This window comes from Lycium ferocissimum, unplaced genomic scaffold, assembly GCF_029784015.1.
Source record: "Lycium ferocissimum isolate CSIRO_LF1 unplaced genomic scaffold, AGI_CSIRO_Lferr_CH_V1 ctg518, whole genome shotgun sequence".
NCBI classification, from domain to species: Eukaryota; Viridiplantae; Streptophyta; class Magnoliopsida; order Solanales; family Solanaceae; genus Lycium; species Lycium ferocissimum.
This window is the reverse complement of record NW_026725896.1, coordinates 105,333-170,862: the sequence shown is the minus strand read 5'-3', so window position 1 is coordinate 170,862 and position 65,530 is coordinate 105,333. Positions and strand designations below refer to the sequence as shown.

The 65,530-nt window shown below is 34.8% G+C and overlaps 6 protein-coding genes and 1 non-coding gene across 28 annotated transcripts; 6 read left to right on the top strand and 1 right to left on the bottom strand.

Annotated features, from left to right (window-relative positions):
- Positions 1-5,390: 5,390 nt before the first annotated feature.
- Positions 5,391-7,119, top strand: LOC132044745 (amino acid permease 6-like). Its single transcript, XM_059435246.1, has one exon. The coding sequence runs from the start codon at positions 5,664-5,666 to the stop codon at positions 7,104-7,106; it is 1,443 nt and encodes a 480-aa protein (XP_059291229.1). The 5' UTR covers positions 5,391-5,663; the 3' UTR covers positions 7,107-7,119.
- Positions 7,120-11,644: 4,525 nt separating this feature from the next.
- On the top strand, positions 11,645-24,659 carry LOC132044772 (uncharacterized). Of its 18 annotated transcripts, XR_009412255.1 has the most exons (16): positions 11,653-11,728; positions 12,159-12,218; positions 12,389-12,671; positions 12,751-12,813; positions 17,289-17,444; positions 17,575-17,872; positions 17,978-18,068; positions 18,175-18,302; positions 20,306-20,384; positions 20,469-20,595; positions 20,671-20,828; positions 20,930-21,053; positions 21,137-21,457; positions 21,543-21,589; positions 21,841-21,933; positions 24,032-24,445. XR_009412255.1 is itself a non-coding variant. In XM_059435288.1 (11 exons), the coding sequence occupies exons 2-11, from the start codon at positions 12,772-12,774 to the stop codon at positions 21,266-21,268; spliced, it is 1,335 nt and encodes a 444-aa protein (XP_059291271.1). In that variant the 5' UTR covers positions 12,225-12,671; positions 12,751-12,771; the 3' UTR covers positions 21,269-21,458. The 18 variants fall into 18 exon arrangements, 3 of the variants coding, with proteins under 3 accessions (XP_059291271.1, XP_059291269.1, XP_059291268.1); XR_009412262.1 differs by lacking the exons at positions 11,653-11,728; positions 12,159-12,218 and adding an exon at positions 23,935-23,955 and having other exon boundaries at positions 12,225-12,671; positions 21,852-21,933; positions 24,032-24,447; XR_009412257.1 differs by lacking the exons at positions 11,653-11,728; positions 12,159-12,218 and adding an exon at positions 23,935-23,955 and having other exon boundaries at positions 12,225-12,671; positions 24,032-24,446.
- Positions 24,660-28,330: 3,671 nt separating this feature from the next.
- On the top strand, positions 28,331-37,806 carry LOC132044762 (topless-related protein 4). 5 transcript variants are annotated; one of them, XM_059435271.1, is made up of 26 exons: positions 28,331-28,488; positions 28,607-28,744; positions 28,874-29,053; positions 29,148-29,261; positions 30,641-30,799; positions 30,953-31,130; positions 31,264-31,384; positions 31,582-31,652; positions 31,905-32,073; positions 32,175-32,284; positions 32,373-32,442; positions 32,855-32,928; positions 33,017-33,112; positions 33,197-33,292; positions 33,848-33,975; positions 34,053-34,287; positions 34,374-34,538; positions 34,609-34,707; positions 34,890-35,033; positions 35,295-35,405; positions 35,536-35,715; positions 35,816-35,944; positions 36,050-36,145; positions 36,418-36,606; positions 36,855-37,015; positions 37,111-37,806. In XM_059435271.1, the coding sequence occupies exons 2-26, from the start codon at positions 28,665-28,667 to the stop codon at positions 37,310-37,312; spliced, it is 3,357 nt and encodes a 1,118-aa protein (XP_059291254.1). In that variant the 5' UTR covers positions 28,331-28,488; positions 28,607-28,664; the 3' UTR covers positions 37,313-37,806. The 5 variants fall into 5 exon arrangements, with proteins under 5 accessions (XP_059291254.1, XP_059291253.1, XP_059291251.1 ...); XM_059435270.1 differs by having other exon boundaries at positions 31,537-31,652; positions 37,117-37,806; XM_059435268.1 differs by having other exon boundaries at positions 31,537-31,652.
- A 3,774-nt stretch (positions 37,807-41,580) lies between these two features.
- Positions 41,581-44,604, top strand: LOC132044751 (phosphatidylcholine:diacylglycerol cholinephosphotransferase 1-like). The gene is made up of 3 exons (XM_059435258.1): positions 41,581-42,095; positions 42,528-42,665; positions 44,134-44,604. Exons 1-3 carry the CDS (start codon positions 41,751-41,753, stop codon positions 44,491-44,493), a joined length of 843 nt encoding a protein of 280 aa, XP_059291241.1. The 5' UTR covers positions 41,581-41,750; the 3' UTR covers positions 44,494-44,604.
- A 4,144-nt stretch (positions 44,605-48,748) lies between these two features.
- TRNAG-GCC (transfer RNA glycine (anticodon GCC)) lies at positions 48,749-48,819 on the bottom strand. Its single transcript has one exon. It is a non-coding gene; the product is annotated as a tRNA-Gly (tRNA).
- A 1,768-nt stretch (positions 48,820-50,587) lies between these two features.
- Positions 50,588-53,736, top strand: LOC132044744 (palmitoyl-monogalactosyldiacylglycerol delta-7 desaturase, chloroplastic). Its single transcript, XM_059435245.1, has 5 exons — positions 50,588-51,192; positions 51,820-51,960; positions 52,057-52,197; positions 53,131-53,237; positions 53,349-53,736. Exons 1-5 carry the CDS (start codon positions 50,641-50,643, stop codon positions 53,548-53,550), a joined length of 1,143 nt encoding a protein of 380 aa, XP_059291228.1. The 5' UTR covers positions 50,588-50,640; the 3' UTR covers positions 53,551-53,736.
- A 9,398-nt stretch (positions 53,737-63,134) lies between these two features.
- On the top strand, positions 63,135-64,625 carry LOC132044768 (pseudo histidine-containing phosphotransfer protein 6). Its single transcript, XM_059435280.1, has 5 exons — positions 63,135-63,421; positions 63,533-63,663; positions 63,892-64,035; positions 64,122-64,194; positions 64,349-64,625. Exons 1-5 carry the CDS (start codon positions 63,353-63,355, stop codon positions 64,400-64,402), a joined length of 471 nt encoding a protein of 156 aa, XP_059291263.1. The 5' UTR covers positions 63,135-63,352; the 3' UTR covers positions 64,403-64,625.
- The last annotated feature ends 905 nt before the right edge of the window (positions 64,626-65,530 follow it).

Genomic DNA, 65,530 nt, shown 5'->3' with positions numbered 1-65,530 from the left:
CTTAATGTTCCAATCCTTGCCATCATTTTCACCCTAATCTCCTCAAGCATTGTTATTATAGTTTTGTGCCTACCCGGTTAGCCAATAAACAAACGATCATATTGTTATCTACAAACGAGTTTGTCAAAACGGGAGCAACGACAAGGTAAATATGCATTACTCATACACAGCGACCATGATCCAAGCATTAAAACACTCGGCCATATTGTTATCTACGGAATCTACTTTTACATTAGTGTTGAAGTAGACCTTACACCAATAATTTATGTTGTAATACATCGGTTGTCCATCATTTTCGTTGGACCAAGCAACTTCATCTGCTCAATATTTCTCCTTAGTTGAGACTCAAAGGTGCTTTTGGCAATTCTCCAAAACTGTTGTCTTCTTTGTAGCCCTCTCCAGTCTTTGCTAAAGTTAGCTAAGATGTGCCTAGCACACTTTCACGTGTTCAACGGCGGGTAAAAGATCTTGAATAGCAACAAATAGTCCTGAAATAGTAGCATTAGTATAGATGAAAACACATGACTTTTCATGAAAAAAAATTGCAACAAATCTCTAGTGTACATACCTTCGCATATCTCGTTATCAATGTTAAATGTGTCCCATCTCCAAGTGCCAAATCTTCCTTCAAAATTCGATAAACCAAGTCCAAGTGCTCTTGTTTTCATACTCCACCACGGCCCGTGCCGGAGGCAACATTTGGTTATTACCATCTTTACACACAAAATTTTACCAACAATCGTCCTCTACAAACCCCTTTCGAAAAACAACCATCTAAACCAATACATTTTCTACTGGTCTTTGAAATGCTTTCTTCAAAGCATCAAAACGATATAAAAGCTGCGAAAAACGGCCTACTATCGGCATTTGGTTCGACAAGTTTAACTACACAAGTGGAACCAGGATTAGTCCTTAACAATTCATCCCTGTAGTCAAGGATTTTTCCAAACTCCTGAATATGATCTCCCATGATTTCTTTCAGTACTTTTGCTCTTGCTCTTCTAACTGTGGTCTTACCAACATGAAGATTAAACTTTGTCCTAATTAGCTCTTGCAACTGAACAACTTTAATGTTTGGCTGCTCAGTTATTCTCTTTCTATAAGTCTCGACAATAAACTTGGCATTACACAAGTAGTTTACGCTAGTTTGGAGGCAAGTATGCTTTGGAATGTAAGTTTTAATTTGGAAATCATCTGTGGTTTTATCAAGCCTAGCATACAATAACCATGGACAACCATCCTTGCACCTCACCCTAACCCTTGTAGGCTCATTCACCCACTTTTCTACTTTAACCCTTTTCTAACATATTTTATTCTTTCTCCTAAACTCATCAACATCTTTAAAGACCATACCCAACTGCCATACAACTTTCTTGGCAGTGGGGTCATGAATGATTTTGTTCTTATCATTCTTCCTTCTTGTAAACCTTTGTCTTCTTGGCGGTTACCCCAACATTCAATGTCCTCTTCATCATCCCAACCCTCATCCTCATCTATTTCAAAGCTATCATCAACAGAACTATCAATGTAAGGTTCATCACCTCCTAACCTACCCTCAAGACTAACCTTACCTATTCTAGTTTCATCAAATCCTAGATCCACACCAGCTTGACCTGCTGGAACCTCTTCACTGTCAGGTTTTGCCCTCTCACTTCTTTTTCTCCTACGAAATTCAATCCTCCTTTCGGCCCTCGACTCTCTTACCTCATCAGCCTCATCACTTGCATATTCATCCTCACCTTCCCCTTCTATGTCATCTACGGATTGTTCACTATCATCGGTTGAGAAATCGAACCTCATCTAAGGAATCGGATCCAATCGGACCTACATCTTTAAGATCTTCATGAACGACGGTGTAGAAGAGGAAGGTCTGTTTGTATTTTCGGCGGTAGTATCGGCACAAGGAAAAGAGGAATGGGGTGTTGTTTCTTCGGGAGCAACGGCGAGGTGTAGGATAGGTAGGAGGTGTTTTTTTTCCGGAACGAGAAAAATTTGAAGTAAAAGAGGAATGGGGTGGTGTGTTTTCGACGATGTGACGGTGTATAGGAGGTAGGAGGAGGTGTTTTTTCACAAGTTTGAGTAGAAAAGGACAAAGGTGCATTAGGACAATTTAAGGGCTCCTCAACAACCCTTTCATTACTACATCTTTCATCGGCCCCTATGTCGTCATCGGCCCCTTTATTAAAGGGGAACAAGATTCCTCCCTATCCTCGTGACTAACGTATTCTAATAAAGGTGGGTCAACAATCGCCATCAACCATGTGCTTGACAAAAACCTCCACGGTCACACCATCATTCAAACCCACATCATATTTAAAATAACCTCATCACTATCAACATCTACCAAAATGCCACAATGAGGTGGCTTAATATGAATGTGCAAGTAGTTGTGTATCCTAATTCTTTAATAAAGTCTCTCAACTCAAAAAAAGACAACATATCAACATCGACATTGAATATATCAGTAACTTCCCCACCTTCATATATTGGCTCCCCATTATTTAAGTGTAACACACCTCCATGGTACCATCTTAAGGTTACATACACAAAATCAACCATGTACTACCTAAATACAAAACAAAAAAATAAAGAATAACAAGTAATTCAACTTAATGTCAAACGGAATCAAAAAAATGATAATAATATGCACGATGGCGAAAACCCTAGACTACATCGTTTTTTGAAAAAAAAAAAAATCAAACAATATGCACAATATGATAATAAATGTCTTGATTACGATTAGGGAACTATGAAAATTTGTTTTTTATAGTCCGTTTCAAACAATATGCACAAAATCCTAGTATCATTTTTTGAAAGAAAAAAAAAATGTAAGGAAACTAACCTTTGGGATGAACAACAATGAACGTTTTTGTGAAACAAAGAGAAAATATGTACGTGAGAAAATGAAAACAAAGATTGGGGTTGAAAATGGTGTTTATCGTGAAATTTGGGATGGCTGCTAGGTTTTTGTGAATAAGAGAATTGGGATGGTGTTTAATTTAGGGCTACGGGTCGGGTTCCGGGTCAAAAAATGGGCTGAAATTAAATATGTGACACGTGGGCCAGGCGCGTGTGGACAAGCGCCATTTAATAATTGGGGGTTGGCATATTGGATCACTACATCAAAAAAAGGGGCATTTTAATACTGAAAAAAAAATTTCAGGGGGGTAATAGGTCCAACGCAAAGGTTAGGTGTGTAGTTGGCATTTTGGTCAAACGTTGGGGGGTATTTTGACTATTATCTCAATAATAACGTTCACATTTGACCAGGCTTTTTGGACATTCTACTATTAAAACAAGTAGCGGCACTTTCGAGGGTCCACCTTGAAATTTTAAAACAAAAAAAAGTATATTTCCAATTCCATTTGACTTGGTGTGTTAGGGACCCTCCAACAAAAGCCCTCACCTTTTTTTGTCGTCGATAAGTTCTCCCTCAGTGCCTTGCTAAAACACCGATTTAAGAGAGTCCTTTAATGTTCATATTGGATAATCCTAAAACCATCATATGCATTATCCAGCACTAGGGGTGGGCGTTCGGGCCGTCGGATTGGATATGAAAATTTCTGTTTGGATCTTCGATTTTCGAATTGAAGAAATTACCATCTAAATCCAAATAAACTCGGATTTGATTGGATTTTTAAAGTTCGGTTTCAGATTAATCGGTTTGGATATTTCGGGTTCTCGGTTTTGACTTTTGAGCATTTAAGTAGGCTTATTAGAAACAAACTCATGTGCCCCAGTTGCCAACTTACAGGTCTTAACATAATGTGAAATTAAATATGTGAATTCAACAAAGCGTTTTTACCACTAAATCAAAAGGTATCAAGTCACCTAGTTCAATTATACATTATTCCCTCTATTTTATTGGAAGCTGCTTATTCTAAAAGTAGTGAAGTTAACTCCAACTTTGCAAGCTATATCAAATTTAATTTAGTAGAAAATTGCGTATTACTCTTACTATTATAATGGGTAGAGCCGTAGGGTACTAATCTATTGGACCTTAGGACTAATTAATATTGGGCAATATGGGTAAGGCTAAATAGAAGGTATAAAATTTCGGATTTTCGGATATCCGAAAATCCGATATCCAATCTGAAAATTTAAAAATAAAATTCGAAGTGCAATCCAAATAATCTAAATATTCAAACCAAATATCTCTAAAAAGTTCGAATTTTGATTTGAATTTTGGGTTGGCCCAAACTATGCCCGCCCCTATCCTGCAAGACTCCATTGGATTACTATTGGGAACTAAATCTTGGAGAAAATTCAAATTCTTGTGGGAAGAAGAAAATTGCTAGTAGTGACGAAGTGTATTTTTTGAATAAGAAAAGCCATATGGGGAGGAAGTGATATTTGGAACATAAATAAAGTTGCTGAGATCTTTAGAAGGAATTTTCCCCTAAAATGCGATTTACAGATTGCATTTCAGAAATTCAATATTTTTTTTTCACTTTTTTAAGACGTGTTTCAAATTATCAAATACTCCCATCTTTATTTCTTATCATACTAAGTTTTCCATTTTTCTTATGTTTCTTTAAGTGGCTTTTATCCAACCATTAATGTTGTTTTGCTTGAAAACAATTTTGATCATAATTGTTAGTATATTATAGATTAGGGGTATTTTTGATCTTATAGGTTAAAACATGGGATTCAAAAATCATGTAGCGAAATATCTTCAAACCTACAAGTCTAAGAAATTGTATAAAATTCTTACAGGTAAATTAGAAATAGGAGCATTAGCATATATAGTGATCGTGGTGTTTTTTCAGATCATCTTCACGTAAAAAGGAAAGGGGCCAAAAATACCCCTAACATATGGAAAATGGCTGATAAATACCCTTCATCCACATATTGGTCTAATGATAACCCTCAAACTAACACAGAGACATTTGCAGTACACCTAGTGAATTCGTAATACCCTTCTTCGATGAAATTGATTTTAGCTTTGTCACGCTTTCCACTAATTTTTTTCTATATTTGTTTGTGTCGCATCCTATACTTGGGCCTAAGCGGCGGTCCAGTTGCACTAAAAATATCATTTGTCTAGAGCTTGCTGAAGGTCCATTTAGAGAAATCTAATGGGACTAATACTTGGCACGAATAGCCTTTTTTGGTTTGAACATAAAAATATTGAAGGTTAAAGACTCGTTTGGTTGGGAAACAACTTATCCCGGGATTAGTTATTCCACCCTCGAGGTGGGATAAAATAAGGCTACAATCCCGGGATTGGTTATCCCGGATTTTTTTTCCAACCAAATATGGAATAAGGAGGCACTAAAATTTTATCCCGGGAAAGTATTTTCTTATCCTTCACACCACACGACCAAGTAGTAGGACAACACAACTTAGCCGTAATTGAATGATTAACAAAGCAAGTCCATAAAAGGACTTGTGCTACTCACGGTAATCAAGCATATATCCAATTAGATTGGGATTTGCTATTTTCCATAGGAAAATTTCCATAAAGTTTATTTTTGGAATTAAACTCCTACCCCAATTAGTAATCTAATCCTTAACCAAATAGGAAAAGGTTTATAGGTGATGTTATATAAAGGGTTCTATAGCAAGCATTATGAGTACTACATCAAACCAAAAAAAAACAAAAACGCATAGAGTGATAAATTCTGAATTACCATACACAAACTTGGAAAAACACTTGGAATATGGCACCTGAGTTTCAGAAGAACACCATGTACGTGCCAACGGAGCTCGAAAGTGGAGACGTTCAAGAAAACTTCGATGATGATGGACGCGAAAAAAGAACAGGGACTTTGTTGACCGCGAGTGCACATATTATTACTGCCGTGATTGGTTCTGGAGTGCTATCTCTAGCATGGGCAATAGCTCAATTAGGATGGGTGGCTGGTCCTGCTGTTCTCTTTGCTTTTTCTTTCATCACTTACTTCACTTCTACACTTCTTGCCGACTGTTACCGTTCTCCAGGACCCGTTTCCGGCGAGAGAAACTATACTTACATGGACGTCGTCCGCTCTCACTTAGGAGGTGTGAAGGTGACACTGTGTGGAATTGCACAATATGCTAACCTCGTCGGAGTTACCATTGGATACACAATAACAGCATCTATTAGTATGGTGGCTGTACAGAGGTCAAATTGTTTTCACAAAAATGGCCACGAAGCTAGCTGCTCAGTTGACAGCTACCCATATATGATCATATTTGCAGTGATTCAAATTATTCTTAGCCAAATATCAAACTTCCACAAGCTCTCATGGCTATCAATTCTTGCTGCTGTTATGTCTTTTGCTTACGCTTCTATTGGTCTTGGACTGTCCATAGCCAAAGCTGTAGGTGTGGGGCACCATGCTAATACAAGCCTAACAGGGGTGGTAGTTGGGGTGGATGTATCTGGATCAGAGAAAGTATGGAAGAGCTTCCAAGCCATTGGAGATATTGCATTTGCCTATGCATATTCTACCGTTCTCATTGAAATACAGGACACACTGAGATCATCACCTCCAGAAAACAAGGTTATGAAGAGAGCATCACTAGTTGGAGTTTCCAGTACAACCTTGTTCTATATACTATGTGGTACCATTGGCTATGCAGCCTTTGGAAGCGAAGCTCCAGGAAATTTCCTCACTGGTTTTGGTTTCTATGAACCCTTTTGGCTTATTGACTTGGCCAACGTTTGCATTGCCATCCACCTTATCGGAGCTTACCAGGTTTTCTGTCAACCTTTATATGGGTTTGTGGAGGCTCGATGCAGCCAGAGATGGCCAGACAGCAAATTCATCAACTCTGAACACGCTGTGCAAGTTCCATGTTGTGGCGCTAATTACAACATCAACTTGTTCAGGTTGGTGTGGAGAACAACATATGTTGTTGTGACAGCCGTGATTGCCATGATATTTCCCTTCTTCAATGACTTCTTGGGTTTGATTGGGGCAGCATCATTCTATCCATTAACCGTCTACTTCCCAATAGAGATGTATATTGCCCAGAGAAAGATACCAAAGTATTCTTTCACATGGGTATGGCTGAAAACACTGAGCTGGACCTGCCTGATCATATCACTTGTTGCAGCTGCTGGATCTATCAAGGGTCTTGCTACTGATGTCAAGCATTACAAGCCTTTCTCAACTTAACAATAAGTCCTCACACCTGTTCAAATTAAATATGTAATGTTTTCAATAACAAGTGTAACTCAAGCTGATTGGATGTGTGTTATTCTTACAAATTTAATACAGTATGCCTTTTTAAGGACAATGCAGCTTAGTTCAGGTCATATTATTTGAATGATATATTAATATCGTGGTTCATTTACGTAATTGAAGTAACAAGTGTCAACATTTAACTCCAACGAATTAATTTTATCTAAGAAGATTGAATGCCCTTCCTGTAAGTAATATTTTTCATTATGATCATTCAACTTAAGATTTTTTTTTCACAAATCGCCACCCCAACTTATGACAAGAAATTGTTTTTCTCGTCTACCTTTGAACCAACAACTCCAGCAAATCATTATGAATCTTTTGTTTCCAAACTCAAATATCTTGACAGCTATACGTTTGACAGCAAGCGATTGTTTTCTAGAAAAATATTATGGTACATGTCTTTACGTGGGCTATTTAAGCTTGAAATTAGCCGGAATTAACTATAGAAATTCACAGCGCTTCACAGCGTGTTTCGTAAACCAAGCTAGTTTGCTAGTTCCAAGGGCCAACACTCTCTCCTGGTTGATGATTCTAACTAGCGGTGCTACCAACAACCTGTTTTTCTTATACACCTTAGCTCTTAGAAGATCAAGCTTGTACATAAGCCTGTAACTGACCCTTAATCATCTGATAATCTATGAAGCTTTGAAAGTCTAATTTGCAGACTTGCACACATAGAGGATAAAATAAGAGAAAGTTATATGAGATGGTTTGGCCATATCTTGCACTGGTCCACAGATGCCATCATGTGATGATTGAGAAGAATAGACCTAAAATCATATGGAAGAAAATATGATCTACATGATCGTTGGTGCGTATCAGAAACCTGTGAGAAGAATCCAAAGGCAACATCTATTTTTGAATTGGGATATGGTATGAAGATCAAATTTTGGCAGGATTACTGGTTTAGTCACATCCCTCCTAAGGAGGAATTTCCAGACTTATTCAGCGTCAGATCACATCCTCATTATAGAGTACTCTAATTAGAGAAAATAATAGGTGGAGTATCACATCAAGAGGATATGTCATGACTGGAATTTGGAGAGTTTTATCTTTTTGTTGACAACTGTATTTAAAATCCTGGATTGTTGAAACAGAAGATTTACTGAGAGACAAAAGAGGTTTACTTTAAAGGGGTGTTATCGTATGCTACACATGGAGGAACGGATCGTGGAATTTGACCTTGGCAATTAATCTGAAAAAGTAAGGCTCCTCTAAAAGTCTCTTGTTTTAATTGGATAGCACAAAATGAAGCATGTGTCACTCATGATAACCTGGGAAGAGAGAAACAATCTTGTGTAATAGGTGATAAATGTGAGAGAAGGATATGTTGGACAAAATCTCCTTATCCTACACTGTGATGTGACTACTGACATATCGAATATGTTTGTAAATCTACCCGGGATCCAATGGAGATGCCGAAATCCCTTAGAAATATATATTTAGTTGAACAGGGAAAAAGCCACAGAACTCTCTATGAAAGGTTTGTTACAATCGTATAATGCATTGTTTTGGCCCTTATGGAGTGAATGGATTTGGAGGTGTTCTACTGGAGTTTCTGATGCTAATCACATTTTGAATCTTGTTGTTTGAATACTGTAAATGCTTTGTTGGACTTCATATGCTCCCTAGAACTTTTAGGGGCTTCTTTTATACAGTTATTTTGTCTACAAGTATCTCCTTGGTTCTGGAATTCTAATAAAATTATTTACTTTAGTAGCAGTTTCTTTTCTTCAATGTGTATTACTATTTGTTGCCTCATTTGCTTTTTATCTTGATATTTTGTTGTCAAATTTTTCTTGACACCATGCTTCACGTCCTTGTCTTATTCTTTCGAGCCAAGGGTCTATCGGAAACATCCTCTCTACCCCACAAAGGTAGGGGTAAGATCTGTATACATCCTACCCTCCCTGGTGTTAAACTAAAACGGTCCAAAGATACTCTTAACATGATGCGATATTGTCCGTTTTGGGACAAACCCGAACGGTTTTCCCCAAAAGGCCTCACATCATTAAGCGTATCCAACACCTTATAAGTAACTCTTTTTTTCTTTTCAGCCACCAATGTGGTACTTTGTTCGCACACCCAACACCCAGACCCCACTTGTGGAACTACACTGTGTTTATTGTTGTTGTTTTTATCCCCAAAAAAATCATTGTCCTAGTTCAACATAGAGTTCCACTGTGCAGAAACAAATTCAAATAACACCATTATGAGTAGCTTTACACCTCCTGTTCCCTACTCCAGATTTCAGTTGGTCAAAATGAAAAAGAAAAATCAATAATTAAGCTGCCCCTATTTTAACAGCAAACTTAGCAGCAAGAAGCACAATGAAGTAAAGGAGACTTACATAGAGGAAATAACACAGACCCATTGTAGAATTCTAAGAGCAAGAGCAGAAGCAACTCCACTTCAATTGAAACTCTGAAAACAAGAATAATTACAACTGAGGAAGTACATCCAACATTGGGTGAAAACATCAAATTTGGAAAATCCATCACCAAAAAAGTGTAAAAGACCAAATATTAGAAAACACATTAAAGAAAAAACACCAAAAATGAAGGGAAAAGACCATAAAATTGAGATGGGTTTCTCATTCGAATAGTAAATGACAATTAACTTAACTGAGAGGATTATAGCCAAGAAAACTGGAGCTTGCTGATAAATCCTATTGTAGGAAGCGAAATGATGGTGTGTAGGAAAAGAGAAAGAGAAAGGCACGTCATTTTATAAATCTGTCTTAAATCCTCTCCTGTTTAGCTTATTTTGCTTTTCAAGAAACGGCGTGCCATTTGTCAAATGGTGAGCCTTCTTAGTTGGACAACTTGATATACTCAGTCTCAAACTTTTTATCATGGTATTAAAAATAATTATCTCAAATTATTTATCATTTTAGAAGTTTAAAATCCAAACGGGCTCATAAAACCTTAATTTTTATCTATTTTTATCTCATTATTTATCATTTTAGTAGAAATTAATTGATATTTCATTTTACTCTTAGTAGAAATTTTGATATTAATGAAGATGCCGCATAAATAGAGCAAATATTTAATGAAAAAAGATTATAACTTAAATATAAAAAATAAAAAAATAGTCAAATATCTCTCTTAATTAATCTTTCTTGAGGGGCATGTAAAACAACAACAAAAACGACAGATAATCTGAGATAATGGGAGTATTTGACAAGTGTGCTTCGTTTGGATTATTGAATGATTGAGTTTGCAAATTGCTCTTTGCTAGTACAGTCAAACCTCTCTATAACAATATGGTTGGGTCCGAAATTTTTCAGCTGTTATAGAAAATGGGCACGTTATACACCTACAACAGCATTGCCATTTAAATAATACTTCATTGTTATAGGCAAAAAAGATGCATAAAATCTAATTTTCATTTTTAATTGTCAATTTCTAAGCTTAATCACACTTTGTCTAACGAAGGAAAATCATTTAATGATGAAAATATATATATTCATATGATATTTTTTGTCATAAATAGTGTATTAAATGATCAAATATTTGGTCAAAATTTTCACTCTTATTATTGGTAATCATAGATATTCTATTTTTATAAAGATGGTTAATTATCATATTACCAAAAAAAGAAGATAACTGTTATATGGGGCGTAATTTTACAAAGAGCGTATTGCTATAAAGTTGGCTATTGCTTTTATAGGTGAAATGCTGTTATAGAGAAGTAAAAATATAACATAAAAAATCGATTCCGAAAAATCTTAGTTATAGAGAAGTAAAAATATAACATAAAAAATCGGTTTCGAAAAATCTTAGCCGTTATAGAGAGGTGCTGTTATATGCGGGTGCCGTTATAGAGAGGTCTGACTGTAGTAGCATTTTTTTACGGGAGATTTTTTTTTATTAAAAGTCCAAAAGTGAGATTTATAAAACTTAACATTTGTTTGATTTTGACAGTTATTTTTTAACTATCTAATAAGCATGAGTCCCTTGGACGACCAAGGGTAATTCAGTAAATGTGGCTTTGGTTCTCAGGGGTATTTTTGGTATTCTACAACACACTCCAACAATCTGGAATGATCCATATATAAAAAAAAAAAAATGAGGTGGTTTTGGAGAATGCACCGTTGGTACAAAGACACAACACACAATTGTAGACCCATCTGGTTCTTTTATATTTTACCACGTGGTATTACCATACAATTATCTTTCGCCTTCATTTTTACACTGCTTCTGGACTGTTCTTTTCCGGAAAAGTACTCCTTTTTAACTATCTAATAAGCATTAGTCCCTTGGACGACCAAGGGTAATTCAGTAAATGTGGCTTTGGTCCTCAGGGGTATTTTCGGTATTCTACAATACACTCCAACAATCTGGAATGATCCATATTTAAAAAAAAAAAATGGGGTGGTTTTGGAGAATGCACCAATGGTACAAAGACACAACACACAATTGTAGACCCATCTGGTTCTTTTATATTTTACCACGTGGCATTACCATACAATTATCTTTCGCCTTCATTTTTACACTCCTTCTGGACTGTTCTTTTCCGGAAAAGTACTCCTTCTCTGAGACAAGAAAAAGGTGACCTTCTTCTTTCATAATCTTTTCTTCCTTTTGTTTGCTAGATTCTTATTCTTCTTTCTTTGTTTATCTCTCCTGTGTTTTATTTCTTTTTCCTCTTTCCTTTTTGCTACGTTTTTGTTGGTTTTCACAGGTGATTTTTGGTTTCCTAGCTGCAAAAAGGGAGGGGGAATGGATATTTCTTTGCGTCTTTTTAATTTTTTTTTTAATCATATATGTGTTTCAGAGCAAAACTTACCGGTTTGATCTACTTTGATTTTCATTAAGTTGCTCTTTGTGCTGCATTGGATTTTAAGCATTTGACGTTGTTTTCCTTTTATTGCACTTCTATTTTCCGGTGGTAGTGACAATTATCGGAGTTTCTAATGGTTTGGTTTCAGTAGAATGTTTGTTCTAGAAAATTAATTATCGACCACTTTGGCTTTCGCAGGATTTTCAAAGTCAAATTTCCTCAAGCGAAGAAAGCAAGAAAATACTCTGACTGATAGGGGTAAATTCTCGATTTCTTCTGTCCTATATGTTTAGTTATAATGCTCAATGCTTGCGCTTTTTATTCTATATTATGGTAAATTGACATCTGTGCTTTAACATCAAATTAAACATTAGGATTGCGAAAATTCCAGTTTTAACAAAAGAACTCTATTAAACACTTGACATCAGATGTCCGACAAAAATAGTGAAAGAAACCTTAGACGCCGTATCGCTTATCGAGCAATGCCAGCTGAACAAAAGGAAGCTCTGCTGGAACGCCGTCGTGCAGCCTATTCTACAAGAAGGCGTCGTCTTTCTGAAAATTCTTCTACTAGCCACTCCATGCAGATTGATTCTTCCCCTGAACCTCCAAACTTGATTCCATTGCCGACTACTACCTTCATTAGAGACGGACTTTCTACTCCTCCCCGCCAACAACAACCAACTCAATGTGCCAGTGTGTATGAAATAGGTTAGCGTAAATTAACTTTAAGAATTTAAAGCTGCAGCTAGATAGTTATTCACTATAGTTGATATGTTAATCCTTGCAGGATCGACATCCGGAACATGTAATGACCGTTCTAGCTTACGCCAATCACTACCAACTGTTAGAGGTCTTTTTTTAATCATAATCATATTGTTACATTACTTATCCCATTTTCCTAGGTTTGACTCTTACTAAACTACACTAGAATTAACAAGGACATAGGTCAACACTGATGGGTTGTTGGAATATCAAAGAACTACCTTGTAGTCCTTCCATTTTAAAGAAAGTTCCAAACTGCAAATTTTGTAAAGCCAGGAGATTTCAATATGAACCTCCTAGCTTCTGTTGCAGTAAAGGCTCGGTGAAATTAGTTTCTCACCGAGTTGCCTTCCAAGTTAAAAAGCCTTTACTTAGGTGTCACTGATGAATCCAATCATTTCCGTACTTATGTAAGAACATATAATAACATGTTTGCATTTACTTCACTAGGAGTAAAGTACAATAAGGAGTTAGCAACCAGAACTCAAGGTATCTATACCTTTAAAGTTCAAGGACAAATGTACCATTTTATAAACAACCTCATTCCCTCCAATAATGAAGCAAGAAACCTACAGCTTTATTTTTATGACAATGAGGACGATATAGTTAATAAAATGGCCTTTTCAGAAAATCTGAACAGATCAGTTATTGCAAAGTTGATAGACATTCTAAAAGTTAATCCATACTCTATGTTTCTGAAATCTTTAACGGGCATTCCAAACCTGTCCAATTTCTATATTGCACTTAAATGTGATTCTGCCTTGGACCAACGAACATACAATTTACCCGTGTCTCAGAAGTTGCAGCTATATGGGTTGACGATGACTCTAACAATGCTATCTCATCACCGCATATTCGAATTTACACCCATTGTGATAGTAGCCAGTTGGTACGCTATCATTATGGTTGTTATGACCCATTACAATATCCTTTATTGTTTCCCTACGGAGAAAATGGGTGGCACTGCGGCATCCAAAAAATTGTAGAAAAACGTAGCTCTTCCAGGAATCATTCTTCCCACAATCAAGAGCAACTTCCTTCTGTCTCTAACTGGTGCTCAATTGATGGACTTCTTAACATCGAAGAAGAAATCTTACAGAAAGGGAGACGTAAGAAAAACAATGTGTCATGTCGTGAATATTACTGCTATAAACTTCAGATTAGAGACAATGAAGATAATGGAACTTTACATTCTGGAAGGTTATTCCAGCAATATTCTGTAGATGAATTTATAAAAGTGGAAACACAAAGATTGGACTTTTTGTTATTCAATCAAGATTTGTTTAGGCTTGAAGTATTGGCAGGTCTTAGGGATCTTCTAAGGCAAGGAGAAAGAGACACTTCAAAAATTGGCATAAAAACATTCCTTCCTGCTAGCTTTACTGGAGGTCCAAGAGACATGCGGCGTCGATATATGGACGCTATTGCATTAGTGCAGCACTTTGGTAAACCTGATATCTTCCTAACAATGACATGCAATCCTTCATGGCCAGAAATAGAAGATCTCTTACTACCTACTGATGAAGTCCAAAACAGACCAGATTTAATAAGCCGTACATTTAAAGCAAAGGTAGAAGAACTAAAGTCAGACATCATTAAAAAAGGTATATTTGGAAAAGTGGCAGCTTTTATGTACACTATAGAATTCCAAAAACGAGGTCTCCCACATGCTCATTTCCTTATCATACTTGCTGATGAATACAAATTATTAACACCTGAAGCTTATGATAAAGTTATTTGTGCTGAAATACCAAACCCTGACACAAATCATTATTTACATTCATTGGTTATTAAGCATATGATGCATGGACCTTGCGGAAGTTTAAATCCTAAAAGTCCATGCATGATAAAGACGGGACACTGTAAATTTAAATATCCCAAAAGTTATGCCCCTGAAACATGTAAAGGTAAGAATTCCTACCCAATTTACAGAAGGCAAGATACCGGAATTTTTTCAAGGTTAGAACTCAATATCTCGACAATTCATGGGTTGTTCCTTACAATCCATATCTATTAAGCAAGTTCAATTGTCACATAAATGTTGAAATTTGCTCGGATGTTAAAGTTGTCAAATATATCTATAAATACATTTGTAAGGGGCATGATAAAATTGCTTTCCATGTACATAGTAATGATTCTGATGTAGAAATAGACGAAATAAGAGACTATCGATCAGCTAGATGGGTTTCACCGCCAGAAGCTATGTGGCGTTTGTTCGCCTTTCCTATTAGTGAAATGAATCCAGCGGTCTACCATCTTCAGCTTCATCTTAAGGAACAACAATATGTTTCCTTTAAGACAACTGCAACTCTAAACTCAGTCTTAAATAATCCTACAACTGCAAAAACAATGTTAACAGAATTCTTTTCAATGAATGCAACAAATGCGGTTGCAAATGAACTTAACTTACTATACAAAGAATTCCCCCAATACTTTGTCTGGTCAACAACCGATAGAATGTGGACACGAAGAATACAAGGCAATGTTATTGGTCGTATTGTCACTTGTCATCCAACAGAAGGAGAAAGATACTATCTTCGACTATTGTTGATGAACATAAGAGGACCAAAATCCTACGAAGATCTTAGAACTGTTAATGGAAGATGTTGTAGCACATTCCGAGAAGCTGCTGGAAAAAGAGGCTTGCTAGCTTGTGACAACAACTTAATTGAATGTATGTCAGAAGCTACTAATTACCAAATGCCATACAGTTTGAGACGTTTATTTGCAACACTATTAGTTTATTGTAACCCTGCTAATCCGAAAGGATTATGGGAAAGATTTGAATCTTCTATGTCTGAAGATTTTACAACTACACCAAACATACAAACAAACAACATTCGTTATTTAGTGCTAAATCAGATTAACGATTTTTTACATTCAATGGGACGTGATATTAATGAATTTAAACTTATATCAGAAAAAATCTCACCTTCCACCTCTTTTACTGGAATTCAAGAGGCTAGAGACATCCACTTGGAAAGAAACATAGTTGTGACTGAGGAGGATTTATTGCTATACAAAAAATTGAATAAAGAGCAACAAACAGCATATCATGCAATCCTTAATAGGATATTTTCGAATGGAATAGGCGCTTTTTTTATTGATGGTCCTGGAGGAACTGGAAAAACCTTTTTATATCGTGCTTTACTAGCTACTGTACGATCTAAAGGATTTATAGCATTAGCAACAGCAACTTCTGGTGTTGCAGCTTCCGTCCTCCCAGGAGGACGAACTGCTCACTCACGTTTTAAACTTCCTATTGACACAAATAAAAGTCATAGCTGTAATATTAGTAAACAAAGTTCACTTGCATCTTTAATTCGAGATGCAAAGCTAATAGTATGGGACGAAGTATCTATGGCAAAAAAAAAGCTTGTTGAGACTTTTGACTTACTTTTGAGAGATATTATGGACTCGAATACACTCTTTGGTGGAAAGGTAGTTGTTTTCGGTGGTGACTTTAGACAAACTTTGCCAGTTGTACAGAGCGGGAAAAGAGAGGACTTTATTCATGAATGTCTATTAAACTCAAACATCTGGGATCTTCTAGAAAAATACCGACTGTCAAAAAATATGCGTGCCAGAATTGATCCTACATTCTGTGAGTATTTACTGAGAATTGGAGATGGCAGGGAAAAGGTTAATGAACATAATAAAATTGAAATTCCAGAATCTTTTCTCATTCCATTTACAAACGAAAAAGAATCATTGAACATCTTGTTCAAAACTATTCATCCCAATGTAAACACACTCATCCACGATACATCCTCTGTGACATCTCGCGTTATTCTAACAACCAAAAATGATTTTGTAGATGAAATTAATCAAATGTTCATAGATCAATTTCCAAACACTATTGTGACATTTATCGGAATTGACGAAACTGTAGAGCCAAAAGATCAAAGCCAATATGAAGATTTTTTGCATACTTTAAATCCTTCTGGTTTACCTCCATATAAGTTAGTTCTAAAACAAAATTGCCCTGTTATCCTACTGCGCAATTTGAACCCTTCTGAAGGTTTATGTAACGGCACCCGCCTAATTTGTACTAATTTCAAAACTCACGTTATTAGTGCCAAAATTGCAAGCGGCGACTTTAAAGGCAAACATGTTTTTATTCCTCGCATACCATTACTATCATCACAAGATGAAAAATTACCTATTCCATTTAAAAGAACACAATTTCCGATTAGACTGTGTTTTGCTATGACTATAAATAAAGCTCAAGGTCAAACATTAGACTTTGTTGGAATTTATTTACGTGAACCTGTATTTTCACACGGTCAACTTTACGTTGCTTTGTCACGAGCAAAAAGTTCCGATTGTGTAAAGCTGTTAATTCGCCCCGCAACAACAGACAACCTCGATGATCATTCTACTTACAATATAGTATATAGTGAAATTATCAAAAAAGCTTTCTCTTAAACTGTTTGATTGACTATATATATAATAACAGCTTAAGAATCTGTAAGTTATCAGTTTGATTTTATGTTTTCTATTTAGTATTCCTCCATTTATCCCGCTAACTTACTAAAACACTGTTCCTTCATTATTTTTCAGCTTCAGCAAAAAATGGCACAAAAACTGGGTATACATGTGATAACTCCAGACACAGCTGACTGGACTTGTAAGATACAAGTTGTAGATATATGTGGACCAGGTGAAAGTAATGTAAAAAAGATAAAATATCTGAACATGATTGTTCAAGATGAGCAGGTGCATCTTTACTTTTCCAAATAATTTACATTTTCTTACTGTACCAACTAATGAATATGTTCTGTCTTTAAACATCTTTCAACTATATACTTACACTTTGAACATATATGTCTTGCACAAATTTCTACAGGAAGATCAAATAAAAGCAATTATTTATGGAGATGACATCCCCATTTATCAGAGTCTGATGAAACTTTATCATACCTACTGGATAACGGGTGCACGCATACAACTACCAAATCTGAAATATGAAAGTCCATTGCATGCATTTGAATGGGTTCTCGATAAAAAGACCATCATTGATCCAATTGAAAAGAATGCTGAAGATGCGTTACCACCTCCTACAAAGCTTAATGTTACCTCCTTCTTAGATATTAAGGATCAGGCCTTCCGAGATATCAATAATACTCTGACTAAAAAAGAATTCAGTACGACTGTTTTATTCTTTTACTCACTGAATTTTACTCTAATATAAACTACCAATTTATCACTTCAAATCTTCATTTACTGACTTTAAAACCTCTTGTCAACAGACATACTTGCAATTGTTGTCAACTGTTCCCCACCAAGATATGTTGCAAGTGTCGAGAAAAGATTGCAAGAGCTCATTGTTATTGATACCCTGTAAGTGTTTTCATCTAACTTTAGGCTTTTTCATAGTTTCTTTTATTCTTACTATTTTACGCTACAAAAGAGACACTACAAATACTGCCCATTTTGCCATGAACAGTAACCAAAGTTTCAAGTTCACAATATGGGAAGAACCACTTATAGAAAATGAAGGTAGCAAACTCCTGAGGCAATTCCAAGAATATCCTATAATTCTTGCAAGACGTATTGGGGCATCCAAATTTGAAGGTGAGCTATAATAAACAACACTTCCTATATTTTTTAATATTTCAACTGCCAATAGTTGATTCTTGATTTAATATGAATTTTTAGCAATTATTTTTCCTCACTTTTTAAAATTTTCCATATCTATTGATTACATTTAACCTTCAACTTTTGGTTAATCGAATGTATCTCTCTCATTCATCTTCCTTGAAGTTTATTGGAGTATGCATATGTGGTCATTTTGTGACTTGCTGCAATTTCTATTTGGCTACATAGATTTGGTGATTTTATATAGAATAGCATTTATATTTAAACTTCCGAATTTATGCACTTCTTAAAATTATGCTATGCTTAGCTATTAAGTCTTTTTTGTGATTTACAACAAGAACTCTATCACTTATATATTATTTTCTGTGCTAAGATTAGGACAAACAAAACAAGGATGATTTAGCATGATTCCTGTTGAGTGTGTATGATACCTATGACATGTTATAACTTTGTTCTTTTCTTTGTTTATAACTCACTGCAAATTAGTGATAATGGTAGATGAGATTTGTCCAGAAAATTTCTCTTTGGGCATAACAAATAAAGCAATTCATAACATTTTGAATTTAATATATTTTTCATATTCCAAAGTTTTAGTTTGTCTCAATTTGTATGGAATTTGAGGATTCTTTTGTAATATATGCTGGTTTTTATAATCTTTTAGAAGTTCCTTGGTAATTGATTCTTCGAATTTGCAATGCCAATTTTAATCTTTCCCCTTTGTTTACTGCATTTTTAATTCTCTTGATTACGTTTTTTTCGTGTGTTTGTGTATATATGAGCAAATTAACTAAATTTGTTTGAGCCATCTTTAATAATGAATTTGAGTATTAAAAGATCGATTCATATTTTACATAAAAATGCAACTTGCTCAAGCACTTCATATAAATAGAAAGAGATGGTTACGGGATTAATGAAGGATAGAATATTTATTTTTATCCGGATAGAAGAATTCAAGTGCATATATCACTTGAGAAGAAGATATTGAATCGGCATTATGGTTTTAGCTCGAAGATTCCAAAGAAATTCTCTATCATTTAAGTGGTTGTGCATGAACAGTCAAATTTAGTTTCAACAACCGAGTATCTCGAAGATTTTAATTCTATAAATAAACAAATTTTCCTTTTTAAATATTTTAGACACTTATGCTTGATTAGGTTATTTCAAATGTAGAAAATTATTAGCAACTTTTGTTAATCAAAAATATGCGTTTCTTTCAATGTTTATTCATTTTTGGATTTCTTACGAAGGTTTCTCTCTCATTGAAGAATTCAAAGTGAGCAATAAATTTCTATTGCATCTTCCATTTTACAATCATTGGATCAAAATTGTGAAAACAAGATATGTTCTCTCTTATGCATTGACCGAGAGAAGATTTAGTCACATAAATAAACTTAGATGCTCACCCTATTTTATTTCCTTCAACGATTTCTTAAACTTTTGTGTCGAAAATGCGGTTATATCGGTATTCCTTATATAGAGAATAGTACTACAAGACCTAATTGCTTCTCTTTCCAGAATATTTCGTTAATTTGAATGCCACAACTAATTACGATGGGCTGTCACCTTATAAAGCTAATTATGACATCAAGATGTAATATACATTGAGGCTGTTAACTCTGTTGCTTCTATTTGAAGGAAGTCATTATGCACCAAAGATTCCTTTTTCAGTTTTATCAATGAGTTTCTAATTTTTCCCACTACAAAGAATCAGGAAGATGGATATTATTTGCCTTTCCTCTTATTTTCCAACCATGCATATGTTAATTTACGGTAACAGACAATAGATTTGAAGTGGTGAGAAAGTTACACCGATTTGTAAATATCATTATAAACCCTATCTGTCACTATGTTGGAGCTTACTCTCATGGTATTGAAGTTTTGTTTTAATAGATATTGACATTTTAATTAATAATGTCTACAACAATATAATTGACTGCAAATAGAATTAACTTCATCGACATGTAATGTAATTGATGTAGGTATATCATTGACAACAAAGTTTAGCACAACAATACAGATTGATCCACCTTATCCACAGTGTCAACAACTACAAGCATGGTATTACATTACTTCTCTCTATATTCTACCTATTTTTCTATTAGAATTAATATTCTAAATAGTTAAGCTTTTTGTTCTGCACAGGGTCGCAGAGAACAAAGAAACACTTACCTCTTTCACTATGCGGAGTACATCCAGATCTGGATCTCTCATCTCTGTTTCAATGAATGAAGAAGTAGTGCCAATTGCAAACATTCAATCCCAGGAAGACGTTAGTACATTGTTTTATTCATAGTTTCATATTAGAGTCTATTCTGACAATCATTAGTCTCATCTCCTAATACAGGGACAGGCATTCTACATTGAAGCAAAAATATCCTTGCCAAATAGCCTCAAGTCTTTCTGTGTTTTGAATTGTTCAAGCTGTGGACAAGAAGTACGCAGTACAACCAAGAGAAAAATTCACTGCATGAATTGTAATAAGCAGAGTATGTTGGTTCCCAGGTACTTTTGGATCTATTTTCGTAGACATTTTTACACCGTCTGCAAAAATCTTTTTACTCTCAACAACAAATAATAATTTTTTTATACATATAATACTATAGGTGTCGATTTGATGTGAATCTCAAAGATGCCTCTGGCTCGGCAACTGGGATGATTATGGACAAAGAAGGAGAAAAACTATTATCTCTTACTGCAGCAGAGATTTACGAAAGAGTTTCAGCTGAGGTACAATTTGTAAAAAAACAATTTATACATAATCACCTCCTAAATAAACTTTCAAAAAATTAAACGAATTTTTTTTCCCCTAGAATGAGAACCTGCCTGTGGAAGATTTCCAAAGCAAATTTGACCAGAAGCTGTTCGTAAATTCAAGTGAAGAAGCCATTTGGCCGTGCTTCATCCACATCATCTTCAAAATTGTATATCCAGTCATGCATTGAAAAGGAAAGCATTATTCATTCTCTCCCAGCACCAGCCACAGCATCAATCAATATCAGCGAAAGCAGTAAAAGGAAAAAAGAACATGTATCTTCCCATGATACAAAAACAAAGCTGCCAACCGAACAAGGTGAATCAGTCAAGATGAAACAGAAACTGGAGCCAACAACTCCAGTGAAAAGGAAATGAAGGTCACCAACACATTTCTTCTTCTCAATCTTTCTATAAATATATATCACAGCTTTCGTTAACAACTATCATCTTCCTTTTACACAGGTTAACCAACTAATTTTGCAACCACTTTTGGCTTTCATGGAACAAAGGTAATTACAACGAAAATTCTTATCATTTATCACTTAGATGTTTCACCTACTTCATCTCAAGTATTTTGGTTTAAAGTTGCGATCTTTGTTTGGTAATCTTTAGGAAATTTACTTTTTCATTTACTTCCCTTAATTTATGCTCAGCATCTAGACACTAATATTGGTGATCCTTTATATTTAGCTGATTGCTTAATTTTCCCCTCTTCCCAACAACTACTACTCACTAAATTTTTTTAAATACATATCAACAGTTGTTTTGCAGGAAAATGAAGTGTTGACTATAACTTGCTCAATTTTTGGCTTGTACATAGATTTCCAGTGACTTCTATAGTCATGGAATAAAGGTCAGTCTCTGCTATGTTGCTTTCTTCCCCAATTTTCAGGTTCTAACATCATATCTGTTTGTAAATTAATCTGTTAGCTACAGATCTACCATTTTTTTTGCCCTGCTGATTTAACTGTGGAGTATACAAATTACCCACTCTGTTGTACTACCTTTGATGTTGAATCAAAGCCCTCTGGCAATTGAAAACATATACTATCCCATAGCCTTGAAACCACTTCATTATTCCCAATCTACACCTATAAGTCCATAACTCTTTTTTTGTTTTTGATGCTTATCAGTTATGGACTGAGGTTAATCTGGGGTTTGGGAAGCCTCAATGCCTCTCTCTCTCCCCCCCTTTTTCTTTCACTAGAAATGGATGTCCTTTATATTTCATGTTATATTGATAGATGTGTGTACTATATGAACAAATTAAACGTAAAGATTACCCGTGTTTAAATTTTAATTAAGAAACTTCATGAAATGCTTGAAGAATAGATGTCTAACAATAAAGAAAGATAGACAGAACAATAAAAGAATGATAAGACACAACCCAAATAGAAAAGGCAACGAAACATACATATCCTGGTACCAAAATAGTGTGAAAAATCTTGGCAGCAAGAATAAAATAAATACCAAAGAAATCATAGAGAAATAAACAAAATGACACCCCAAAACAGCAAACTGGAAAAAAAAGGCAGCACCTCTAGGACGAGGTCGAGAAGAATATACTGCGAGAATATCTCATCTCTCAGAAAATTCTACTGCCAGCCATTCAGTTCAGCCATGTTCTTCCTCTGAACCCAAAAGCCTATTCCAGGACACGCTGCTATTTTCGTTCGCACATGCTTTTGTTTACTATTTCAGGATACATTTAAAGAGTTACATACATTAGGGAACTTCCTGTAAATCACCGGATCAATGGTAGGGACATATAATGAATAGTATAACTTATACTGTTGGGCGAAACCTAACATACATGCTTCAATTTGTTCAAGTATTTGTTGGGAACTCATTTTTTAGATGCTTTGTATATTCCATGTGACTTGAGGTTAAAGTTGTAGTATTTCTTTTATTATTATCAGTTCATCGTAAACCTTTTTCTAACTAAACTCTACAAATTTTACGGCATGTGAGAAGGTTGAAATCTATACTTTGTTTGGAATAAAGCCGACGAGACAATATCTTTTATATTTTTGTGAATTGATTGGAATTGCTCCGAACTACAGTTTAGTAAGTTCAAAAATTAGTAAAACATACTGCTAAGCGTGGCCATTATGAACTCTGAAACAGTGTTGGAAAAGAAAACTAAAACAGTTTCCTTTCTTCCTTCTCTTGTGTTTTTCATTAGTTAGTGTTCTTTTTTTTTTTTTTTTTAATGCATATTATCATTTTATATGATTTATTCTTTTTTTCCTTATTTTTGGAATAGGTTGTCAATAGCAGTTAAATAAATGTTATAGTCTCATTAACAAGAGCCCAGGACCAAAAAAATACACCTCCATTAACATTAATTTCATTCATAGCTTGTACATGGAAATAAACTATGGTCTGCTTGGTAACTTGTAAGCAATGCAGTTCTTGCACCAACAAAAAAGACATGTAAATGTGTGAATAAGTTGTGACTAAAAACGTTCCTTTGATACCATCAATGAAATACCATTTACCCTATCAAAAATCACTAGAAACTTGTCAAACTCCAATGTCCAATCAGTTGTGACTAAAAACGTTCCTTTGATTTTTCCTTTTTTTCACATTTTAACACACTGAAATAATTATTGTATTGTGAAAATGATGAAATCTGCTAATGCATTACATTGTGTGCTTATGAGTCTTCAGACACATTTATCCACGAAAAACAAAGGATTATGTATGAAGAGATTGTTTACATTGATAGCTACTAAAAATATAAGTTATCTTTCCAATTAGATGTGTGGGAACATGATCAAGTATTTGAATATGTTTTAAATGTAGGAAGCACCAGCTGTTGTTAAATCCTACTATGACAAAAGAATTGTAGGATGTCCAGGAAGTGAAGGCAGTAAGTCTATCTCTGTTACAGATTTTTTCCTTTAGCCAGTTCACTTAATCTTCTAAGTTGTTTTCTAATTTAACAGAAGATGAGCATCACGTTGTTTGGTTCTGGCTAGAGAAGGGCAAGCCACATGAATGCCCAGTATGCACACGCTTTTGTGGTAGGTACGGAATTTCTGTATTCTTGGATCATATTATCAAGTTCTAGACTGTAAAGGAATTGGTAGAAATATGAGTTCATAGTCCTTGCTGTTCTTTATGTGAAAGGCAATGGCACACACCCACCACCACACCCCCCACCCTCAATTTTTTAGAGCAGAGGGTGGAGAGGAAAGGGACATCCCAATTTTTCTGCCAAGTTCTTAGCTGATTTTAACTTTCTTCTCTATCAACATTTGTTCTATCCTTTGTACCAGTAAGCAAAGTAAGAGTCATTAAACTTTCTTTATGTTTACAGTATTACTTTGCTATCTACTGGATTATGTAAGTTTATTCCTTCAATTTCTTCGCAGGTCATGAAAGAGTTTTATCTTTCAAGAGCATACTTATGTTCAACTGCCAGAATTCAGATTTCAGCCCAACCTCATACAAATGTTGGAGCACCTACAATCTTTGTACTTTTGTCTTTCCTGCAAACTACTCCTGTAACTTTGTTCCACAAATGAATGTAATATACTATGAACCATGTTATGTTAATATTTAGTTTAATCATCTCTCCTTTATTTGCATCTCAGTAGTAACTAACGCCCGTGCCTTGCACGGGCACAAACCATCTAGTATATAATATAATATAAGTACTACTCTCTCAGATTATTTTATATAAGGAAAACGATTAAAAAAAAATGTGTTTGGTGTTTATGATTTATCGTATATAAACTCTTCATTAATCTATCTGCTCATTGAAATCTACAATGTTATCTTCTATTTTGAATACACCCTGAACAATTGAAAAATGTCAAATTATGTTGCGATGTGGCAAGTAATAAATATTAATTAAGAAAATTATACTTGAGCATAATACATATTTGAGCCTCCATTGTCAATTAAGAAAAGAGAAAAAAAAAATCAAAAAATAAATAAAAACGAGGTTTATTAGTTATGAGGGCAAAAATGAGCTAAAAAGGTGAGTGAAAATATTTTTAGCAAAATAGGCGGATGAACTTATATTTAAACCTTTTGAGATATTCCAGGAACAATCCTTTTTCGTAAATAAAAATTTCAATGTAAATCATTTTGGGCCTTTTCTAAATTTACTTTATTTATTTTATTTTATTTTTATGTTAGAGACAACAACCCGTGTAGTGGTGTAATATGTTTGTCACGGGTTTGACTTAAGAGTTACATTAATTTTTAGAGGGACAGAGTTTTTGCTTTTTAATTATGTTTGAAATACAAAGCATGTAAACTTTATAAAAATATTTTTTAATTAGCAGACCTGAAAAGTCAATTATTGCTTTGACCGCTTCTCGTATTTTGTATTAAGTTACTATCAATTATTGCTGTTAACTAGGAGCAGTATATACTCTATATCTCTCTTTGGACAGGGTGTCATTTGTGGATTATCGCATTGCATTAATGAGTCACTTTGCTTAATTTCCCACGCTCTAATCAAAATTCAAACAAGAAATAGTACTCTCCCCGTTTCATTTGACTCGAACCATGTTAACTTGATATTCACTTTAAAAAACTATTCCTTTTGTTCCAAAATAAGCGTCATCTTAGAAAAAAAATATTTATCCCAAAATAAGTGTCACGTTAGGAATTCAAGACAATAATTGACAAGTATTTCCAACTATGCCCTTAGCATTAAAGAAACAATCCTCTTTAATATTGCTCAATTTTTAAAAAAATCAATAAATAGGAGTAGTTTAGTAAATTCTACATTGTATTCATTGATTTCTTAGTGGACGTGATTTTTGCTAAGGTAATACCAAATATATCCTTATTAATTATATTTTGGTAATCTAAGTTTTATATAATTACTTAATAATAAGGGTAATGTGGGAATAAAATAATAATCTCTCTTGATTTGCTAAAATAAACAAGTAAAAAAAAGCATTTTTGATATAAAGGCCAAGTAATGAAAAGAGGAGTACAAAAATAAGAAGTGTACACTCGTTGGAATTTAAAAAGTAAAGTTTTGTGTGTAATCCAGCACTTTTTTTTTGGGAAAACAAAGTTCATAAAATATACTCTCTGGTGTTCATATTATATGGTGTTTAACTTTTATATTAAATTTAAAATAAATATTTTTTTACATAATATAAAAAAAAATTATTTTTTCTTTTCAAATTTACCCTAATCTGAATAAATGGAGATTTTACATAACCAAGAAATTATATTAAACAAGCATTGTTTAATTAAGTGCAATTAAGTAAAAACACCTCTTATTTTTCAGGTGTGAGCGCATTTTTTAAGGGGTGTACCCCAAGCTGGCAAGCTAAATCACCATATAATATGAACTGAAAAGGGTATTGGCTTTGTTGATATACCCTGTTACTTGGTTGTGCATGTTGGAACTAATTTTGTCAACATATATATAAGAATTTAAAGGCATGTTGACAACTCTTCTATTGTAAGAGCACTTATTTTATTTTTAATAAAAGATAACACTGGGAAATTTATAAAATTAGCTGATGTTGTTTAAAGAATCATTACTCATTTAGATATATACAAAAGGACAAAAAGGAACTAGAATTGTTTATACGAGAATTATTAAGTTAGTTAGGTGATTTAATCATTAAGTTAGAGTGGTTAGTAAGTTGGATCGATAAGACGCATGTACATTATTAGTTATATGAGTACAAATATGTATATATTTTCTCATATTGAGAAGTTCACTTAAACTCCGGTCTCTGTCTATTCTCCTCGGAGCTCATGTTAGCTTATGATTTGAGTTTCTTATGGTGACACAAATAATTTAAACTTTGTTTCCAAAAATAGACAAAATATGGTAAGACAACTTGATAGTCTAATATTAACTAAGATCAGTTAAATTTTGACATCTAATTACTGATAGTTTCATTATATTTAATTATTTATAACACATCGTGACATTAAAAAAATCCGTGCCAAATGGATTTCAATTCGGCATTTGATTGTTTTACATTTTCGCTTACTCTTCATAGAATATAATGTAGCAAACGACGTCCTTCAAATCTTCTACATTAATGCTAAAATATTCGGTTAGAAGCCCAATCTTAAATAAGTTAGGATCCACTATATGAATTCACTAACCATATTTTTTCTTGTAAGTTAGATTCATATCATCGTCATATCAAATAATAATAAAAATGAATACTCCTCTGTTTCAAATTATCTGTCGTGGTTATTAAAAATAATTGTCTCAAATTATTTGTCGTTCTAGATGTTCAAGGCACAATTAGTCATTTTCCCCCATTTTACTCATAGTAGAATTTTGTCATTAATGGAGATGATACATAAATAGATTAAACATTTAATGGCGACAGATTACAACACAGACACAAATAGGATAAAGTTAGTCAATATCCCTCCTAATTAATATTTTTAAAGGGCGTGGTAAAAAAAAAAAAACAAATAATTTGAGACTTAGGGAGTGTAATAATAATAAAATATTTTTAAAAAATCTATTTTCACAGACATATAAATCTATGATATCAAAGTATATCTAGAAAAGCAATCTGTCCAAAATCAACTTAATAATAAGACGAAACTTGCTCTCTAGACCCCGATACCAGTAAATATAAATAATATAGATCTTTTTTCTTTAAATATGTCATATCTTTAGCCAAATATGTATTAATTCCAAGATATTTATAAACTTTTTGAAATCCCTTTATCCAACATAATTTTAAATCTACCTCTTTGCCTTTTTAACACGTTCACCTACCCTAATGTTAAAACGTTCATTTGTGGAAAAATTCAAATACTCGTATCTTAATTCATGCGTAGTAAATCATCCTTAAATAGAAGCCACTAATAATCAAGGAAAGCGGGGACCACCAACCAATTTTATTAGATCGAATTATTAAAGCACATTCAAGAATGGTCCTTTGGTCGGTGTACTAACTTATTCCTTCTCTCCTTGCCCATTGAACCTCACAAAAATTACCACTGATAAGTCACCTAACATATCATCATCTCGTCACTTATCTTATACGTAAATGGAATCCAATCTTAATAAGCTACTGTAGTTATCACCTCTCATTTCACACCATTTTTAATAGATAATGACTTGTCTACTTATCACCACCTTCATAATGCGACGTGGCGATCTGTAGCATTGTTTAAAAGTCGACGCGTTTGGTGGACCAAAAATTCTAGTGCTATCGTTAACGTCACGCATGTGTAGGCGCGTGATGAACATTCTCGTCACACTTTTTCCATTTTTTTTGGTATAAATAAAGGCAGTAGAGAGAGTGAAAGAAGCAGCACAAAATTAGATTAGAAAGACGGAGGCCCACCGCAAAAGCCCAAAAAACCTCACCTTCGTTGTTGTTTGTTTATGAAATTCTGCAAATCCGGATCTATAAATACGTGTTTATCGTTGAATTTTAAGGTATAATTTTGATACTTTTTTTTTGTGTTGTGCTTGTTTAATTTGTTGTGTTTTTAATTGTGTTGGTGCATGTGTTTTTTTGATTTGAATTGATCGGTTGTGAAAACCCTAAATTAAGGTCGGTGATTGAAGGATTGTGGCGGATCTGGGAGGTTTAGTTTGATCAGTCAAGGTTGATGACTTCGTTGAGTAGAGAATTGGTGTTTCTTATACTTCAGTTCTTAGATGAAGAGAAGTTCAAGGAAACAGTACACAAGTAAAGACTGAATCTTTTTGCTCTTTTTTGTGTTAATAGTTTTTATTTGATGATAATTTTTATGTTAGTGGTTTTAAAATAAGGGATTTTTGGTGGTTTAATGTTGTTTGTGTTTGATAAATGATCAAGGTTGGAGAAGGAGTCGGGTTTCTTCTTCAACATGAGGTATTTTGAGGATTCGGTTACGAATGGAGAGTGGGATGAGGTGGAAAAGTATCTATCTGGTTTTACTAAGGTAGATGATAACAGGTATTCCATGAAAATCTTCTTTGAGATCCGAAAACAGAAGTATTTGGAAGCACTTGATAGGTACTACAGTCACTTACAATCTCCGTGATTAGCGATGTTGGTTTTTAGCCGTTTAGGTTGTTGATTTGATTTGTGTGCTCTTTTGTTGTTGCAGGAATGATCAAGCAAAGGCTGTGGAGATTCTAGTGAAAGATCTGAAAGTATTTTCCACATTTAATGAAGATTTGTTCAAGGAAATAACGCTCCTCTTGACATTGCAGAATTTTAGGTATAGAATTTTTATGTTGGTGTAATTTAGAGGGTAGTGGTTGTTACAGTGAACATGCTAGCATTTATGATTTGGTGTATTGTTTTCTTTGGTTGAGAAATTTACAAGTATTTGAGCTAAAATGTTTAATTCAGCATGAATTCAGAACTGGCAGTTTTCCGTGTGGTCTGTTGTTTGTTTGTTTGGTATTTTAATAGCTATAGGAAAGCAAGTTTGTTGTGAAGTGGTCAATTCTCTGCACCAGTAGTTTTTCACTTGCAGCAGAAAACTCTAGAAGTCGGCACTCGATATGAATGCGGATCTAGAAGTCTGTATGTCATCACCTAAATTGTAGGATTCTAGATATGTAAAGGAGTACAAGTATGGGCTTCGAGATACGGCTATAAATGTATGGTACGGCATAGATAAGTCATATTTGATTATTAGTGAAGTCATTGAACTAAAAGTAGTATAACGACATTCTTCTTGTGTACCTATTAAGATATCTCTTGTAATAGCAAAGTTTTCTGATACTTATGTGAATATATATATATATATATATATGCGCACACATGCACACAAGTTTAACCAAAAAATGGAAACCAAAAGGCCAACAAACCTATACTTCTTGGCCATTATCGAACTCAAAGCACCCAAGATATGTTGACCAAGTCCAGTGGTTATCCCACACCCACACCAAAATCACGTTGGATAGACAAGGTGCTGCAAGGGAATCTGAAGGATCTGTGCGGCATAATTTAGAAGATCTTGATGATCTGGCTTTGAATTGGAAGGATCTGTGCAACATAGATTTAGAAGATCTTGATGATCTGGCTTTGGTTTCGTTTATTTTGGCCCCCATTGTGTTAAAGGAAAAGGTTGTCCCTTTTTCTTTTTGAATTTGGAAAGAGATCTTTAAGAAGTTAGTTATAATCTGATTGCTACTATTCAACTACTAGCAAAGATTACACAAGTAGTTTATTTCTTGTTTTGCGCGGGACATCTGCTTTTGGCATTGATTACGTCCTACTTGAGATGAAAGGTTGTCAGGTTCATTCCTGTTAACTGATTTTTCTTTGTTGTCTGAATGGGTTGTCAAAATTTTGACATTGTTACTTGTGGTATATATGCTGACTTTCTTGGGGCTTGCACTTTTGGTCGACAAAGTTGTGTATAAATAAAGAATGATGCCTAACTAGGAAGAAAAAAAATTCCTTCGTTCTCTTAATTGTAGGGTTTCCATATTAATATGCTAGTATCTCTCTGCCTTTAGTTTTGTTACCTGTGGTGCAGGAAAATTATCTCTGGGTGAGCAGTTGGTTACATTCTTTTCCTTCCAGTCTATCTTTCACTGCTCATTTCGTGATAAAATATTTATGTTGGAAAATTTGTAATGCTAGGGAGAATGAACAGCTTTCGAAGTATGGAGATACCAAGTCTGCTAGGGCTATAATGCTTGTTGAGCTAAAAAAATTGATTGAGGCCAATCCTCTTTTCCGCGAGAAGCTTCAGTTTCCTAGCTTAAAGAACTCAAGGCTGCGGACATTGATAAACCAAAGGTGACCAAGGAACACATTTATTAATACCCATTTAATCTGTGTTTCTCGTGAACAGAAGTGTGCTTCTTTAAGTTAACAACTACTTATGAATCTTTTTTTTTGGTTTACAACATTATATGTTTATCATTATTATTCCTTTCTATTATCTGGCAGTTTAAATTGGCAGCACCAGCTATGCAAGAATCCGAAGCCCAATCCTGATATAAAAACTCTGTTTGTTGACCATGCTTGTGGGCAACCAAATGGTGCTCGGGCTCCTTCGCCAGTTGCTAATCCAATAATTGGTTCTATGCCTAAAGTAGGTGGTTTTCCACCTATAGGCGCCCATGGAGTATGTGTTCCTTGCAACAACTACCTCATTTCTTTCTTTCTTAGTTTCTCCCTTTTTAACAATGAATGTAAACTCACTGAAGATATTATTTAAATTTTTTGTTGAAACTAGTCTTGTTTCTTTGTCTTAAAAGCCATTCCAGCCAGCACCAGGACCTATTGCTTCGCTTGGAGGATGGATGTCCAATCCACCCTCTATGCCACACCAAGCTATTTCAGGAGGACCAATAGGCTTGAGCCCTCCTACTAATGCTGGTAATTTTGCTTTTCCTACTAATGAATGTCATCTGACTGTTATCTGTTTCCTATTGCTATATCAGTGTTAACAGTCCAATCCCTCCCCCACCCCCGCGTTTTTTTCCTTTGGCTAATTTGTTGGCTTGTTTCGTTTGTGCGCAATACAATAGCATCCATGCTAAAGCATCCTAGGACTCCTCCTGCTAATAATGCAGCATTGGACTACCAAACTGCTGATTCTGAGCACGTGCTGAAGAGGCCAAGACCCTTTGGGATGTCAGAGGAGGTACATAATAAGCAATTTACACTCTTTCTCTTTCTCTCTCTTTTCTTTGTGTGGGTGGGGTATTGTCGTTCTATTACGTGGGTTAGTTTAGGAGTTCTGCACTCTTGAGATATTTTTGTTGGGGTTAATGGAATCATTAATTCCCGCTCGTCTTTAGGTTACCTTCTTATGTCATCTTGTCTTAATATGTGAAGCTGTGCTTTATCCTGGGATATCCGGTATTCATTTCTTGATCTAAATGGACTTCTGCAGGTCAATAATCTCCCCGTCAACATCTTCCCTGTCACATATCCTGGACAGAGCCATGCTCATAGTTTGCATTCTTCTGATGACTTGCCCAAGACTGTTGTGGTGAACTTGAATCAGGGGTCTGCTGTTAAGAGCATGGATTTCCATCCTGTGCAACACACCCTTCTTCTTGGTCAGCTTTTCTTGTTACTTAATTATATTAGAGACACATAACTTTTCACTCTAAGCACGTGATGTTCTCTTTCTGAAGATTGCGATGGTCTACTTTTTCAGTTGGAACAAACATTGGTGACATTGCTATATGGGAGATTGGTGGCAGGGAGAGGCTTGCATTTAAAAATTTCAAAGTGTGGGAGATAGGCAACTGTTCAATGACTCTGCAGGTTAGAGTATCTCTACAAAGAGTATTTAACCTTTTATGGGCCTCCTTCCAGTTTTGGTAGGTTTTAATTTCCTCTTTCTTACTTATAGGCTTCTTTAGCGAATGAATATACTGCAACAGTCAACCGTGTGATGTGGAGTCCTGATGGGAACCTTCTTGGTATGTATTAATCATCCCTCTTGTCATTTTGAGTGAGGATCTTTGCTGGGGTGGAGGCATTTTGATAAAGAGTGCTGCTATGGAGAGAGTACTTGTAGAATTTTTTATTGATTTTGCTCATTTTAAATATTAGAAATTCTCTGCTATTTCATTTTGGTGTTTAGGTGCTAAGAGGAAATTATAGATGATTGACATTTGGTAGTTTTAAGCATGGTCGTTTTTTTTTCCAAACCACTAGTCTGTTTTTTTTCCGGTTTGACTTGGTTTAGCGGTTTTCTTAGTACACCCCTAGTGATAAGTATTGTTTCCACTCTTTTCTCTTTTATTATGTGATATAGCAAATGAAATTTATAAGGCCAGTGGTTTCTGTTATTCAATCATGCTATTTTCTTGATTCTCAATGTTGATCCAGGTGTTGCGTATTCTAAGCACATAGTTCATCTATACTCCTACCATGGTGGTGATGATCTGAGGAACCACCTTGAGGTGTGTGTTTGCATTAAGCTATATTTGTCTGATATCTTGTCACTATCATAGAAGAAACTATGATCCGATCTTCTTTAATTTGTTCTAGATTGATGCTCATGTTGGCAATGTTAGTGATCTTGCTTTCTCTCATCCAAATAAACAATTATGCATCATAACTTGTGGAGAGGACAAGGCTATCAGGGTATGCATTGTTGTCAATTGTCAGTCTTCAGCTGAATTTAAATTATCAAAGGGTCTAATTTTGGTGCCTTTTGTGTCCACTCAGGTGTGGGATGCTGCCACTGGCTCTAAGCAGTATACGTTTGAGGGCCATGAAGCGCCTGTCTATTCTGTGTGTCCTCACTATAAGGAAAACATTCAGGTACCATCTAATTTGTGAATCTCTAGAATCAGAACGATGAGATATATATGGATTATTGGCTGCATTTACTGAGTTTTGTCAATTGATTTAAGAGTATGTAAAAGTGATATGTGGACAACCAATGCAAGTTTACCCCCCTCCCCAAAAAATTGTGGACAACCATTACAAGACAAAAGTGCTATGTCAACAAAATTTCCTATTTTTGCTAAGATATGCTTTTGGCCATCGCTATTTACCCTTTAGGCCACTGTATATTTTCACACTCGCATTAATCAATGCTGAATATGGATGTGTCTTTTATTCTAATCTTGTCTTTCTGCTTACTGTTTAAGCATCCTTGTAGTTATCTCCTGACAACATTTATTGGACAGAAAACTTTGTGTAGCTTCAACTATCTGATATGTTCTGTTAATAAGCATTGTTAGACAAAAAGACAAGGACATTTTGCATATTAATCTTTTGATTTTTGTTTCGAAAGAGTTCCTTTATTGATTTTCTTTATCTTAGTCTTGAAATCTTTTTTCTTTCTAACCAAGGTCTTCTTTTCTGCATTAGTTCATTTTTGCCACAGCTGTTGATGGGAAAATCAAGGCTTGGCTGTATGACAACATGGGATCCAGGGTCGATTATGATGCTCCAGGCCACTCATGTACTACAATGGCTTATAGTGCTGATGGAGCTAGGTAGAAGTCTAGTTAACGGCCTTTGTTCTTGAAAATAGTGAAAGATTAAAGTTGCTAAATATTTTTATTTTTCATAGGCTCTTTTCTTGTGGCACTAGTAAAGATGGTGAATCATACCTTGTGGAATGGAATGAAAGTGAAGGTGCTGTTAAACGTACTTATATTGGTCTTGGGAAGAGATCTGTCGGGGTGGTGCAATTTGATACTACAAAAAACAAAATCTTGGCTGCTGGGGATGAGTTCATAATCAAATTTTGGGACATGGACAGTACAAACCTCTTGACGACTGCAGATGCTGAGGGCGGATTACCAGTATGTAGTTAAAATCTTATTACTGCTTTGAAGGTTATTGTTGTAAAATGTTGAGCATTTCTAAAAAGATACAAATTCACCTTTAGGCGTCTCCATGCATCCGGTTTAGTAAAGAGGGGACACTGTTGGCCGTATCAACCAGTGAAAATGGGGTTAAAATATTGGCAAATGCTGATGGTCTTCGGCTGATCCGTTCTATTGAAAGCCGTGGTCTTGATCCCTCCAGAGTTCCTCCTGGTGCTGTTGCGAAGGTATATTTGTTTGGAGGCTTCATTATTTGCCTAAGACCATTATTTCATTTTATTTTTTAACTCTTGGCAGGCACCAATGATCAGCGCATATGGTGCTTCTAGTTCAACTGCTGGAACTAGTATTAGTATTGCAGATAGAACTGCACCAGTGACAGCCATTGGTCAACTGGTAGGTTTTTCTGCTTAGATCATGCGGTTGGATGATTCGGTTTCAAAGCTGCATGGGTTTCTCTGAATAACATTCCTTAACACTTCTAAAATTAATATTTTGCACGTGCATGATATTGTATGGTTGTCAAGTTGAATTCTTGACAGAATATTTTGTTAACTATTTTTAAGACTACCTTTCAGAATGGAGATAACCGCAGTCTTCAAGATATCAAGCCTAGGATTTCTGATGAGCTGGAGAAGTCCAAAATTTGGAAATTGACTGAAATTAATGAACCTGCTCAAGTTCGTTCCTTGAGGCTTCCAGATAATCTACTGTCCGTGAGGGTACGGATGTGATACCTTTCTTTCTGTTGCTTATTTCTCTAATTTATTCTGCTTGTGGGGGTAAGAAGTCCAGGAATTCTCCATTAGCTAGTTGTTCCATGACAAGTGTTTGTCTGGTCTATTCATTTACTGGAAAGGAAAAATAGGCTATTTCACGGTGGTTTTGTAAATTAGGGTTCACAATCACTCTCTGAGTTTTGTTTCAGATATCTTACCGAACTTGACGTATTCTGAATCAACTTTTGTATTTGATATATTCAGATTATTAGATTAATGTATACAAATTCTGGAGGTGCAATTCTGGCCTTGGCTTACAATGCTGTACACAAACTCTGGAAATGGCCACGGAATGAGAAGAACGTTACAGGAAAGGTACTGGTACTTCTTGTTTGAGGTTATTTTTCTCTTCCCATATGCCATAGTGAATCATCTTTCTGTTTCCCCTTTTACCTTGATCTTTAATGTTTCTTTTCTGATGACTTTTCCCAATATCTCTCTCCAGGCATCTACTGCTTTCCTGCCTCAATTATGGCAACCTTCCAGTGGAATTCTGATGACAAATGATATAAGTGAGACAAACCCCGAAGAAGCTGTTCCATGCTTTGCACTTTCCAAGAATGACTCATATGTTATGTCAGCATCTGGTGGAAAAATTTCTTTGTTTAATATGATGACTTTCAAGGTATTTATAAACCAATTTTTCTGGCTTGGTTGGGATAGCTTGTGTATCAGTGTGATTGGTGGTGCTTAATTAGGATTAACATACTCTTCATGCCTTGCAGACAATGACAACTTTCATGCCCCCTCCACCTGCAGCAACTTTTCTTGCCTTCCATCCACAGGATAATAACATTATTGCCATCGGAATGGAGGACTATTCAATACAAATCTACAATGTTCGCGTTGATGAGGTCCTGAATAAATTAACACTAGAATATCATACAGACATGTGACGATTTACTTACTTTTTGATTTTTATGTGACAATTTACTTATATGAGTGATTGAAATCTACAGGTGAAAAGCAAACTTAAAGGTCATCAGAAGAGAGTAACTGGCTTGGCCTTCTCTAGTGTTTTGAATGTTCTGGTATCATCGGGAGCTGATGCTCAGGTAAATCCCAGGTTATACTTAGAAAATCTGCGGGACCCAGATTTGCTGTTGGGACTTCAGGGACTTGCTCGATGCTTTTTTGATAGATGCTTAAGAAATTTCAGTGGGTGACAAGAGTGTAGAATTTCTTATAAATAGCAAAGAAGCTTTCTAAATTGTTTCTCTTGCTTTCTCCAGAAAATTTCCATCCTGTAATTTTGTTTGAGTGCAACATCTGTAATGTGGCATCATGTCGCTCTTTATCTGTGTTTCTTACCTTTTACATTCTTCAGCTATGTGTTTGGAGCATGGATGGATGGGAGAAGAAAACCAGCAAGTTTTTGCAGATTCCCTCTGGTAGAGCAATAAATCCTCTTTCTCAGACACGGGTTCAGTTTCATCAAGATCAGACACACATGTTGGTTGTTCATGAAACACAGATAGCTATATACGAGGCATCAAAGCTTGAATGCGTGAAGCAGGTTTGTAAAAGATATACATCTGGTTTGTGCTTTGCTCTTGGTGGGTTATGATAATGTTATGTCCTATTTTATTTGGCAAACATTATATTATTGCATGGTGGGAGATAGTACTATGGTTTTTCTTATAAATAGACCTCTAATAACGCAAACTTGGGAACTATCGTCAAAACTAGCCAGTATGTTTGTCTGATCTGATCAACCCAAGGAAAGGAGGCTGCTGAACTCACAGAAAGTTTGGTTTCTTGCAGTGGGTTTCACCAAATGTTGCAGTTACTGATGCGACGTACTCGTGTGATAGCCAGTCAATTTTTGCAAGTTTTGATGATGGAAGTGTGAGTATCTTTACTGCTGCAGCACTCAAACTGAGGTGTCGGGTGAATCCTACCGCCTATTTGCCTTCTAACCCAAGGTATAAATCATTTCAGGGACTACAGACTAAAACTAGGTGTAGTTTCATACTCTTGTCATGTTTGTCCTCTAGTTATCTGATGATGTTCTTGGCAGCTCCAGAGTATATCCACTAGTCGTTGCTGCTCATCCATCTGAAGCAAACCAATGCGCAGTAGGACTTACTGATGGCGGAGTTTATGTGCTTGAGCCTCTAGAGTCGGAAGGTAAATGGGGTATGCCTCCTCCAAATGAAAATGGTGTTGCCCCTGGTGGTATGAGCTCTGCTGCCACTGGTCTTGATCAAGCATCAAGGTAGCGGTCCGCAGTGGGCACTTTGATGTAAATCTGTTGCCCAGCAAATGCTCCTGTGCTGTACTTTCGGGGGGAGCTGTAGATTTTCAGATCTAGGATACACCTCTGACTCCAGTGATGAGAAGATTGGCGGTGTCTCCAGTTGGAAGCTGAGACAGTACGGAAAATCAGGATTCTGTTAAGGAAGGATTCAAAGAAAGTCAAAATGTTGATAATTATAGGTAGAGTAGGGATTCAGTTCAACCTCTGAGAAATTTTGCCTGTAAGTTGTTTCTTTTCAAGCACTAAACTATGGCAGTGTAATTATCAAGAGCTTCACCAAATCAGTCTCTCTCTCTCTCTCTCTCTCTCTCTCTCTCGTGCTCATGCATCATGCATTAGACAGAATTCTGAGGAACATTAGAAAAAGGAGGAAAATGAGGCGTCATGAACAAATATGCAACAAGAGCTAATGGGAGACGGATTTATGTTATTCTGGGACTCAATTCATATTGCTAATGAACCTTAAGGTCTACACATGTATGTTTCGAGTTGGGCAAATGCATTAATCAATTAAAGCAAATCAGCGTGTAGAATTTAAGAAGGCGTACATGACTTTTCTCAGGCTTATTTATTGCTTGATGAACGTGTACATTTCGTCAATAAATTTCGCGGGAGAAGTGGCTTCTAACGTTTTGTAACTTCTGTGTCCCCTTTTTCTTGAACTACTTGTGGTTTTTTTATTAACTTGAGATCTTTTCTGTTAGCCACAATGTCCAAACCAACGTAGAATCAATGACTTGGAAGGATGTTGACTTGTTGAAGATGTAAAGAGCTCTTTGTTCATCTCTCGTCTCACATATTCTGTGTTATTTCCTAAAGTTATTTGCTGGCACAATAGTCAGTGGCAGGCCTCATATTTTCGATCTTGCTAAGCTGCTTTGCTTCCCTATTTTCTTATGAATTAGCATATTCCCATTGTGACAGAGTAAACAAACTTAAAATGGATATTCCAAATATCTCAAATGAATTATTTTGCAGTTTGAGAATTAACTTTGCTGAACACTTCAGGTTTAATAGACGGGATCATATTTGGTACTAACTTTTTTTGTCAAATTTGGTTCAAAGCAAATGTCAAAAGAATAAAAACACAAAGATCGTAGAATGGGAGATGATTGAGGGAATAACGTAATATGATGAGGATGTCTTGCAATTGACTACAGTCGATGTGATATACCATGTAGAAATTTCCTAGTCTCCTACCGGCATTATCATGCATGACTTTTAGACAAGGAACTAAATCAGGTTAAAGAACGCATTTTTGTCGAATGATTATAAAAGTAACTAATTTATAAATGGAAGTAGAAGTATAGATTAAGGACAAAGTAGGGTAGTGACTAGTGGTATATAAGGTACTTTTGTACCCCTTTTTTTGGGGTATTTTGGTTCAATTTTTTTTTTTTTTTTTTAATTTTAAAGTCATTTTGGTTCCGGACTCATATATAAGTGGTATGGAAAATCCCATTTTCACTTTTAAAAAAATGTTTTTATTTAAGCTGTGTGACTAAACGTATAATTTTAAAGTTCAAATTGGTAAAAGCGAAAAGAAAAACCTTATCATTTTAACTGCATTAGTTACACTATTTTTACGGTTTCTTATAGGAGTTACCATCGAAACGATTTAAAAGGAAATAGCTTCTCGGCCGAGGCAAATTCGTCACACTTCATAGTTCATACATAGCAGATCAACTAATCTTTTTCTTTTGCTTTTAATTTTTCTTTTTGGGTTTTAGTAATTATCATCAGGTATGATTTGAATCCTCAAACTTCTGAGTTGGAAAAATCTCTGGTTCAATTTATGAGGTGCATAAAAACAGGAAAACAGCACATGAGAGAAGAAGAAAGAGAGCTAATGCAGGTGGACAAATGACGAAATCTAGTAACATAGTGCCAACAGTAACAGCTATCAGAATAAGACAGGAGACAAAAATGAAGAAACAAATAATGGCAATTAACTATTAAGGTGGAGTGTATTTTAATATATATACTATACAGTATTAATAGCAGCTAGCGACTTCAGTGTTTAATGTCTAGATCAATATATCCCATAAAACATTAGTACTTCCTCGAGTCCGAAGTAATTGCTGTTGGGAACTTGTTTATCATTTTTCTCTAATCCACATTTACAGTGAGACTTTGAAAGAATTAAATAAGAATGGTACATACAAATGTTTTTAGGATTAAAACTATTAAATATCTTTTTTTTAAAAGTACTCTCTTCATCTGTACCATTTTTAGCCAGTTTAATTTTTTTTTATATATATTTAATTACAATTCAAATTTAAATTTCATATTTTACCTTTAATGAGATTGCAACTCAAACACTATTATATAAATTGGGACGGTGGGGATACGGAAAAAAAAAAAAACTTTAAAAATAGATTATATGGACCAAAGAGAGTAGCATTTAATTTTTCCTAATTCTTAGATATATATTTCGTGTATAATATTGGTCTGAATTAAATTTAATTGGATAAATATAATCAGCGATAATTTATATAGCCAATTCTAACGGCGAGAATTTATATAGCCGATTCTAACTTATTTGGATTGAGGCGTAATCATAATGTGTTTTTGAATGTATTTCCAACTTTTAAAAAGGTGTTTATGAATCTTAAATAATTAAAGATAAGAACTTATTTACGCGAATATTTATACTAAGCTAATAAATATTTATATAAAATATATACACACACATTAGGGTCATTTGGCCCGTGCTAAGCCCGGGCCCAAACCTACGTTAAAAATCATTTTTTGCACGGATTGCCCTTCCTTTGGGGTGGTCTTTAATTTTGTCCCTCAAATTGCTGGTCTTTAATTTTTGGCCTTCGCTTAAATAGGTGGCCAAAAATACCCCGAGGTTCTGGGTTCGAACCCCCGCTTAGTCAGAAAAAAAAAAATCGCAAGGCAAGGCTTTGCAAAAAGTCTGCCTTATGCGACAGACTTTGCCTTAAGGCATAACTAAAGATGTGGTGCAGCGGAAGGTGTTACTCCTCTCTTAATCAGAGGTCTCGGGTTCTAGCCTTCGGTATGGAAAAATCCTTGTTAGGGAGCGCTTTCCCTGAATGGGCCTTACGCGACGCGAATTTGAATTTAGTAGGGCTTCAATACGGATACCGAACACTGAGTGAAATACCTCTCTCTCTCTCTCTATATATATATATATATAAGGGGACAACTGTTATTTTTTATGAAAAGGACAGAGGAAGAAATACACAATAATGATTTCCTTAGTAAATACACGTGTTTATTTAGAAGCTAATGGTGACGGTATGAGATGAGACCAAGTACAAGGTACCATTTACATAGCTCATTGTAAAAATCTTCACAGCCTAAGTTATCTTTTTAAGATAACATCACAGCCTAGGCTTTGGGATATATTAGGAATTTCTTTTAGGAGGCCCCACCAAAGGTTTGTGAGGACGACAAAAAGTAAGAATTCATCTTTATATTAAGTAGTAAAAAAAAAAAAAAAAATAAATAAATATATATATATATATATATATATATATATATAAATATATATTTATATATATTTTTTTTCTTAATACTTAATCATGATTATTAAGTATAAATATTCTTACTTTCATTTGTTGATTCTATGGATTTTGTTATACTTTACAAAAAAGAACGTAAGACCAAATAGGAAATTTTAATTTTGTACTATTAAAGGATGTGGTGCGGCAGATAAGCTTCTTTTTTTTTAATCAGAGGTCTCAGGTTTGAGTTATGGTTTGATGGGGAGTGCTTCACAAATGGTCCTACGCGGCGCGAATTCAAATATAAAGTCTGTTTTGATTGGCTTATTTTAGGTGATTTTAAGCCAAAATAGTTTTTAAATACTTTTACAATGTGTCTATAATGAAAAAATATTTTTAAACACTTATTTTTAAGTTAAAATAACAAAAATAACTCAAAAGGCATAAGTCAGAATTTCTAACTTATGATTTTTTGCTTGTTAGTCAAAAACACTAAGCCAACTCAAACAGACTCATAATCGGGTTCGGTTCCAAATACCGGAAAAAAAAAAAAAAATTTCAATTTTGTGATATTTGGAAAGGAAAGTGCGCGTGAAGGTATCGCCGTGTAAAGTTCCTCCTTTGGTTTGTGATGTCACCCCGCACGCTCTATTGCAACAGCGCACCACTCTTTATTCGACGCGCTAAGAGAGCGTGTTGGGTCTTACCTCTTCCTTTAAAGTATTTGGCGTTAGTCGACACAAGTAGGTATCCTTTATTGTCCTGCATTTCCAACACTTGTGATGAAAACTCTGTAATCTACTTAAGATCTAGTACAAAATATCCTACCAAGGCAACGATCTCGTAAACTCCGTCACTCCCATATAAATACATTCACAAGATCCACATTATTCACCATGCTTTTCTCGTTCTCTAACTGCACCGATGAAGGGACACACACGTAATAGGCATAACACTAACGGAAAACTAAACAGAAAGGTTGACGAAATGAAGAAGAAATTGGGCTCGGATAACGGTGGTTATGGGTGGCTAAGTAATGCGTATTTTATGAAGTGGACGATGGAGGATGTATTGGGTGTGGTGAAGTACCATCCGTTACCGTGTGTGTTTGCTGCTTTAATGTTGCTTTTCATGGGAGTTGAATACACTCTTCGTATGATCCCAGCTTCTTCTCCACCATTCGATCTGGGATTCATTGTTACCATTCCTCTTAATCGTTTGCTTGCTGAAAGACCTGCTCTCAACACCCTTTTTGCTGGATTAAACACGGTAAGAAAATTACCAATCTCTGCATGTCTGTGTTTTCGATTTGGTTATTTACTGGATCTACAATGTCTGCATTTTTACTATTGAAAAAATAGGAATTAGCGACAGATGAATTCTGTAATCAAATTCTAGTCATTAATCCTATGTAGTGCTGAATTATCAAAAAATTATGTTAGCTACCACCAGTTTAATGAGGATCGTAATTAATTTCAATTTTTTTAAAGTCTTTTTCGAGAATTTTTTTTTTGCATTGTCAAAACTTTGTTGGTTAGAGCTGGGTTTTTCGGAAACAATCTCTCTGACCCCACATATAGGATGTATGTTGTAGTAAAATTCATTCATTTTTTTCTGATTTTTCTTAGTGTAAGGATTGTTTTTTTTAGGGATAGATTATTTATTTCCTTTTTTGACAAATCTATTTTGGGTTTTATTTAGCTCTTCGTGGCGATGCAAACGGCGTACATTTTGGCGACTTTTCTAATAGAAGGACGGCCTCGAGCGACAATATCGGCGATATTCATGTTCACATTCAGAGGCATTCTTGGGTATGCTACACAGTTGCCTTTGCCAGAGGTACTTTTTTCTTATCCATCACCGTACAAACATTTTGTTTACAGCTAGTCTAGATGTCTTTTGCTTTAAAACTTAAAGAGATTTTAAGGCCCCGTTTGTCTATAGATATAAAAAAAAAAATTTTTTTTTTGGAATTTTAAAGTTGGAGTTGTGTTTTTTTTGAAATTATAGTTTTTGGTGAAATGTAGTAAAAAAGTGAAAAAAGTGATTTTAAAAAAAAGAAAATAATAAGTTTTTGAGTTTTTGGTATTTGACAACTTCAGCCAGTATTGAATTCTCACCAAATCGCGATTGATTCCGACAAAAAAATTTCGGAATAAAGTGAATAATTCTTATAGCCAAACGGGGGCTAAATTATATAGTATATCCCATCACCTTTACCAATTTCGCATGTAACATCTTTTATTTTAAATTTTTACGACTACAAATTTTATATTTTGTTGTAAGATTATGAATGTCTTTTCGTAATTAACTTGATAATATAAAAAAATTGTACTGACGGGTATATAATTTGAACTCTGAAAGATGGGTTCTTCCACTTTATTCGCGTAGATCACAAATTAACCATCTACATTTGACTCAAATACTAGTAATTCTAGATGGATTATCTTGAACTTTCGTGTAATCTTGTGCTCAAAAGAAGCAACTGTGTGTCGTTTCAAACAATTTTTTTAACAAAGTCGTAATGCTAAAAGTATTGCTACTTAATACTAGTATCGATTTTTTTCATGTCCTAGGGGGGACCATATGCCCCAATTGCACATAATGTCACGTATCGGACCGTCAGTTAAAGCTTAGTCTTAATCAGCATAAATAGCCATCTAACAAAAAACTTGGACTTGTCTAATCTTGAATTTTCGTGTAGTCTCGTGCTCAAAGAGCAATTACGTTATATTTCAAACAATAGTTCTCTAACAAAAAGGTGATAATGCTGAACGAATTGCTGCTTAGTAATGCTAGTATTTAATTTTATCATAAGTCATAGTAGTTGGGACCATATGGCCCAACTGCACATGATGTCACGTATCCAACTGTCGTTTATAGCTTTAGCATAATTCGGCAGAAATAGCTGTCTAAAAAATAGCTTGGATTTGTAAGAGGGATTAAGTTTATTATTTGCATGCTAATGCGAGTACTTCCCCATTACTATAACATTAAATTTAGGACCACCCTGCCTTGAAACTGACAAGTGGTCACTCTCTTACCATTTATGTAACTATATTTTCTTTCTTTTTAAGATATGTAGAGAGTAATTCTGTCCACCAAAACTTAAACTGATGGAAGAAATCACTTATTGGTTTTTTGATTCCGCTAAGATTTGAACCTGACATCTCATGGGTTTCAACCCACTTTATTAACCACTAAAAGAACACCCACTCGATGTGTGTGCTGAGCTTACTTTAATCTACGATGAATTTATTATATAAAAATGCACTGATAGATCGCTTTCTTTTTTTTCCAATTGTAGGATTTCTTGGGGTCAGGGGCCGATTTCCCAGTAGGGAATGTGTCGTTTTTCTTGTTTTATTCAGGGCATGTGGCGGCCTCCGTGATTGCTTCGCTGGATATGAAACGGATGCAGAGATGGGAATTGGCTCGAGTATTTGACGCCTTGAATATATTGCAAGTGGTGAGGTTGCTGAGCACTAGGGGCCATTACACTATTGATTTGGCTGTTGGCATTGGCGCTGGCATTTTGTTTGATTATATGGCCGGAAACTATGTGGAGACTAGGACAAAACTATGTATTGCCAATGGTAGCAATGGAACTACTTATGGTGCCAAGCAAGAAAATGGTGTCAAATATCAAAGTGTATCTTCAAATTGAAAGGTATCCACTCAAATGTGGGGTAGACTTTATCTTGAAGTGTAAAGATAACTTTGGCTTATTCCAATTGCAGGGTCTCAGTGTACCTCTATTCCAATTAGGTCCACCGCCCACCCAAAAAAAAAAAAAAAACAAACAAAAGAGCAACGGACCTTTCCATGCTAATTTTAATTTTGTTTTGTTAATATTAGTAGCTTGCTGTACCTGTAGATGGTACTAATGGAACTACGTATGGTGCTTTTCAAACCTTCTCCCCTAATGCCCGAAAATAGTGTCAAATGTCAAAATGTAACTTCAAATTAAAACGTATCCACCCAAATGCAGGGTGGATTTTATCTCGACATATAAATACAACTTTTGGCATAGTGATATTGTAGGCTATGAGTGCACCTACATCCAATTCAGTTCTTCACCCACCGCCCACCTTTAAAAATGGAAACGACTTCCATGTTTTTCTTGTTTTTTAAAATCACTTTAGCAGCCTGTATGAAGTGATGAAAGCCTTCGGACTTGGGCCTCTCTTTGGGTTTTCTCAGAAAGTGATCGAAATAATTTAAACTCTTAGCCGCATTAATACTGGATGTATATCATAATCAAGGCTTTTCAAGGGCATCGCCATCACCACATTTTGTTATTTAAAGCCATTCTAAAGTTAAATGATTTAAATCTTGACGGGACAATATATTCTTAAGGTATTTTTAAGGTCTTATAAATTCCCAAAAAGTGCAAAAGAAAAGAAAAATGTCTAATGATTTAAATCTTGACGGGACGATATATTCTAAACCAAGGTGATAATTAATTATTTAGAGTTTTATACTAGAAATATTGAAATGTAATATCTTTTTTGGGAATTAGATTAATCATAAGTGAGATAATTTTGTATCAATGTTTGGAGGAAATTGGTAGAAGGTATTTATATCTTGTACCAAACAAAGTATAAAGTGCATCCCAAACTTAAAAATGAGATATCCATCTTATCTCATTAATCCTGAGATTATTTAATCCCATCTCCTAGATGGGATAAATTAGTCCCGAGAGATGGAATAAATTAGTCAGGATTATAATTCTGGGATAATTTTTTCTACGTACCAAACGACCACTAAAGATACTGTTAAGGTCTTGCGAATTCCCAAAAAGTACAAAAGAAAAGAAAAAAAAGTCTAGTACAAAATGATGTCAGCATAATATGGAAATCAAAATCTACAAATGGATGACAAAATAACATATTTTAGAAAAAAGGGATACAATCTACAAGCAATAAAATAAGCAGTTAGTCAACTCAAGTAATCTACTACGGGAATTTTTTCATCAACAACTTCGTTCAATAACTGAGGTAGAATTGAAGTCCTAAACCTATTCATACCTGATTCTATTTTGGGTGTCTTGAATCTATTTACCATAATTGTCAAAAAAAAACGAACCCGTGATACTTAATTAATAATAGTCACGGGAGCAACTTTGTTGTTATGCTTAATAGGAGAGAGGAGGTGCTCCCCTTCTTATACCTAATTCTAATTAGGATTACAAATATCCCCCCAGAAAAATGGTTTGCGGTCTAAATCTGTCAGCCCTTCTTTGCTTCGTTGAGCTCCTGGATGCGTTGAGTCTTGGTCTTCTCTTTGTAACATCCATTTTATTCTATTATATTTTGAAGTCTTCTTTTCATACTCCTTTAAATCACTTCAAAATCTTATTGTTGGAATAAAGATTTTCAAGTACTCCATGACGATCAGCTTGAATCATACTCCCTATGTTCATTTTTATTCATTCATGTTTGACTTGACACACTCTTTAAGAAATAATTAATACTAAAATGATAAGTTTACTATATCACCTTTTGAATATAATAAATTCAATATTTTGAGAAATGATATTTTGTTAATAATAAAGGTACTTAAAAACTAAGTGATAAATGATATCTTGATTTTCTAAACTGAACAAGTATAAGTGAACATCTATTTTTAATATAGCGGATAAGTAAAAATGAATGAAGAGAGTAATAATTAAGGTCGAATTAGTTGTGGGACGGTGGCACACACAATATGAAGACCACATTATTAGCATGGGTTTAAGGTCTTCTCCGTCCATGGACAGAATCAACTCTTACATTCGAACAATAAATGGAAAACATAGATAAACTATTAAGCATGGAGCTAAATCTGAAAAACGTGTAAGAGTTAAATGGGAAAGCAAACAAGTGCGGTCTAATCCAATATTTGGACAATGTCTTTTCCAAGTCGTTCACTCTTCACTGACATTTGCAATTCTTCCTGCTTTTCTCGTCTTCTTTGCTTATAAATCACCGACCTGTACGTCAAACATAAGAACTTCCCAACTACTTTTATTTTCCTAACTAAGAAAGAATTTCCAACCTACAATTGGCGTGATGTGCTCATTAACCACCTAGCCACGTCGCCGGGTCATCAATAAAGGAAAAAGTACGAGTATTAGGCTAAACTCGAGAATCATATTGCGGTAGCTTTAAGTTTAATTTGTTGACTAACTTGTAAAAGTTTCACACACAATCAAATTACTTAAAAGTCTAATAAATGTCCATGTTCCGAAGGGATGGATAACTCAGAAAAGATTAAACATAACTTATGCTAAAGCTATGCTATGCGCCCACATTTTTTTTTTTTTTTTGCTCTGTTAGTGAATATAGTTTAAAAGTATATTACTGTTAGTAAAATTGCACTTGCTTCACCCCAAATAAGTAGTTTGAGTGAATGATAAAGCAAGCTAGGTAAGTATAAATACTTGAAACCTCAGTGAACAATTCAGTCTGTTTATTTTGCCAAACCTTTGAGGACTTGAAATTGTAGTCTATATGGCCATATGGAGCATCCCATTCAGTTCCATTTGTGAATGAGAAGATAAAACCAAGAGCTTCATATAAATACTCCCTCTGTCCCAAATATAAATTAGTGAGTTGCTATAATCCAATTTAACTTTGAAGATTTGTCAACTTGACCCTTGATAAGTGAAAAAGTATAACCTAAATTGGGACGGAGTGAGTAAACAAAAAGAGTATCAAAATAAGTTGCAATGAAACAGTCTGCCCATGCAACTAAGACGAATTTCTAAAATGAAACTCAGCATGCTTAGGGATACATATTTGAATACTATCTATTAGAGGATCAACCTTTCATCTGACGTTTTTAAGCATTGCCCTAGGCTCATCACCACACATATTGGCTGATTGAAACCTCCCGCCAATATAAGGTTCAAAGTTCACTATTGGACCTGTGAAATACAGGTGATATACAGTTTTGTCTATATAACATTCTTTAAAGAACAGGATAACTTCTGCATAGATGGATTGGTCAAGAGATATATTTACTGATGAATTGAGTTTATGTGATCTGGAAATTCCTATAAAACCTGTAGCTCTGTATTGATTGTATAATCACGTTAACCAAAGCAAATATACTGCAACATACTTTTTTCCTCGCTTTCTTTTCAATCATTGGAAAACAAAACAGTAAGATGAACTAAAGCACATTTCTTAAGGAACTAAGGAGAAAAAGGAATCACTGATGTCCATAAACTGTTATTAATGGAAGTACTATAGATTCACTGATAGCTATAGTGAGTCTATAATATCCTAGAGCAGATTTCTTATAAATTGCTAGTATAATACTTCGAATGGCAGCAAATATCCTATATCAGTTTTTCCGATCCCCTGCATATTTCAGTTGGTCAATTGCTTATCAATGATCTAGTTTCAACATAATATTCCAACTTTTTGCACCTCAGAGTATTATTTCAAAACGTTACTTATATGAGCCTCTTCAAATCGAGCTTGTTGCTATTGGTTCGATGATTCCTATCAAAGCATGGACAGCGAGAATTGATTCTTGAGGACATACAAACATGTAAAACGTCCGTATTTGAAATCCACTCATCCAACCAATTTTAAAACCTTTAATTAGTAATAGTGGGAGCTCGCTCAATCATCCTACTATACCCCGTGTCGGTTACATTTTAAAGTGTTTTCATATAAAAGAAAGTGTTCTTGGCATTAACTATTATTGAAAAGATAAAATGCTTACACAGTTTAGTATGATTTCATTTATAAATCTGGTTTCACATTGAATTTTTTAGGTTATAGTTAGACACATTTAAGAATTAAGAAAGAAATAAACTAAGCAGCAAAAAGAGAGGCTCAGATGCAACATTTTATCGTCTGATATTAGACTTGGTGGAGACCCAAATCTCACCCATTGCGCAACCATCCTCACAGCCCTCTATATCATGCACCAGCCGGGAATCGAACCCGGGTCTGTACCGTGGCAGGGTACTATTCTACCACTAGACCACTGGTGCTTGTGTATTTAAATCCCTAATTTAGGGAAACTCATCGATCTTGAAGTATTAAACATGAGTTGTACACTGTAGTAGATATCTTGAGGATTGAAGTAACAATAAACAGTTATCTATAAACTGTGCACATTAATTCATGTACAGATCAAAAAAGTTCTTTAAAGCAGTTAATAATTCAAGTTTCAGTTATCTTCAAAATTAATCATCCAAATAGAAAACAAGAGGCGAACCATACATGTATATGCAGCAGAGGAACCGGCATTACAATTAAAAGCAGAACAAGTTGCAGTTGGTTATGAATTCACGTGAACCCTGTAACTTTTACCAATATTCCATATATTTGTTAAAAACCCACTAACGATTACTATAAATATTTGACTGTGAACCAAATTATTAATGTATTAGTATTAACTTGAGGAACTTCAAATCTAGGATCGATGTCTCTGAATATAGTGGAGGTACTTGTTGCAGCTGCAGCCGTTGGAATGCTGCCATTGCTGAAAAGAGAGAGAGAGAGAGAGAGAGTAGATAGAGACTGTTTCGGTATGGAGCCAATAAGGGGCTAGGGGTTAATCTGAATCCTTTTGGGGGAAAATTTCACTGTATTTACAAGGTTAAAATTATTTTTTATATAAATAAAGTAGATGTTGAACTTTTTTGCCTTCTTCGTGTATTTACTTCTTTATATTTTTGAATTACTGAACCGAACCGAAATTTGATTATAATACCGGACCGAACTTTGAAAATCGATATTTGATTTGATATCTACTTTTAATTACCGATTACCGTATTATCGAAACCGAACATTAAAAATAATGAACCAAATACCGAGCACCCACCCGTAATGAGTTGTTTACCATATATATTGATAACATTAATGACTGATTTGAGTGTCTTGATTCTTTTGTGTCGTCAAATTCGTAATGTTAGAGCTTGAGCGTGGAAGTCTACCTTTATATGTGATTTCTCTAAAAAGGTAACATGTTAAATGTTAGACAAATTGTGAACATCTTTTGTCAAAATATTTTTCCCTTCAATACGTAATTACCGAATTACCGTAATGAAGTTAGATTTATGGGATCGAACTTTCATGATATCGGCTTCCAGTTACCGAATATCGAAATCAAACTTTAAAAATATCGAACCGAATACGGACTGCCCATGGCCCACCCCTAGGCCGTCAGTAGAAGGACAGGCATTACTACTAAAACTCTACAAGCAGAACGATTTGCAAATATGAAGGTACGGGTGAATTGATTGCATGATCCTCTACAAGATATAACAGATCGCCATATCAGAATCGCCCATATACACGGAGGCTAGAGGGTCATTTGTCAAGACCCTTTTAACTAATTATGAAGGTACGCCTTGTTACCACTGCAGCCGTTGCTGCCATCGGTGAAGAGAGAGAGAGAGAGAGAGAGAGAGAGAGAGTGTGTTTCAGTGTGGATAACGCACTCGTAAGATTATAAAAACGCAACCACACAAACCTAAAACTAACTTTGCATTCGCAGAAAGAAATATCTCTGACCCACCGTCTCCATTCAACCAAAAATCTTAAAGTTATCACACGTAGCCACGTAGGTATCAAACCCCGGGTCCCAAAATATCTAACTATTGAATCTGCGGCCTCTCACTTAACTCAAATCCCAATCATCAAAAATCGTAAATGCCCCACCGCCTTATCAGTTAGTTATCACCTTATTTGCCAACTTGGCTTTCCTCATACTTGACGTATCTAATATCTCCACCTTAATTCCCCTTCAACTCAAATTTCTATATAACCCAAGCAACCCAAAACCAACCAAATTGCCAAGCCCAACAATGGCCCTCTTATCACCACCTCCCTCCAAGCCTAAGCCTTACCCATTTTCCCCCCTTTCACGAGCAATTCATAGGCCTGCTCAAGCAACAAAAAATTTAAATATCTCGTGTGCTACAACAAAGTTAAGCCTAGTTAACAAGTTGAATTGTTATGGACTGGAAGGAAAAGTTAGATTTACCAGAAGAGTAATGCCAATACCAATTGTGAATGCAGTGGCAACGCCGGTATCAGAAAATGGAAAAGAATCGAATTTTAAGAAAATTCTGCTTTCTGATGTTGTGGTAACGCGGCCTAGGAATGTGCTTTTTGGTAGGAAGTGGAATTCACTGGATATGGGCTCAGCTGCAGTGGTTGTGTCTATGCATTTGCTCTGTTTATTTGCACCTTTTAGTTTCAATTGGGCTGCTCTTGGGATTGCATTCTGGTTATATGTAATGACTGGACTTCTGGGTATTACACTTTCTTTTCACAGAAACCTTTCTCATAGAAGTTTCAAACTTCCCAAATGGCTAGAGTACTTTTGTGCTTATTGTGGTGTCCAAGCACTTCAGGTAAATAAATTAAATCCAGTAGAAGAACCACTCCCTCCATTTCAATTTGTTTGTCTTAGTTAATTACAACCATATAAATATCTAAGGCTTGTTCTATCGTAAATTTCAAAAGTATTTATTTTTTTCTAAATTTCAAAAGTATTTATTTCTTTCTTTAACGCGGTGCCTAGTCAAATAGTGCTGCATAAATTGAGACGGAGGGAGTACTATTTAGACGACAACAACATACTCAGTGTGATTCCACAAGTGTGGTCTGGGAAGTATAGGATATACGCAGACCTTACCTCTACCTCTGTGGGGGCTGAGAGGCTATTTCGGAAAGACCAGCAGCAGGGAGTACTATTTAGACAGTCAAAGAAATTAAAGAATTTTCTTTGACATAATTTTCTTTGACTATAATTTTCTTACATAGTACTGTATTTTAGTTTCTAAATATCTGAATTTTATTTCAAAAAAATTAAAGATTTTTTTTGTATGAATTCACAACGAACATTAATTAGTTTGACCCTCATATTCCGAATCAAGCCACATAAATTGAAACATAGGGAATATTTTGTTTCTTTTTTAATGTATTGCTTCTGGTATTAGGCGTTCTAATTTTACTATGGTTTATGTATGTGATTGTAGGGGAACCCAATTGATTGGGTGAGTACTCATAGGTACCACCATCAGTTTTGTGATTCAGACAAAGACCCTCACAGTCCTCTTGAAGGATTTTGGGTCAGTCACATGAGTTGGATGTTTGATACCAACACCATTACTGAGAGGGTAATTCTTTCATCCTATAATCGATGTGCATACTTATAAAAGAGAGAAAAATCTTGAGCATTGATGTTCTGTGTTTTTGTGTCTTGTTTATGATAGACTGGGAAGCCCAATAATGTGGGGGATTTAGAGAAGCAAGGATTCTATCGGTTTGTTCGCGATACTTATATTATTCATCCTGTAGCACTTGCAGCTCTGTTGTATGCAGTGGGAGGATTTCCTTACATTGTCTGGGGCATGGTAAGTTGAGCTTTTAAAAGGGGAAAATGAAAAATTGGTTGATGAAATTTATATATTCTCCACATACACAACTATGAAGATTGAAATATCATATGTGCAAATGAGAAAAGAAAATTTACGTTGGTGTGGCTTATGAGCTCTGCATTTTTTCTTTATTGTCAATTTAGGAGTTTTTGAATAAGCTTGTTCTTTTGTCCTTTTTGATATTTAAACATTGTTAAGCAAGTTTTATTGTCTGTTCAAATCTCTCAATATATATGTCCGCCCTTATAATTCAAGTTGTGACCCAATTTTTTGTACTGTACCTTCGTCATGTGTCAAATCTCCCAATGGCAAGTTGTGAGCCAATTTTGTGGAAGAAAACTACTGTTGCATCTCTATTAGAGTACTGTATTTTCTTCATAAGTCAAATCTTCCAATGGCTTTGGATCTTTCTGTCCGCCTAACTCAAGTTGTGAGCCAATTTTGTGGAAGAAAGTTGCAGTTTTATCAGTTAGGGTCCTCTATTTTCTTCATTAATGAACTAAAGGACAAGCTCGTTTCACGTGGGAATTTGTTGCTGTGCCATACAACTTGTCTTTTGGCCCGATCTTCCTGGCTATTTTTCCACTCATTAACAACGACCTTTTTTGTAGTTTATCAAAAGATAATTAAATGATTTTAAACGATAACACTTTGAAGGCTCAATAAAATTGTTTATCAAGAACATTTGAAGTATCTTTGTATTTAAGAATTGATCAGAATGACCCTCAAAAAGCAACCTTGCAAAGTCCGGAAAGAAAACTTAAGCTGGTGCTTGGATGATTATCTGATAGTAACATACGCAAAATTTTGAGTTCTAGAAACGAGCTTGGCGTGATTAAAGCCTTTGAATTATGCATTTGGTGCAATGAGATTCTGAAAATTCGTTTGCTAAATTTGCTACGTGTGCAGGGGGTGAGAATTGTGTGGGTATACCACATAACTTGGCTGGTAAATTCAGCAAGCCATGTATGGGGAAAGCAGGCGTGGAACACTGGTGACTTATCAAGGAACAACTGGTAAGCGTTTTTAGTTTTTTACTTTAGAGTATAAAAGTTCAATTTATTTGTCTGTCTTCAGTTCTTTTAGTCCATTTTTTGGGGCTTCATCGTGATAATTGTATAATATAGGTGGGTGGCATTGCTTGCATTTGGAGAGGGTTGGCACAACAACCACCACGCGTTTGAGTATTCGGCCAGGCACGGGTTAGAATGGTGGCAACTTGATATGACTTGGTATGTAGTGAGGTTTCTTCAAGCTATTGGATTGGCCACTGATGTCAAGTTGCCAACTGAAACTCATAAAAAGAGGCTGGCTTTAGCTGACAGTTAGGACAAACAAAGTATCGTTTGAGGTTCAACTTCCTCAATGGTGTATCACATGAAATTTAGATTTTTGAGTGATTTTTTGCCTCTACTAATGTAACTACACAGACTTTACGTTGAGCACACGGGTGAAGCTTCTTTCTTCTTCTCCTCCCTTTTGTAACTACTTGGAATGAAAGCTACATTTGCTCAATTTGCCAGCACTTTGCCCATGGATTACCATTTCGTATTAAATTTGTTAGCTTTTTTACAACGAGATATAATCGGAAAATGGGGAATGATAAACGGAGACGAAACAAATAGGAATTGTCAGTTAGTTGGGACATAAAAAAAGTCCTTATAATATAAGAAGTTGAGGATGCACGTGGATGGCGGCTCATAGAATTTGCTAGTGGAAATTAGGCTTGCTAAAATCATACTAGCATATTTCTAAGGGTGGCATAGAGGGGATTGTGTAAGAGATCATATCACTTAGTTGAATGTTTGAGTGCACTTTGTTCTTTTGTTCACATTATACTATACATTAAATGTAAAATTGTCACCAACAAAATTGTTATGTCACAGAATAACTTCCAACTGATGAGGAGAACGTATTTTTTTCATAGAAGGTAAGGACGTCTAGTCTTGAGTTAATGTCAGGTATAATTTAGAATCTCTCATCAAATTGGACATAGTGCATACCTTCTGATTAAAAATACAATTATTCAAGTCTATAACATGACCAGGTAAACACCATTTTCTTTCACCGTATCAACCAAAGACCTGGATATATAATTTAGGGCAAAGGTGCAAATATACCCTTCAATTTTGCTATTTAGAGCAGATATTTTCCTCGTTATAAAAGTGGTGTATATATACCCCTGCCATTACACAATGGTGCAAATATACTCCTGCCGTTACAAAATGGTGAAAATATACCCTTTTCGCTGGCGAGATTTAAAAAAAAAAATCATTTAGGCTATTTTTTAATTAAAAAAAAAATGCCACGTGACTTTAAAAAAAAAGACTATCCATTTTTTTTAGAAGACATATTTTAAAAAGCCGAAAAATAGAATTAAAGCACATAGTAATTTTTTTACCTTGGATCGATTTATGCAAAGAATTCATTTAAAAAAAATGGGTGGACCTATTTTTAAAAAAAATTATGACCCGAGACACCAGAAAAAAAAAAATACCATGTGGCTTTAGAAAACTATGTTTACTAAAAAAAAAGAGGTAGACTTTTTTTTAAGTCATGTGACATTTTTTTTAATTAAAAAATAACCTAAATGATTATTAAAAAATCGCATCAAAGGTAAAGAGAGATATTTGCAGAGAGAGCCATTTTGAGAGAGAGAGAGAGAGAGATATATACACCAGAGAGAGGTAACGAAGAGGGAGAGTATATTTTTACCTTAATAGCTAAATCATTAAGTTTTTAAGAAAGTATATTTTACCTTTACATATAAATATGTAATTTATGCCTCATCTACTTCTTGTATAATAATTATCTCCATATACTTATGGGCCACCCACATACCAAACTGCTCTTTGGAGCATAGGCTGCTTAGTCTCAATAATGGGCCTTGCAGTGGAATAAGGTTTGGGCATATCCTATAGATGATCATTTATTTGTGCGGATTGACCTTCAAAGGCACTGAGTCATTAATTTTTGGTCTTCGCCTAATACCCCGAAGTGCTAAGTTCCAATCCCAGCTCAATTTTAAAAAAAAAAATTGCAAGGCAGAGGTTTGGATTCGCAAGGCAGAGTTTTGCAAAACTCTGCGGTAGAGTTCAAAACTCTGCCTGAGGTAGAGTTCAAAACTCTGCCTGAGGTAGAGTTTTGCATTCAAAGCTCTGCCTGAGGCCAAACTTAGGCCTGAATTGGCCTAACTTTGATACGAAACTTTGTCTTGCAATTTTTTTTAACTGAGCCGGAGTTTGAACCCCAAACCTCATGGTATTAGGTGAAGGCCAAAAATTAAAAACCACCAATTTGAGGGATGAAAATTAAAGACTAGTGCCTTTGAAGGCTAATCGTGCAAATGACCCACAAATGATCTAAGTAGGCCCATAATAAAGAAGAGCAGCTTGGAAGACGGGCCTGTTTAAATCATTTGTGGGACAGACCCTCGTTAAGCAGACCGAAATGTACAGATACCCAATTTACGGATCACCATTTAAGCCATAGGGAAAACTACGTATATATACATATTAAGGAGAAATAATTACGAAACGTGACGATAGTTTTTCTTATTTACAAAACATAAAGAATAATTACAAAACTTGACAGTGGATGAATATTGTATGAATACTGTATGAAGTCAAGTATATTGAGTCCAGAAAATTTTATTTTTTCTCTAAAAAGTGTATGATTAGTGTATGAATACAATACGTATATTCATACAACTTTCATACACGATTCACACATATTTTTTTCATGCTCGTCGGAAAATAGTCAAATCTGGTCCTGTTTGTCTATTCCGGCGTTTCGCCATTGAAGCAATGTCGTTAATAGCACCATGCTGCCACCCCCGCTATCCTCTTCCCTCCGCCACCAGATCTCCGGCGTTGCTCCGACATTTCGCCGTTGAAGAAATGCCGCTAACAGCTCCACGCCGAAGTGTATGAATACAGTACGTATATTCATACAACTTTCATACACGATTCACACATATTTTTAATGCTCACCGGAAAATATTTAGATATGGCCATGTTTGTCTATTCCGGCGTTTCGCCGTTGATGCAACGCCGTTAACAAAGACCACACCGCCACACCCGTTATCTCAATCAGCGTGAAAATGAATAGTCAAAAGTCACCATGATAGAGCATCGTACACTCACATAAATCGGAAAACATAAATTAACTCAAAACAGAAATTTTTAAGAAGAAAAGAGAAAATGAATTACCTCAGGGCACCCCTTGAATGGCTAGAGAGAGAGAGAGAGAGAGAGTCCAAATATGTGTGCTGATAATAATAATGGGAATAGCAAATTTAAGAGTGAACTCACAGATCTGGAGGATCTGGCCACCAGATCCGCCACCAAATCTGGCCGTTTGGGTGTTGGAATGGTTTTTTTGGTAGAATGTGTATTTGTATAGGTTTTGTAATGTTATGTTTTGTAAATAGAAAACCATCGTCACGTTTTGTAAAAATTTCTCCTTAATATGTATATATACATAGTTTACCCTACATGTAATGCATAAAAAAATGCAACTCTACCGACTTCAACAACTTTAGATATGCGGAGTTTGAAGTTTCATATGTTTGAAATTCGATCATTTTTGCTTAAACTTTAATCATATGTAGCTGAATTCAGTTACTTACTTCTAAATTCTCGGCTTCCCGCCATGTGTAACATTCAAGAAATCAAATAGCAGAAGTATCGGACGTCTGTTTTTATATCTATTTCGACATTGTCAAACCAATAATTTATTGTTCTATTATGCCGCTTCCAATAATTTCTATTTGCATTGTTATGGATTCGTATTTTGAAAATACTCTAGCTGAGCTAGTCAGATGTTTTGCCTTCTTATAATCTTGCAATTTAAGAATTCGATCTTTTAAACAGTGGAAGACTAGCAATTGAAGTTATCTCCAAGTATTTGAATATTCCGAGTTCAGAAATCTAATAACTAAAAGAGGCTAGTCTTAGGATTTTTTCTTCTCTATAAAAAAGAAAATCACATCATATTAAAGTTTAAATTACATTAGTTAAATAACTTTATATTTGAGACCAATAAAACTTATTAAACAATATAGTTGTGTCAATATTCTTTTGAATATCCTAAAATGAAATTACACTTATGGTTTGTGCACTGTCGTTTGCTGATAGCTTAAGTATGCCATAGTGTATAGTAAATGACAGGCGTTCTTTCTCTTCACGATCCCATTGAGATTTAATAATCACTCTGATTCATTTTTAAAAAGAAATTTATAATTAATTGCCCGCATTCTCACAAAGGAAATTATGATACTATGTAGCTTGGATGACTGTAGAATATAGGTAGACAAATAATTTCATTTTCTATTGAATTCTGTATTGCACTCATAAGAGGTAATCAGGCAATAAAAAGGCAAAATAATTGTGATCTCGAGCAACGTATCAATGCCACTAATTTGAAGTACAAACGTGACATGAAGAGGACGCAGTTGTGTCCAAATTAATTAATTTTTCGGAAGAAACGAATTATTAGATTATCGATTAGCTAGTAGTTAAGCTTTAATTTGAAGTATACATTGGGAATTTCAAGGCCATAAAACATCATATGTTGGGTATAATTATAAAATAACAACAAGAAACAGTGAGAAAGTTGTAATTTGAACGGAGAAACACCTACAGTAAATAAGCACGGGAGCATAAAGCATGATTATGAAGTCTATGCATATATATATTAAAAAATTGGACAGGCATTTTGGACATGGGCATCCTCAAAAGTGTTCTATTTATTTAATTTATCAATAGTGTGAGGGTTCATCTCCCAAGCAATGGAAGTTTGATAATTTTAGTTCCAAGCGTGCAATATTTTTAGACTTTCTGTGACGAAAAAAAAAAAAAGAATGTTTGGGATTAAAATATGATAAAGAATAAAAAAATGTTGTTGGGTTATCTAAGTTTTTATGGTGTTTTAATTTCAAAAGATTTGTTAATTCTAGCTAGTCACATATTCTGGTTTGTTTTGAATAGAGTAGCTTGGAGTTTCCCTGTAGGAAGGCATAAACTGAAACAGATGAAAAGTAGAAAAATTAGAAGAATAAGCCTGTGAAAACAATAAGATAAAATGGTAGTAGAACTTGGAGTACCAACTAGGTGGTATAAGCAGAGAATTTGTATCTCAAACATTCGACAACTGTTGAATCTAGCAGCTTGGGCTTAAGTTAGACGTCTTTGGTTTGAACATAATGTAATCATATCTCTTTAGGATGCCAGAGAGCAATTAATTAAAAGATGCATATTATAATTGCAAACTCGGGTATTTAAATTCAAATTCTATTGCTAAACATCGCCTACAACTAATGTACAAAGTATTTGTATACAAATAATATGGCCTATAGGCGCAGCGGAGTAGCTATAGTTTGAATATTATGAGTTTGAAATTGAAATTCCTATCTCTTTTAATTATGGGCATTCGCCTCAATAAATCATAAAACGCCACACATTTTTTACTTAATGTTGATGGTATAATTAAAAGAAATGACATATTATTATGTGGTTAACTTTAACTATCTAATAAACGAATAAAAAACACGCGCTAAAGTTTTTTCAGAATTTGAACTGAGAGTACATCTAATTATAACACTTCATTAGGAATTGAGGTGTTCAATTAAATATGATTTAGTTTGAGTGTCTAAGGGGTTGTTTGATAGGAGGGATAAATTATTTCATATAGATGAGATTGAGTGGAATAGGATGGGATAACTTATCTCACCCTCTATATGGGATAACTAATCCTGCCTTTTATCTCATATAGACTGGATTGGTTGAGATATCCAAGGAGTTATCCCACACTACCAAAAATGTGATAATTCCAATCCCATGGTACTAATAATCTCGTCCGAAATCTCCTACCAAAAGACCCCTAAGTGAAATCTTATGATAAGTTTAAGGAGATGACTATGTATTGAGCCTAGTTAATACTAAGGGATCGTTTGGTACACGGTATAAGGTAGGATATTTCAGCACCAATTTTGGAATTAATTTTGGACCATGTTTAGTAGAAGGTATAAATTATTCCTGAAAAGATTTATATCTTTCACCAAACAAAGTATAAAATGAAGCTTAAACTGACAGATGGGATATCCCACCTTATCACACTAATTTTGAGATTATTTTATCTCACTTCCCAAATGGGATAAAATAATCCCCGGATTATTATCCCGGGATAGTTTAGCCCGCGTACCAAACGAGCCCTAAGTATACTCAACATATTTACAGGAGCCAGCTTGCTATACGCAGTGGCGGAGCCACATTATGCCGAGGGTGTTCATCCGAACCCCCTCGGCGGAAAAAAAACACTATTTTTATAAGGTTAAAATTATTTTTTATGTATATATAGTAGACGTTGAACCCCCTTAAGCTTCATTGTATGTTTACTTTTTTATATTTTAATCCTCTCGATAGAAATTCTGGCTATACGTGTTCACAAGAGCTGTTAAATAGTGAAGAACATGCTCGAACTAGCGACTGTACCATGTTTAACGGGGGGCTATTCTGAGCAGTGACCAGAAAATGCTTTGCCCAAACTCCAAGGCTAGGTGGCATAAACAAACAATTCTTTTTGCACTCTCAAAAATTCAAAAAGCTAATAAGGACGAAATTGGGAGTCAGATGAAAAGTGAAAAACCACAGTCGTATGCTGTGTGGTATGGGTTTTGGCAGTATGTGGAATGAGTAAAAAGGTGTGGCCATGTTTTACTCCACTATATTTTAGCATTCCCCCCGGCTTAATTTATGTGTAATATTTTTTTAGTATATCTCAAATAATATCATACTTTTAAAAAAATAATTCAACTTCACAATCTTTATGGATTTTTTATGAAATAATTTGCAAATACTTAAGATTTATTTTGTATCATAAGTTTTAAGTAAACTTTTGAACATGATCTGATTGATTTTTTATAAAAATAAATAAAAAAAATTTGGAGCTATGTTGAAAATCTAAATTTTATATTTCAATTCTCGAGGTTGATATAATAGTTAATTTGATAAATAAATATTTATTTTAAAATAATTTCCAATATTCTTTATATATTTTAAATATTATTAGTGTCCAAACGATCCTGAAAATCATTCTCTTTATTTTTGAACTTTTGTGTCTAGATAAACACCGTCACATATTCTTTATGTTTTAATTTTTGTGAAAGTGTTTGACTGGACAAAAAAATTTAGAATGAAAGAAAAACTTCTGAAACTTACAATCTGAGAAGCCGTTTGAACATGATTTAAAATCATGAGATGAAATCATATTTAGACATGCAATTTGAATTTCTTAAGTAATTGCAATTTTTTCTTATAGGCATAAAAACCCCACAAGTTGTGAAGACCATAAAAACTTTCCCAATTATTATTACCAAATGAGTAAGTCATGATTCATAACAAAATTAATACGTACTCATAACAAAATTAATCTATTGTACGCACTACTAGAAGACCTTTCTAAAAAATACAACATCAATTGATCAAATTTTAGTTCAATAAAATTTAAACTTCAGCATGAATAGTAATGCATTTCTCAATCAGATGATCAAGAAGACGAACCAACATTGTTACATTTAAAAATTTTATGGGTCTTTTTTACAAAATATAAATTTATGGGTCAAGTCTTACATTTAAAAATTTTGAAATTTCAAATCATGCCTTTTTGGATGATTTGAGATTTTATGTCATGAGATGAAATCGCATGTCCAGACGCCTACTAAAACAAGCTATAAATATTTGTATGGTTATGAATGAATTTATTAAAAAATAAAATAAAAATATACATAGTAATTATTTTAATATTTTTACGTCACTACATATAAAAAAAACAATACTCCCTCCGTTCCATAATAAGTGTCACTTTAGTCAAAAATATTTATCTCATAATAAGTGTCACCTTAGGATACCAATGCATATATTGACTAGTTTTTTTCATTTTTGTCTTTGAACAAAAAATGACAAATTTCTTTATTCAAGGCCAAAAGTTGAATTCACAATGTCAAATTGTGAGTTTCATGTGAAAACGAAAGTTTTGGCGTATGGAATACAGGATTAGTAAGAGGCAAAAGAAGTGGTAGTACTCTAAATAATGATAGTTGGATTCGCAATGTCGAAAGATGGACTACTTGTGTATGATCTAATCATCAAGAGAAAAAAGTAATTATACTTCATCACTGATTTTTTAATATACATGTTTTTAGTTAAGGTGACATTTATTATGAGACGGAGAGAATATCACATAAAGGGTAACCTAGAGCGTAATTGAGATGGAGGAAGTGAAATAAAAAGGAGAGGTGGGAGATGACAGTCACAAGGAGCAGAGAGTTGTCGGGTGAAAGGGGGAGAAAGGAAGCTTAACAACGCCGCACATTACAGCAAAAGCGGACAGCACGCGAGAAGGAGACTGACTCAGTACGGGTACCAGCATGTTGCAGGTCACCATATAGCCCAAGGGAGTCCATAACCCAATACTACACATCCCTTAGTACAGCACTAAAATTAAACGCCTGGGCCACCCTTAATCCAGCAGTCACTGAGTCACTCTATATGTTATTCTTATTCCTATTATATAGACCATCCTGAGTAGGCCCTCCGGTCCAGTTTTTTCCCCACATTCACCTCGATTACCCTCCACCACTTTGAATTTAGGAAGATTGGTGTTACTAGTCTAAATTTATATAACACTCTTTTCTTTTTAATCAGTAAAAAAGAATGAAATCTTTCTATATTAAGTAACAATTCAACTTTAAATTTATCTTTGTATCCTTAATAAAAAGATTTCTAGCCGTACAAATTTATATGATTTGTTTTAGATCACAAATTTAAACAAATTTCCTTTATTTTTTAAATTTTGTGTCCAATCGAACACCTTTATATAAAATTGGGCAGAGGGAGTATTTTTTTTTTAAAACAAATTCATGATACTCTTGATTAAAAGTGAAAAGTTATAGAAGTAAACTTGAATCGATGTGAAGAAAAATAACAAGGGAAAAGATGTACCCACTATTTTTTTCCGAAGGGAAAAGATGTACTAGAGGTACTTGCATTAGTAAAAATAAACAAGTTTGACAGACATAAAATGTGTGTCTCCAGCTTTCAAATATAAGAGAGCTATATCAATGTAGACAAGAAAAGTTACAAAACTACAAAAATTTAACTGGAATTAGAGTATCTGTTTATTACTCCTTACTATTGCGAGAAGGTGATTGCGCAGTAACATCCTGATAATATGACACTTACTAAGATGCTTTTGATTGAAACTTATTAATATTAATTTGTCATTGTATTCCTAATAACATGCTTTTGTAGGAAGAAAGTGATATTTTATGAACCACAAGATACTAAAGTTACTTAAATATAGTATTACGTATTTTTAGTTTATGTATGTCAAACTTTTTTTCTCTTTTTGATTTCGTGCAAAATCAAATAGCGCATATGAAATATAACCGAGTATAAAATGTCACTCCAATTTTTAAGCCATTACGCATTGCCAACCAATAAGCTGGAAGTAATAAGAGCGCTAAAGTGAAGAAAATAATGCTGTAAACTATTTATTTTTTTATCATCTTAATATGTAGTGGATGATTCAAAAATTTACTCTCTTAATGAGATGATAATTTCCAAACAAATGTTGACGCCCAAACTTCTTAGTCATAAAAAGCTTACATTTAAACTTGTTCTACGATAATATCTTACTTTGATTTATCGCAAAAAATATTTAGGGACAATTAGAAGGGGGGAAAAAAACAAAAGGAAAAGAGAGAAATATAAATTTTGAGAGTAGAAGTCACGCTCTATGATGACTGGTACCACGTTGGTGAATCCGAATGTGGTACTATATGTTAAAAAGAATAGGTGGGGTCAGTTCACCGCCAGACGGTCACCCTTTATAAGGGTTCACTCTCACCTGACTGACTGCAAGGCAATTACTGTGACTGCCATTTTTACTACTCGCCCCTTGAAATAGGAAACGACACACACTCATCCTGAAAGCAACTTCGTTTAGCCCCCACATTTAGTAAAAAGCCTGATAGGAAATTAATTGAACTTCCCATTCTCCTTTATTTTCTTCTCTATCCCTTTGGTCTTCTCATTAACAAAAGGCAGCCAAAACGGGTCTACCTCTGTGGATGCTTGGTCTCGGCGTTGAACGCTTGCGAGCTGATATGAATCGCTTGCTCGCGTTACTCTTCCACCAGGTTCAGATTATTACCCCTTTTTTTTTTTTTCCTTGCCATTATTATTTTCAAACCTTTTTTTTGTTGTTATAGCACGGACTTGAGATATTATTCGTACGTAAAAATAAACAGGGAGTATTGGACGAGCAATATTTGCAGCTGCAACAGCTTCAAGATGAATCCTCTCCTAATTTCGTCTCTGAAGTTGTCAACATCTACTTTCAAGAATCCGAAAAGCTCTTACGAAATCTCAGATGCTGCTTGTGAGTTTTTAGTCTTTCCTCTTTTTTTTTTTTGGCTTTGTACACTTCTTTCTCTCTAAAGATATAGTATTTTACTACCACAACTTTATTGTGGGCATGTTTTTGTCAAGCGTGGAAAAAGTTCTAGTCTTTTTGTTGGGTTATATATATCTCTAAGTTTGTATTCTTTACTTTTTTTTCTTTCTCATTTCCTGATGTCGCTTTTTTAAATGTGGTGCAAAAAAACAGGATGGACAGGGAGTTCTCGGACTACAAGAAAATGGGAGTGCATTTGAACCAGTTCATAGGAAGTAGCTCAAGCATTGGTGCCAAACGCGTTAGGAATGTCTGTGTGGCCTTTCGCGTTGCTTCCGAGCAGAATAACAGACTAGGGTACGGTAACATTTTGTTATTTCTAATTAATCAATCGACTCCGCCATTAGCTAGCTTTAATACTGAAAAAAGTTAATTTTTTGCAGATGTTTGAGAGCTTTAGAGTTGCTTGAGCATGAATACTGTTATCTCAAGAACAAACTTCATGAACTTTTCCAGGTATACTTTATTTAAACATAGGCGTACATATTTTTTCATCCTAGCTTTACAATATTTTATTGCTGAAAGTACACCATGCATTAATTAGCTATTCCTTAGTCCCTAGAAAAGTTCTTTAGCATTAAATAGTTCTGATCATATTTTCGTGCTACAGATAGAGCAGCAAAGACTTTTAGCAGCTGCAGTCAGGTACCCAGTTCAGCACTAAAATAAAGTGCTCTATCAGCAGCATGAAACAAAAGTGGAAGAATATGAGATAGCGAAAATTAGACTTTCTTTTTTGGTGTGGTTTCTAACTTATGAAATATGGAGGGGAATGAAAGTAGCTTAGGACTAATGTTTTAGTAGTTTGAATGAAGTGTTCAAATCGTGATTCTGGAATTTGTTTGGAGATTCCGCTTCAACACTCTTTTGAGTACTGCTCCCTTTATGGAAATGTCACTTTCTTTTCCACGTACTAACGGCAAAAGCATCCAATCACTAACTTACTTTATTAAACGTCTAAACAAATCTCACTTATCAAAAACATCAGTCAAATTAAATGAGTGTGTTTCTGCATGTAAAGAACATTTTATCTGTCTATATTAACGTCGTCGCCAATCAGCAAGAATCAATTGAAGATTCTGCATTAAATGTCGGAGTTCCTGTCAAAGCTAAACTAAACTATAGACTTTACCTATAAAGGCACAGTAACCCTTTAATGCTTTTGCACCTTGAACTTTTGTTTCTTTGATGAGTGTCTACCTTTTGGGAAATGGATTGATCCTAAAGATACTGTTGATTCATTTGATATATGATTAGGCTGTGGAATCCAAGAAAATAACTTTCATGAAGGATTACTTAACATTGTTTTAAGTCTTAACGAAGATATTAGTGGTTTTCGTAATGCTAAGCCTAAGAATGATGTCACTTTGTCCTGTTCTATATGCAAAAATAAATGACTATAATGCAATCAAATATTGTTCAACGTTTGATTTTCCTCAAAACAGAAGTACTCTGTTAATCTTTAGTATGCTTCGACTGGGTATAAAAAAATGCAAAAGTAAAGAAAGACCCATGCATTTCCTTATAGTATCGCAACAAATCGGAATAGGTTTTCCATGTTCGTAGTGTTGTAGAGGATAAAACTGAGAAATAGTCACTTTTCAGCACTTATAATTGACAAATAGCATTATCATGAACATTGAAATTGGATCATTTGCAATTTTGTCACTATCTTGTGTTTTGTCCGGGGCATAAGTTTATATTTTCGTATCATTTTATCCCACAAGTTATGCTCGCGACCTTAAAGAATTTATGTACCGTTAAACATAAGTTCGATTTTGAAAGGAAATAA

What these genes read in the sequence shown, in the direction of transcription:
- LOC132044745 (XM_059435246.1), top strand. Translation starts at nt 5,664, where the DNA reads ATGGCACCTGAGTTTCAGAAGAACACCATGTACGTGCCAACGGAGCTC.
- LOC132044772 (XM_059435285.1), top strand. Translation starts at nt 14,928, where the DNA reads ATGTGGCGTTTGTTCGCCTTTCCTATTAGTGAAATGAATCCAGCGGTC.
- LOC132044768 (XM_059435280.1), top strand. Translation starts at nt 63,353, where the DNA reads ATGCTTGGTCTCGGCGTTGAACGCTTGCGAGCTGATATGAATCGCTTG. An exon ending in GAGCAGAATAACAGACTAGG is followed by an intron (nt 64,036 to 64,121) that starts GTACGGTAACAT and finishes AATTTTTTGCAG; the next exon opens with ATGTTTGAGAGCTTTAGAGT. An exon ending in AACTTCATGAACTTTTCCAG is followed by an intron (nt 64,195 to 64,348) that starts GTATACTTTATT and finishes TTCGTGCTACAG; the next exon opens with ATAGAGCAGCAAAGACTTTT.
- LOC132044744 (XM_059435245.1), top strand. Translation starts at nt 50,641, where the DNA reads ATGGCCCTCTTATCACCACCTCCCTCCAAGCCTAAGCCTTACCCATTT. An exon ending in GTGGTGTCCAAGCACTTCAG is followed by an intron (nt 51,193 to 51,819) that starts GTAAATAAATTA and finishes ATGTGATTGTAG; the next exon opens with GGGAACCCAATTGATTGGGT. An exon ending in GACTTATCAAGGAACAACTG is followed by an intron (nt 53,238 to 53,348) that starts GTAAGCGTTTTT and finishes TGTATAATATAG; the next exon opens with GTGGGTGGCATTGCTTGCAT.
- LOC132044762 (XM_059435268.1), top strand. Translation starts at nt 28,665, where the DNA reads ATGACTTCGTTGAGTAGAGAATTGGTGTTTCTTATACTTCAGTTCTTA. An exon ending in TTGACATTGCAGAATTTTAG is followed by an intron (nt 29,262 to 30,640) that starts GTATAGAATTTT and finishes TTGTAATGCTAG; the next exon opens with GGAGAATGAACAGCTTTCGA. An exon ending in CACCTATAGGCGCCCATGGA is followed by an intron (nt 31,131 to 31,263) that starts GTATGTGTTCCT and finishes TTGTCTTAAAAG; the next exon opens with CCATTCCAGCCAGCACCAGG.
- LOC132044751 (XM_059435258.1), top strand. Translation starts at nt 41,751, where the DNA reads ATGAAGGGACACACACGTAATAGGCATAACACTAACGGAAAACTAAAC. An exon ending in TTTTTGCTGGATTAAACACG is followed by an intron (nt 42,096 to 42,527) that starts GTAAGAAAATTA and finishes GGTTTTATTTAG; the next exon opens with CTCTTCGTGGCGATGCAAAC. An exon ending in CACAGTTGCCTTTGCCAGAG is followed by an intron (nt 42,666 to 44,133) that starts GTACTTTTTTCT and finishes TTCCAATTGTAG; the next exon opens with GATTTCTTGGGGTCAGGGGC.